The sequence below is a fragment of the Leuresthes tenuis genome, unplaced genomic scaffold (genome assembly GCF_036924035.1).
Source record: "Leuresthes tenuis unplaced genomic scaffold, fLeuTen1.0.hap1 SCAF_21, whole genome shotgun sequence".
NCBI classification, from domain to species: Eukaryota; Metazoa; Chordata; class Actinopteri; order Atheriniformes; family Atherinopsidae; genus Leuresthes; species Leuresthes tenuis.
Window position 1 is genome coordinate 22,288,204 of NW_027325375.1, and position 65,352 is coordinate 22,353,555.

The 65,352-nt window shown below is 42.3% G+C and overlaps 1 protein-coding gene across 4 annotated transcripts; it reads right to left on the reverse strand.

Annotated features, from left to right (window-relative positions):
* Positions 1-31,261: 31,261 nt before the first annotated feature.
* usp25 (ubiquitin specific peptidase 25) lies at positions 31,262-57,861 on the reverse strand. Of its 4 annotated transcripts, none has more exons than XM_072375740.1 (26): positions 57,633-57,861; positions 53,119-53,196; positions 52,862-53,006; positions 52,584-52,707; positions 51,819-51,981; positions 49,758-49,844; positions 48,057-48,194; positions 46,929-47,002; positions 46,718-46,791; positions 45,954-46,105; positions 44,092-44,219; positions 43,886-43,981; positions 43,639-43,803; positions 42,490-42,728; positions 42,319-42,389; positions 41,981-42,209; positions 40,549-40,824; positions 39,983-40,122; positions 38,698-38,871; positions 37,347-37,442; positions 36,437-36,615; positions 35,741-35,819; positions 35,551-35,630; positions 35,172-35,295; positions 33,322-33,514; positions 31,262-32,155 (listed from the first exon to the last, which is right to left on the reverse strand). In XM_072375740.1, the coding sequence occupies exons 1-26, from the start codon at positions 57,672-57,674 to the stop codon at positions 31,983-31,985; spliced, it is 3,519 nt and encodes a 1,172-aa protein (XP_072231841.1). In that variant the 5' UTR covers positions 57,675-57,861; the 3' UTR covers positions 31,262-31,982. The 4 variants fall into 4 exon arrangements, with proteins under 4 accessions (XP_072231841.1, XP_072231840.1, XP_072231842.1 ...); XM_072375739.1 differs by having other exon boundaries at positions 46,929-47,005; XM_072375741.1 differs by lacking the exon at positions 37,347-37,442 and having other exon boundaries at positions 46,929-47,005; positions 57,633-57,860.
* Positions 57,862-65,352: the final 7,491 nt, after the last annotated feature.

A 65,352-nucleotide genomic window follows, 5' to 3' on the forward strand; every position in this document is an offset into this window, starting at 1 on the left:
CAGTCATCTCCAGTTGAAATTAAAAGAAAAGATATTTGTCAGGTCCTGGAATTGAAAGCAACAACCAAACTCGAAGCATTATTCTCGAGCAGCTAAATTCATGTTGGTTTCCATGAAACTATATTATTCTACATTTTCCCCCCCTCTCTTGTATTAAGAGCTTCAGGGTGAGCATCACGCTTTTGACAAGGGAGAGAAGACAAGAGCTTCGATGACAGCTTTAGTTTAAGGTGAGACGATCAATGTCAACATATCAATATTAATTAGTCAGATGAGGTGGCTATTTGTTCTGTCTGATTTATCAAGTAGAACCTTTTTTTGTTGTTTAATTGCCTCCGTAGTTTAACGAATTGTTACGCTTTATTTTGACTTGCGCAAATATTATGAAATATTGTGTGGGAATTTCTTTTTTTTCTTTTTATGATTCTACATATCGAATTTTGAGGAAGAAATTCACAGAATCTTATTTATAAATGATAAGTACGGGACTGAGTACTCTGTCATTATGGTTGAATATTAATCAAATTTAGAGCTAATGCATTTTAGTAATCTGGCACTGAACTGTGGCAGCCGTGCGTGTTCCAGACAGAGTTAAAAAATAATTACATTTGATTTAAAATAAAAATTAAAATTAAAAAAAAGCTAGAAACATAATCCTTGGATTCAAATTTAGAACGCAAAGCCTGTAAAGCGGCGCAGTTCTAGCTCCCATGCTCCATGTGACAGGTTGCTGTTGCAGGGGCCAATCAAAGGGGGCAGAGAGGAGAGGAGGGGGGGGGGGCAAACAGGGCAGAAAATGAGCAAATTCAAAGGCAGAGGAAGGAAAGCAAAGAAACCAGTCAAGTAAAAAACGCATTGTGTTCACACAACAATCTCGGCTGCCCCGACAGTGAATTACAGGTCTGCGTCCAAAAATACCGCAGCTACAAATCAGCACATCCAGAGAGCCCGAAACCAGCGGGCTACGCCAGGAGGTCTGCCGCTGCCTTAAAAAAAAATGTGTTTAATGTGATAATAAATGATGCAATTACACTAACAGAGGGGACAATGTTGCAAACAACCCGCTAAACCCGTTTGCCGCAATCAACATTTCCATTTAATTTAAGATCAAAGCGCATGACGTATGAAAGCAAAGCTTTGCTGATGTAAACGACAAACAGTGATGCAAATAATAATGGGCAGTGATTACTTAAGTATCGCTCCTATAATGCCTTAAAAGTGGCACAATCATGAAATTGTTACAATTTAATCTTATGCATTTTTAACAAACCTGCAGTGCCTTTCACTTAAAGATAAAAACAAGCACAAGAGTCCAAACAATGCAGCACATCACACATCTTTGTGGTTATGAGGAATTGGACCCGGGATGCACCAACGCCAGAAGTGGCACGTTGAAAACAGAGCTGGTTGACCTGGGCAGGAACAATGGCGGAGAAGGGGGCTGTGGGGTGGAGGGGGGGGGGCAAAGATCCCCCGACTGAACCAACATACAACGCTCCAACAGGGTCGGCTCGGCTACATCCACCACAAAGACAGCCTTTCCTGTCTCACATTACTCACGAGTCGCTATTTCACAACGGTCCAAAACGGTCCAAATCAAACCGCAGCACTTACATTAGGAAATAAAAATATACCCAGAAAGCTTTCTGAATATTTCCACCTCTAGCTGAAACTATTTTATACTTCTTAAACCAATTTAAATTGTGGTTATTTATATAAAAGTGCCTCGAAATACTGAAATAAATAAAGAAAAACTTTTTATTCCTTTAATGAAGTGTGTGTTTCCCATATCCCTCAGAAGAGTGAATCTGAGTAAATATTCCAGATCAGGCCCTGTTAATCCTGGCATACACATTCTAAATGATTTAACTACAGATAACCTGAAACGCCATTGTTCCATTTACTGGTTTCTTCTGCGCTGTGGCCCTCTCTGCCACACACGAATCTGCAGACGCACAGTAGCGGACGACAGATGTAACCTGGAGCAGGAAAGTAAACCAGCGTCACCATCACCCTGCCTGGAGACGGAGGCAGCTAAAAGCCAAGTGCTGCTCCACGTCTCCAAACCCCGTGTCGGCAGCACTCGCACATCATTACGAGGCAGCAAAGCAAAGCAAACACAAGAGCGCCGCCTGCAAAGACCGAGGAGTTCCGGCTCTGTCTGCGAACTGCTCCTTTCGGTGTTTATTTGACAGTCACTGGGGCTGCAGATTGTGTGACGGCATGGCTGAGAGAAAGAAATCAGAAACATCTAAAAACATTTGACATCATAAAGCGAGACTAAAGCTGCCCTGACAGCTAAACTAATGGAATTGTTCGGGGTTGTCTGGGCGAAAGGCCTCGAAAACCCACGGAGCCTTTAAACAAAAAATAAATCAATCAATCTAAAAAAAAAAAATGTTAATGAAACAAAATAAATTGTCAAAAATCTAAATGCCTCTCTTCTGGCCTCCCGGGTTAGGATGACACCCTGAGATGTCTAATTTCTACTAAAGGCAAATGCAAACACGGTCCATTTCCATATCAACAGACCAGGCTGACTTGAACTTACTCAGACACCACTGCTCCTGAGCTGGTGTCCCTTTTCAGAGCCACACAGGCATTTGTCTCCATCCCTCAGGTCAAGCCCACAGGCTGCCATCATAATTTCCTAAAACCCCTGCAGTCAGCTGCTACATTTGTCTCGCAACCTCTCACATTTCAAGGGAAACTCTGGCCTTTTTTCCACCGGATATCAGAAATAAAGCGCGACATCACCTCTCCAAAAACGAATCACCGCTTACATTAAAGCTCGCACTAATTCACGAGCAGCAATCCATCAGCGGACATCACTGACGGCTGTGACCATTGTGTATAAAAGCAGCTTCCGTATTTGTCAGCGAGTGGCCCGGGTCTCTGGGCCGGACCATCGCTGTCACCAAAGTCAAACATAAAGCTTTTCAAGGTGGACTGGAACAAAGGCCTCCTCAACATAACCACCTCTCAAAGCACTGTTTAATTAGGTGGAGAGCAACAAATCCTCTCTATTCAGCAGCCGGACACTTGTAGGGCTGGAGTGGAGTGTATCGTCAGTGAAAGACTCCCGTCATAACACCAGAGGAGTGTCCCCTCCCTCGCAACGACACACTAATTTACTAATGCCCGTGTGTGTTAACAAGCCCATCGTCTGCTTCTTTAAGTCTTTGTCTCTTGAATGGGTGCAAATGGAGAGACAAAACAGCACACACACACACATTGAGGCCCTCCTTTAACACACTGCTCTTTTTATAGCCTGAGACTGGACACTTTTGCTTCAAAGTTGAGCCGCAACACACACACACACACACACACACACTAGAGAGTGTGACGTGATGTTACAGCCACCTGAAAAATACAAAGAATTCAATTCCAAGTCAAGCAGAAAAATTTAAAAAAATCTCTCCATTTGTTTGTAAAATAATCTCTTTATAATCTTTAATATGTTGCAGTGGTGAAATAAGAAAAAGTCCCATTTGAAAAATTTGATGTATGAAAGAAACTAAAATCTGGTGTTTTGAAAATGTCTAAATTAAATTGAATAAGAAAAGCATTTTGCACAATTTCTTGGCCGAAACATCTTTTTTTCCCTCACATTGAAGAGGTCATTTTTGGGGAAAAAAAAAAGGGCCAATATGAAAGAAAACTAATTAAAATTGTATAGGCACACTTCTGCTAACGGTCTATATGTGTTAAAGGCAGAGTAACTCAGGCTTGGGTTTAATATGGGTGGTGGGCCTCTAATCCTGAAGGACAAAACCAGCATATCCACCGAGACAAATCTTGTTTGATGGATCCCCGCTGCTAGATCCTACTGCTGCAGCTCGGTCTGTGAGGCCCATTGTGTCGGAGATGCCCGAGAAGGAAGCACACTCAAATTTTATTAGAAACGGGACATCTCAAACACAATATTAATTCAAAGACTGCAGAGTCAAAAGCAGATTATCCTAATCCAGCTAATTCATTTTCTTGGAGAGCATGCACAATTTAAATACTCTTTATATCATTTATCTTCCCATAGAAAGTCAGAAAAATCTTCTTTTTTTTTCTTAAAATAAACATTTTCTTTTATGTCCCACCTAAATTTGATCTTGAGCCACTTGAATAAAGCAAAGAAACTCAGAATTGAATTTTCCTAAATAGCAAAGAACGAATAAATAATGTAGATAAAAGAAACTCTTATTGGTTTACTGCATCGTATGTTTTTTCAAGTGGAAAAAAAAAAAGAAAAACATCAATTAAACCTTAAAATCTGTCCTGCTAGTTGATAGTAAAAGAGCACCGTGGTTAATGAAATAAAGAATGAGTTTGTGAGATAAAAAGAAAGAAAAAAAAGAACATACTGCAACACTCCCGTCACCCAGGGATTAGGCATGGCCGTCTGTGTGTGTGACAGAGAATAACAATGTTTCCAAATACTCGATTGTATCCAACCGCATTGCATAAGGCTATGAGCGTAAATCTTAAATGTATGCATGCAACGACATACGACGTATTAAAGAGCTAAAAATGTGCTTGGCCCTCGGCTCTGTGGTCAGATGGCAGAGGCTGGCCAGTGGCTTTAAGTCAGCTCAGGGTCAGTCCAAACACTGGCAGCTATTCAGGACAAGATCAAGCTGGTGTGGGATTCTGTCCCTCCTCTGACCCCATTTCCATATGAATGTGGAATATGCTAAAGAAGAAAAAATAAAAACAAGCAAGATCCTTGTCCCAGAACTACCACAGGGTAAGAAAACTTGGGAAACTACATCCTTCCCCATAACAAATAAAGGAATATCAGCACCGAGAGACCATTAACATAGGGTAATGACAAAGGAGTCAAAGACAGCGTGACACACGTGAACGATCCCCAGACAAGCCCAGTCAAAGTTATTAATCAAAATACAAATGCATACACGTATTCTGAGATGCTTCATCGTGAATTTCTCACACACACACACACACACTCACACACGAACCGCTCCATGCTGGCAAAGTCCCAGCCACTCTGCATAAAGGGATCAGCCAGACAAAGGGTTTGTCCTGAAAGACAAACAGCAGGAAGCATGAAAACGGCATTGAACGTGATGTAGAGGCAGACGCATCAAGCACCCCGTGAAGCATGAAGCCATGTTGTAGAAACAGCAGTTGATTTAAAAATTAAAAATAAAAAAAAAATAAAAAAATAAAAAACTCCAACAAAACAGAAAAAAAGAGACCAAGAGACAGAAATGAGCAGGTCTGCATACCCTGGATGTCCTGTATCCGCTCTCTGCTACCTGGCAGGCCCAGGTTGAAGCCAGTCGCCTCAACACAACGCCATCACATGTTTAAACGTGTGGTTCAGACAGCTGTGGGCCTCAATGTCACACGCTCCTATTGTTGCAGTCCAACGTCTGGTCGGAGACAAACCCCAGTGCCCTTTGGCTGTTTAAAGGTGGGCTCAAACCGAGAGTGAGGGGACCATCTATTACAGGGAGGGAGGAGGGGAGGGGAAGACAGGGACCCCTAAATGGGGAGGGGGGGGGGGGGGCTCAGACTACTAGGTTTATAACTGCAGATGAGCGCCAGCAGCCAGAAGTCTGCCATCGCAATCTGAGGGAAAGCCACTGTTGTACAAAAGGTACACACAGTAACACCTTTTCAGATTTGCTGCTTTCACTGCAAACAGGCCGATTTAATATATATGTTCATATATATTAAATCGTTAATTCTCCTTCACAGTCAGGGACAACAATGAAAAATGCATTTCATATAAAAAAAACAGACGTCACACACCATTTCTGAACTGTTAAAAAGACAATCTAAGACAATTTACATGTTGAGCAACACAATGAGGACAATTAATCTGACGTAATGAAGTCACGAAAGAAGAGAAAAGCAAAATCTGATGGGAAATAAAGACATTTTTTTTCCCCACACAATAAACAATTATTTATGGTTTCTATTGCTGGATCTTCTGATTATGAAATTCATTTCAGAGTTCACACTGAAGCAACCAGCACAGCAAAAACAATGCAAGCAAAATCAGGCATATCTGACAAGATGTTAGGAGGAAAACCTGAATATCCCATTAATTTAGCTTACTAAAACAAAGGATATTCACATTTTAATCCCAGTAATCCTATTAAAATCATTTATCACTTAAGTTCATGGATTTATGAACTACAGCGATCTTTATCCTAATTTCACCAAACTGATTTACCTCAGATGTCTGCGTTTTGTTGTAACCGAATTTATTCGAATAATTCCGGCGGTTTCACGACTGTGACTCTCAAATCAACCACAGCTTTTCCAGAAATGCCCCTTTAAATTCTACGACATGTCGACGAAGTAAAAGTAATAGCCTTGATCTGTTTTAGAACATATTAACGACAAAAAAAACGAACTAATTCTACACCAAAGGTAAACAGCCGACTATATTGCAACAACATTGCAAAGTAATTGAATTGTAGCCGTCCCATGTGTGAGTTAATTGCATTAATACAAATTCAGTCAGTGCAAATCAGGCCAAAAGTCCCTGGCAGAGACATGATTCTCCCCCCAGTTTCCCTTGATTGGTCTTTTCTTTTTCTTTTTTCCTCCTTCCCCCTGATTTTGCCCCATTGGGGTAGAGAACCCTGGGCTTCATTACACAACTGCTGGGGTGTCAGGCCCCGTGAATTATACCGCATAGAAATATCTGCCAATGCTAATCACTAGCGCACAGCCAGATGTGTAGGGACATGTTTTTACTTAGAATGAGCCAATCCCACAGCAGGGATTTTGCTTCCCCTGGTTGGCCCTTTAAGACACAGGTGATATTTGTTAGGAACGGTCACTGTTGGGACCTCCTGCAACGACACAACTTGATGATGTGTAATAAAGTTTGACTGCGCTGCTGTGCTGGAATCAGCTCATTCTTCTGTGATGTTTAATGTGAAAATATCCAGCTGTGTGATGTGACACGAAACCTTAGTTGGTGTGGGTTTAAAAAAATAATAAATTGTGATATTGTATCTATGATGTTTTTTCTATCAGTCTGCTGAGGTCACCGTGAACCCAGCACAAGCCACTCGTACACAGTCCTTCCTGTTGGGATAGTCAGGTGAAGGGATCGTAACCAGAATGTGCGACTCGGTGATAAAGAACCCCCCCCCCAAAAAAAGATGAAAAAGCATATTATCACAAGCAATATCAAAAGCCATTGTGGCAAAACAGAAATACATGGAAAACCAGAAAAAAAAACAAAAAACACCAGAGACTTTTGTGGCAGCAGGGGTGGGAAAAAAGAAAAAAGAAAAGAAAAAAAAGACTTTTGTACCACGTTCCACTGGGCTAGTTTGGTCTTCACTGACTCATAGTGTGTGACCCTCTCCAGCAGCATGCCGGCCTCTGCCAGCTACACAAACAGTGAGAAAGAACATGACATCACCCCTCTAACATCCACAAGATACACTCAAGACTCACAGTTCAGCAGGTTCATGTGGGCGATGCGGATGGAGGCTAACGCTGACTTCTGATCCCTTATGTAACAGCTAGATTTTGAAAAATCTTTCCCTTGAAACACTGGCCAGCGTAACAGACGCTGCAGGGCATTACAAGGAAACTGTGACACCATCTAACTCAAAGCCGATGTGTTTTTTTTTTTTCCCTCCCCATTTTCAGCACCCACTTATCAAAAAACCGAGCGAACCGGTGTCCGAGGAAGACAGCCCAGCTTTGCGGAGGTTGGACATTGATCTGAAGAGAAAGCTTCGCGACTCTGTGGCCAGAAGCATCTGCAGGCGCGTGGAAGATGCTCCCGTCCAGAGCATGGCCACCGTAATAAAGAAGGCCGACCCCGGTGGGAGTAAACATAGACACAAATCTCTCCTCCCACGAGGCGGCTTGGCCAGGAGACATCAATTCCCACTTGCAATCACCACGTCTCCATTCAGAGCGATTTCATTACGCGCTCGCATCATGACACCCCTCAGCCACAGCCAAAAACACTGAAATGTTCCTAGATTCTCTTGAAAAACTTCACCCCCACAAGACAAGATTTTTTTTAAGGTTGGCAAAGAGCAAGGAAGTGTGCTAGTTTGCTTTTTAGCAGTCAGGTCTCAAAGTGGAGAGTCATTACCAGTACTTAAAGCTGTCATGACCCTTTAACGTATCTTTTTTTTTTTTTTTTTTCCCCCAATGTCACGAAAAACAGCGGCTTGTGGCAAAAAAAACAGGGTCGTGTGAGAAAAACGGTGGAGGTAGAGGAAGGATAAGGAGCTAGAGGGAGAGAAAAAAAACTGCAGTCCACCATGTGGCCCACAATCTATTTATTGCTCCCGTTTAATTTCTTTTGGGTGCATAATCCTTTCAGTTTCAATAGCAAATTTAACAGTCCCCAAGGCTTAAGCACCAGACTGGTCAATACAAAACCAGACAACTAATTACTGAGCGCACCGTGCACTCCTCTGCCCCCCTCCTCCCTTCTTCCTCCCTTTTTTTTTCCCTCTCCGTTGTTGCTCTCTCTCCAGCAGCTGTGGGGATCATGTACACAAGAGCAGCAGTCAGGCAGTATTAGGTTTCCACTTCCCAGATCTCCCTTAAAAGCCTGTCCCATAATGGCCCTTCAGTCACACAAACACGCATAAGGTTTCATACGAAAAAGACACAGTTGGATAACCACATGCAAGTATTGACATTCACTTGAGCCATTTGAAAGATTCTTAAAATAGAGCTCTGTTTGCTTGGCTGCATTTGTTTACGTGTTGTTGTTTTGTTTTTTTTAATCTATTTATTTATCTTGGATGGCTTCTTCGACGATCCTTCGTCTTCGTTACACAAAAGGTTCGTTGTTTTGATTGTGTCGTTTCTTAGTGGCCGAAGAGCCGCAAAGTAAATGAAACGTTTGCTGAGAAACGGCATAAATGTTGATGATGTGAAGCAGTTAAGCAGCAGCTTTAAGAGCGTGTAATTACCACGTAATTGACACCTTGTTTTAAGGTAATAAATTAGAGTACAACTTGACAGGCTGCTTAGCTCATAAAAGATGCTAAAAGCTGATCGACACCTGAGCTCGAAAGTAGCTGATCCCCAGATTCAATTATTTCAGCTAAAAAATTAAAAAATTAGCAAATGTTATCATTAAAAGGTGATTTGAAACATGTTTAAATGAAGAATCCCAGATATTCTCTGTCCAATGCAGAGATCTGTGGGCTATTCTTTCTTATATCACTGCAAAATGACTATTTTTGAATTCTGGGGAAAAATGTTTTTCTTTTTTCTCATGAATTTGTGACGGGATTATCTTCCAAACGCTTTCAGGTTGCAAAATTATAAAGTTTTCTCTTGGAAGGTAATCAGAAGATTTATTGACAGCAATAATTAGCAGCAGTTTATTAGAAAGTCCATTAAAAACAGTCATATATTCTCAGAAAAAACAACATTTTTAACTCAAGGGAGCTAAAAAAATGCGTTGACTCGATCGTTTAAAAAGATTATACAGTATCATTAAGGGGGGGAAACTACAAATAATTTCTTTAAAACTACATTTTAGCACTTACTCTGTTCAGACACTAGAATTTTTTTTTTCTGTTGGCTCATCTGAAAGCAGAATTGGTGACATATGGTGTAGGAACCCTCAGCTTAGCCTTTGACTTATGTTGCTGGTGCTGTTTTTAGTGCAGATGAGAAAGAACTTATCCTGTGCTTCCCATGAGTAAATACCACGGTGGCAACAATGATAACACGGCCATGATAGCATGCTCGGTGCTAACCCAGCCCCATGTTACGCTGTGTTGTGACTGCTGTCCTCTGCTTCGCAGCCATCCTCTATAAACAGACACATTGTCAAGGCTTCGATCATGACCCAAACACACAGCAGCAGCTCAGCACAGCCACTAATTTGCTGATGGGTTTAAAAACTCCCTCAGTTAAGATCACTTCCCTCAGATAATGGGAAGAGTTGGCCCCCAGTGACCTGAGTGGAGTGTCCTTTGTCTCACTCCTAATGTTTGACTTAGCCCATTGTGTCTGCATTATCCAACACCTCAACCCCCCCCCCCCCCCCCCCCCCGCAGCACAGCTTTGACGTGACAACCCTGCCACGCCGCACCGCCATCAAAGAGGAAATACTAAATGTATGGAAGCCATTTCCCAGTGTGCCCCTGAGCGCAGTATGGACTCCCCCTCCCCCCCATCCCCAAACTCCACAAAAGACGGGGAACGTTTATGAAGCAGAGATGCTTAAAAAAAAAAAAGGTACAAAGAGAATCACGTGGCTACAAACACAAGGGAATGGACACAAACACGGGCATACAAGCGACCTCACAAAGAAGTTCTGAGACTTGCAAACAACGAGGACAAACTCCTGTTGGCTCAGAGAGAGGCAGACAAATTGATTGTGATCTCTTGACCCAAGAAGCCGGCAGCTGTCCAAAACACACATCTCTAAAATTGCTCAAAGACAAAATGGGATGGAAAAACTTTTGCAGATTAAAAGCAAAGTAATTAAAAAAAAAAAAAAGGTCAGCGCTATTTGAAGTTAAATTTCTTTCTATGTTTAAACTCGGTCTCAGTCTCTGGGATGACACCACCTGAACGAGCTGCTCCACCAGACCCGGTAAACTCTGCAGAAGCCATAGTACTCCAGCTGGCTTCGTACTTTTTTTTTTTTTTCCACAGATACAGGCAACACAGTGTGTGGGAAAACAGTGGGGGGGGGGGGGGGGCTCTCTTCTTTAACATTGTAACTTCATCAGGCTCTCTCTTTTTTTTTTCACTCATTTATAGTAAATGTTTCTTTCACATTTGCACTAAATATCATTTGCTGCTCCCTCATCAGATAACTTAAGCAAAACACGCAATCCCGGTTATGTTTTAAAGGCAAGAAAATGAAGCATAAATGCTCTTATTTTTCCTTTTGTTCTGCATTTGTCTCGGCGTTGGGCTTGAAAAGGACCGCTGGGTAAGAAATGGATCACTGGTAAACAGACACACAGTCTCCATCATAGACATGACATCATCCCCTTTATAACCCACCCATTGGGGGCCATTTGTGCCAGTATTCACTGCTGCATGAGACTTTGTGTGCATGTGTGCATGCAAGCTGTAATTTCTGTGTCTAAACAATGTTTTGAATTTCATCTCAGGCTAAAAAAAACAAAAACATTGCTCTACTTTTCTTATTCATATGATGATAATAGGCTGGTACACAGCCATGGGTATTAATTCATCACAGCAAACAGTGAACACTAAACATCTGTGTTACTTTCCGCTGGCAATGCCCGAGACTTGGCTCAAGTCATTAATAATTCAATAATGACCGACTTATGATAGTTATCATCTGTCATTATCGTAGTGTCGAATGACATCTGCCTTTCATGCTTTCCATCAAATACAGTTAAGATAATGGAGTCTTTCTCCTTTTCTAATTATTATTATTTTTTTCTTTACCACATGGCTAGAGAAAAAACAGCTTTCAAGGCTTGCCTGGAACACATTTAAAAACCCTTGTGACAAATCCCTGCATGCTGCATTCACATCGAATGGGACTCCGGGTAATTACTACTTCCCCGGGATTATCTCTGCCTGCAGAATGATGAGCGAAAGGTGAAATCTCCATCTTGAGACTGTCACTTGACATCTGAATTCAAACTGTGCCAGATCAGTGGCGGTCACATGGAGGCTGATGCACTGGCTCCAGAAGCACAAAGTTGGCCTTTCAGTTTAACACTTTTAATCCAAAACTGTGGGCTGGAAACTCCTGCTTGAGGATAATCATGCGGACGACCGCACCGGGAGGACCGTTTTTTTAAGCAGGATGTTGTCACAATAAGAACAAAACCAACGATAAAGCTGAACAAACAAACCGGAGAAGACTCGCTTTGAAAGTCATGATTATGTCAGTCAGAGGACACAAAGCTGGCGAGGCAAGGCTCCTGTTTTCCTGGCTTCCACGGTGATGAACCGTTATTCTAATAACTTCTCCTATCATGTTCCATTGCCAAGCAGCATGGATTCACAGTCGCGCGCACTTGTGTGCCAACATTAGTCAGCAAAAGTCAAAATGAGCCAAATCCCTTGATTCACTCGGTTCAGTTATTGTTTCACCGTTGCTGAGGACCTCAGGTGTGTTCGCCTCATGGTTCACAGCAGCAGCAACAGTCATGTGCAGCGTGTTTACCCACAGAGTACTGCGAAGGAGGCAGGAGAGGGCAAAGGGGGCCGACTCACCGCTTTTACGTGCACCCTGGTGATCTGATCATAACTCCAGTAAGACAATACCCAGATTGGGACTGTCATGCAAACATCCTAACGAAATGATCCTACTTATATATGCAGAAAAAACATTTAAATGACGTTTAACTGACTTTTAGCATGTACAATATATCGTATAAACTGTGGCATCTCTTGATTTTGCACAGGTGTTGAAAGGTGCTTCAGTTTAACTTAGTATCCAAAGATCCTCGTGAATATTAACTATAAAATAAGTCAAGTTGAGCAGGAGTGGTGCAGATGTAGCTCTTAAGATGTATTAAAACGGTGGTTAGCATCAACTGAAATACAGCGTGGCGCTGTGCACGTGTTCTGCGAATAACTCCACAGGAACACGAAAGTGTAAATCATGCAGTCTCTCTCTCTCTCTCGGTAGAATGGCAGAGGAGGAAACTACCACCTATTTCCTGGATCAGTCAGATCCTGCCTGCTTTCCGAGTTTCTGTTTTCACCCTCGATGGCACCTGTGTCATTCACATGTCAGCAGCAGGCCGGCAGCTAATAAATCACTGCTGCTAAGTGAGCTTTTCCCTTTCCACTGCTTGCACACAACAAGCGAGCTAATTTATAACCAGAGAGGGCCTGAGGTAGAGGGTAAAAATTAGCTGTGGGGGATCAGGCAGGTTATCTGAAGACACATTCCCAGCTATCGTCATCTATACACTCAACAGCACTTCTGTTCATTCAGAACGGTTTTTACGTGGTGTTTTTAACCTGAATTCTGTGTAATGGGGACAGCTATGTTTGTGCTTTAAATAACTGACACAAAAACGCGAAATAATTAAAGAAGCTTTAGAGTAGCAGACACAAATATGAGCAAAAGGCATTCTTTAAGTCTAAGTGCTGAGCAGCATATTCATGTTCGACAGGCAGTCAAAGAGTAGCCACCTCTTCAAGATCCCTAATATTCTCACACCGTTGTTATGAAGGCGGACAGTTCTGCTGCTCCATTAGACTATGACCTACATGCCCAAAATAGAGAAAAAGATTCTGCAGCAGACACAGTTTAAGTGTATTTATAAAAGAGCTGCAGTAGTGTCTGAAATCCAGCACAAGGCTCCCTGCATTCTCTCAGTTAAACAGACCAAAAATAAACTCACACGGGCAAAAGTCCAGCCTTTAAAACCGTGCTTTAAAGGCACCTTTCACGACAGAAATAAGCCCATTACTGCAAGTCAAGGCACTTCGTTCCCATGTTGCTGAGACGTCTAATGAACAGTGGGAGCGAGGGAGGTGCCGCGTGAGTCAGACAGAGACGGGTTCTGATTTCTTCAGCGAGACGAGCAAGAGGTCAAACCCCCGAACAGCCAATGAACCATCAAGGTGAGACACATAAATCGCAGCTCTTCCGTTCAGCAGCTGCCCAGAACGAGTTCCCTCACTTCGAACAGTTCACTGCAGTCAAATGCACACGATGTCTTAGGGTTAAATATACTGTGAACCTGAAAAGAACAGAAAAACCACCATTTATTTACGAAAAAGCTCTGATTTGCGAGGGGAAATGCCGCTCCTCCAACTCAACTGTGCTCCATTGTTCTACAAAAACAGAATTTGATTTTTTGACTCCAAAATTGGAATAAACTTTCAATTGCAATAACTCGTCCTGTTAAACTTTTTTTTTTTTTTTTGGTTGTAAAACGTACCATAAATATACACAGAAACCAATGTGGATATGCAGATCCAGGGGTATTCCTTCATTTTATCAGACAAAGGGGTTATTCAGGGAGCCTGCAGCTAGGTATTAGTGTGCGGTAGCAACAAAACCAACAATGATCCTTTTTAACATTCTGGGGAGACAAGCAGACTGCTAATAATCTGCAAAGAGAGTCATTTTTTGATAAAGCTATTACAAAAAAAATAAAAAATCTGGATTCCTGAGCATTTCAAAGGCCGATAGAAGCTGGATCGAGGCTTAGTCTAGAATAGGCATCGCAAACTTTGACACTGAAGGCCTGTTTCTGCATCTAAACTTCTTCAACGACACGTTCCTTCTTTTACATTTTTTTTATCGTTATGTCTGTAGAAGAAACCAAAAGGTTAAAATACAGAAAAAGAGGAACATTTCTGCGCGTCTTGAATATTCCTCGGTGTGTTACAATCCGAGGTCGTTAAAAGGTGGAACTGCTGATGAATTTGGTCAGTTGGAGAAATGACTTCCACTGCAGATCTGCTGCATTCGAGCTCCGGCAAAAAAAAAAAAAAAATCAGAGTCACATGTTTCACAATGACATAACTAAAAAAAAAAAAAAGAAAAAGTTTTTACAAAGCTGCCTCCGCCAAGTGCCGCTCTCTTTGACCCCTCCAAATCCCTTCCCACCCCCCACCACCGAGGCCTCCTTTCCATCCCCCCCGCATCTCTCCACCTTGACCCTCAAAACTTCAATTCCTTCTGATTGCCTGAGCTCACTAATTAATTCCAACAAAAAAAAACACCAAGTTAAACATGTCGGAGTGAGGTGAACGAAAAACTTTTAGCTTCACTTTTATAGGATTTAAGAAGTGAGAGTCCGACAAGAAAAACCTCAAACGGCGAACTGACAAGCAGAGAGAAACGCGCTGAATTCCGACATGTGCGGAGTCTCAGAAACAGAACTTCTGAAAAGTGCTCTGACACAAACAGAACTACTTACCGCACTGGTCCCGACACCGGAGCCCAAGATTGAAAGATTCCTCTCTCGTCTATCTCCGATCCACTTAAATTTTTCAGAGCTCCCATATGGCACCCCCCACCCCTCCGGGAGGCAGAAAGCAGAGAGTGCGACGGAGCGCGAGTCAAACACACACAGGCAGAGAGCAGAGAGGAGAGAGAGAGGGAGGGAGGGGGAGCGCATTAGTCCTGGTGTGGAGATGGAGGGCTCTCTTGCAGCTGTGCACCCCCGTCAGTATCTCCTCAAATTCAATCCTCTCCTCCATGTGTGTCTGCAGCACCGCGGAAAAAGGCAGCGGAAACAAAGTGATCTTCTTACACAGCCCAGAGACAGAGGCAGAGGCAGGCAGAGGGCGCGAGGACGAGAGCGACACAAACGCACAAGCAGCGGCGGGGAAGGAAAACAAGGGAGCTGGTTAGAAGGCCGAGGCAGCCACAGAATAGCAGGTTCAAGTTTTCAGCGTTTCCTTTACTTTGTTGGAGAACTCTGAGTGGGAGGGAACAAGCTCTGAGCTTCTAGGAAGGCAAGGAAACAGTCCATAATACCTTCCAGCTTCTTTCAACCCCCACTTCTGCCTCCCTCCCTCCCTCCCTCCCTGTTCTCTCACTCTTTCTCTCGGTCTCCCGCTCCAATAATAAGCCGCGGCCACCCCCCCCCCCCCCCCTCCTCCGGGTGCTGGAATGCAAAGCGAGACTTTCAAGAGGCCCAGTTAAGACAAACCTCAGAGTCACTGCACCTTGACCTCCAGGTCAGGTGTACTGTGTGTGCAGAAATGATGTGGCGTTGAAGGTCCGTCGGTGTATTCTTATGTATACTGCGTGTGTGTTTGAGAGGGGGGGGGGGGGGGGGGAGCTGTGCCTCATGAGATCATATAACCGTGCCCGGACAGCCACTTGACAAAGATAATTCTGTCGGACACTTACACCACCCTCACAACACTGGCTGCTGTTACAGGAACACAATAGATGCCTTCACTGGCCAGCAGTAATTGTATTAAACTGTTCTGGCTGAGGCGATCATATCATATTAACTGACCCGTCTCTTCCCCTTTTTCAGTGACTAAATAACTCGAATTAAGTTATTCCTTTGAGGTGCTTTGATGAATTAAGTGCTTGAATCAATCATTCCGTAGAAAAGTTCCATTGTTTTGGAACATTGTTGTGGGATGTTTAATCATACTCCTTTTTTTGTGTTGGATTGTAATGACAGATTTGATTCAAATATGAATTCTGTTTAAATCTGTGTGCCACATAGAACAAAAATATCAAGGATGATTATCATCTTGTCTGAATCGAAGTTTTACGAATTCAGACGTAAAATGCGTCCGTGTTTCTTTTCTTTTCCTTTCCAGCTTTCAGATAAGCGGCAGTTAAACCGACCGACTCACTCACTGTTACACACACACGGTGTTTAAATCCTTCCAATCCTGGAGGCTTGCATCATTTGAATCAGAGACGTTGGCACTGTCTGCCAGTCAGGACCCTGAACTGTGGCTGTAAAAAAAAGCTTTTCTTCTAATTCATTCAAGTTTCCCTGCAAGTACAGGTCCCTCCTCCTTTGTGTCTTTCTTTCAGTCCCTTCATGCACCAACTCTCCACAAGTACAAACCTTTTCAGGGTTAAAAAAAGCAAAAAAAAAAAAGCTCATGAACGAATATATTGAGGCAAAACATTGCATGCCTTCTTATAGGGAGTTTCTAATATATATACATTGAATATTTAAATTCACTGCAGTTCATTTACGTGGCGATAATTCACAAATAAGTAACTTTTGGTGATTATACACAGAGAGCAAAACAAGTTTGACTCAAAGTCCAGGTATTATCCATTCTAATCCAGTTTAACTCCAGTATTCATGCTTTTATTTCTACTTACTTCACCTTCCATTTTATACCATCTTAATTTGCAAGTTTGAATCAATCAGGCATATGCTATCGATAGTTTCTCTGTTATTTTGTAAGCTTCTGGGATGAATAAAAATCACAAATCACTCCAACATTCACCTCATTCGCTCAGTGATATGAGAGTAAAAACCAAAGCAACAGATCAGGTCACTTACCAGCCGGTCATTTCTGTTTCAGCCTCTGACTTTGACTCCAGCCATCAATGCAGCACATACAAGAATATCCTGTTAAAAGAATAATATACATGATGCGTTTCTTTCCAGGAACTCGGCTGTGCTTATTTCTTGAATTGAGACATAATGAGGTTGAAGGCTTCGTATAAAAAGAGATATTTCGCCAGACTTACTCACGTTTCATTCGCTCATATTTCTGCGTTTGTTAGAAGTTGTTTTGATGGAGGACCGAAGGGAGCGACTTTTATGAAAACACTTCTTTTTTTTTTTTTTAAATTGAGAGCTCAGCTTTCAGTTTTATATTTGTGGAAGAAAAGTTTCAAACTTGAGAGTATTTGTAATAATCATATTATAACAATGCATTTTATTTTAGCTTCACCCTGGCCCGTTGCAATTAGTTATTGCAATATGTAAAAAAAAGTGTCTCCTTCATTTAATTGTCAATAAGTATATATGTATTCTAAGAGTTTAAAAGTCACATAGACCAAGCTAATCTGTAGATTGTGAATGCAGATGACAAAAAACAGTTCAAAGGCAGTTAAACACTGAAAATGTTCTGAAAGTTTAACTGGGATGTTAGAAACACCAGATAACGAGCTACTGTCTTCTATCTCCAAAAAAAGTCTCACTATGAAAAACTATGAGCTTGATTTTAATGTAATCTCCATCTCTTGTGATATTAGAGTCACTTTTCCACATTCAACACAGCAACTTCAGTGTTTTGGGTCACCGTTCTGGTCCTGACTCCGTCCTGGTTTCTGCTGCTCCCTCTGGCTTGATTTTCAGTATAAAATGCAGGTGTTTTTCCAGCATTGCTCTGCTGACACCTCCTTACTTACCAAACGGACAATAACGAAGCACGAATAAAGGGTTCGATTCGCAAACTTAAATTTAACACAACAAAGCCATCTGTAATGGTCAAAAAGTTTAGGAATGCTACACATTCACTCCAGATTTAACATCTTTAAAATTATACTTGTTTAAGGCCGTACAAATTTTCTGAGTGGGAGTCCATCCGGTTTTATTATCCCAACATTTGCCACCTTATATGTGGAAAATATGAGCGAAACCTAAACAAGTCTAGCTATTTCTGTAACCCCCGTAATATCCTCACAGATCAAATCTACAAATGTAATACTGTATAAGTCAATCTTATGGTAGCTACCATTGCAGGCTTAGCCCCTGTTTACTAGAGCTAAAATTTTAACCATGTCATAGAAATAAAAAGGGGGAAAAAAAACAAGCATGAAGAAAGAAGCATTAAATGCAGTTTAGAATTAATCTAAATGTTACCAGTTTCTTCAGTTCATTCCCTTTCTAAATTAAACCTTTTTTTCTGTTATATGTTCAAATCCTTTTTGTGGTAAGGATCTAACTAGTGCTTACTATCCTGGTAAGTGGAAACATTATGAAAGACTGAAAGGTTACAGTGCCAGCCATAAAAACTGCCACACTGAATTCTGGGAAAAAAAGATACACGTTTAAGCTTAATTTAACCAAGTATAGCTTTAAAAAAAAAAGAAAAAAAAGAAGGAAAACCTAGCTGACGTGGTTGTAATTGTAACAGGTTAACACAAAATGAGCCGACTTTACAATATTTATGAGCAGCTTTAGTCAAAATGTAAACCTTTGTTGATCACGTGACCAACGCCTCTGATCATCATCATACTTTAATGAGCCACTTCTTTTAAATGTCTATCAATCCTTTTGAACTTCATGTAGACTGAAGGAAAATGTTATATAGCCAACTAATAAACATCAATGCGCTCGTGAATAAACTTCACCTCTGTTGCTTTAAAATTGGGGACTGGAAGGCTCAGCTTTTCTCTAAAGTGAGCGGCGCCGTTGTTGTTCTGCCTCCTGTTCTTGTTCTGCTTTTAACGCTGTGGGCAGCCAACACAGATCCCCAGCTTGCTGCTGCCCTCCACAGGTATTAAACAGACATGCTGTTCAACCACTACTTAGTGGGAGCGATATCATCAAAATGTCATGCGCCGACAACAGGGATCTGAAACAGTTTGTAGAAACGGCGATATATCAGCTTTCTCAAACTTTTGTAGAGAACAGAAAATGTTGCATGCTTCACTTAAATGGTCAGGAAAAATTTAGGGGTTTTGGGTAATTTCATCCTTGATTACTTGATACACGCTATCTCAATTTGATCTAAATTATTACATTATTTTTATCGTAACATGTGTGACAGTTTGTAAATAATGGTAATGTATCTAATCCAGTACACATTAGACTTAAATTAAACAAACTGGACACTGTCTGATTCAGTAGAAATTCCTCACAAATTGAGGTTAAGTTAAGCACTTAATTCAATTTCTAGAGGTCACTCCTGCTAAATATGGTGCCACAAGGATTTCTGTATTCTGAGTTTTTGTTCTCATCTGTCAAAAAGTACATTGGAAAAACTGAGCTATCGTGGATTTCTTTGGACCAAGAGGGGTAGTTAATATGACAGCAAACACCTGAGGCCTACACACTCTGTCAAGACACTTCTAATCTTTTATTTTTAACCTTGGACAAAGATATGAGTGTTCATTTTCTTTATCAGATGATGTTCGGACAATTCTGAGGTTAGAACACTGAATAAATGTTGAAGCGTGAAAAGAGAAACAGTCAAATGAGAAGATTCAAGTGTGTAGAGCTGATGCAGCTTAAAGAAAGATGAAGGTTATACCAAACAACATACTTCTAAAAATGTGGACCTGCATTTCTTTTGAATATTTAGACAAAAAAAAAAAAAAAAGACCACTTAAAGGCTTTGAATAAAGCGGGGATGTTTTCAAAAGTCACCCAAAGAAAATAGGTTTTCATTTCAACCAGTTGTTTCACTGGATTCACCCTGGGTTTATCCTCAGTTTTAGTGGCTAAAGAGGAAGGATCCCAACTATATTGGACAATTGGAATTCTCCAGGAGACATAATGTACATGCACATGATGCTCACCCTTCATTTAAACTCAATATTGTTAGTGTATCCTCTGAACCACAAGATTCACCACATACACTGGTAATGTCTGTGAATTTTCCCAAACAATCACATGATAGCATTTAGCTAGCTATGTAGCTTACTTGCTAATTGGAACAAGCTAATTTGTAAAGCCAATTGAGGTGAATAACTTATAATTGATGAAAACTACACTTATTTAACTGTAAATTAAGCACACTTAAAATACATAATAAGAGGCCTGTCACTGACAATTGAAAAGACCACCTTAAAAATCTTCAAATATAGTCAATTTGAAACTGTTAGCAGGCAAAATGTACTCTTAACGCCTGGCGCTCAGCGAGGCGAACTGACCCGAGCTCCTGCGTGGTAAAGCTGTGGGTAACGGCGAGAAGAGGCAATGCAGGAAAGGAGAATCGAAAAATACACATGAACAAAGGACAATTACTCAAGTACTGACCTTGTGTTTATCTGCAAAGCAAATTCTTTGAAGGATAAAGCTATAAACTAATGTTTCCTCACATTGCTTTGGTGTCTACAGTTACCACCCAGTTTTTATCTACAGATGTGAAAAAGGAAGTTCCTTCAAGGTTTTATAAACCAGGCCATACAAGAAAAATCCTTGATCTTCTCTTGGCCTTTTCATGACCTAATTTCAGTCGAGCTTTAGCTGTCAGACAGATGGCCTCACATTTGACTCGACAATACTTTGGTATACAGAGCAGTTCATGGTGGATGAAAGCAAGGTGTCCAGGTCCTGTGACAAGGTCCAGAACAAGCCCAAATCATAAGTCCTCCACTACCACCATCAGTTGATATGAGGTGTTTGGTTTTCTCCAAACATGCTGCTGTGCATTATGACCAAACATCTCCACTCATCTGTCCAAAGGACATTGTTCCAGAAGTCTTGTGGTTTGTTCAGATGTAGCTTTACAAACCTAAGCTGTCCTGCCATGTTCTTTTCAAAGAGAAGAGCCTTTCTCCCGCATACCCTTCCAAATAAGTCATACTCGTTCAGTCTTTTTATAATTGTACTATCATGAACTTTAACATTCAACATGCAAACTGAGGCCTGTAGAAACTGAGATGTAGATTTGGGGTTTTCACAGTTTCTCTGAGCACTGCTCGGTCTGACCTCGGGGTGACCTTGCTGAGACGTCCACTCTTGGGAAGACTGACAGCTGTCTTTGAAGTTTGTAACTTGGGAATTTCCCTCGACTGACACCTCCCAGATTGATGGGCAGCAACAATCGCATCACCACCTGAACGCTCCAGACCAGCAAACTGATCAAACTTCTGTTTTTTATTTTGGTACTCACACCTGCTGATGATCAAATACTCAAGTGCACTGAATTTGTAGCACCTGGCTGCTACTTACCCTCCAAATTTGAATGGAAACAGTAAAGATGTGTGTCATTTTTCAATACTTTCTTTGACAGTTTCACTTAGTATTTGTGAATAATGACATGGTATAACACGTTGCTGTTTCCCAGCAAGGCAGATGTTTGTGTAGACAGGTGTGGCTTGCACTGAACACTAGGACAGTGGGAAGTTGCAACCTTTTGTTTGTGTTGCATTAAATTCTTGGTGCACTGAGGCCGCCACACTCAGTGGGTTTACATGATGAGATTAACTAGATTATAGCTATAGTTGGGTTATGCTCCTTATCTGAGCAAGGGTAACTATCCTTGGATATATGGCGGTGAATGAATCGAGTCACTGGCACACAGCACGTCATACCCCGGTACGATAGGTGGCGCTGTACCCATTTTAATTATCGCTAATAGAGACACTTCCGGTTGACGTCTTCACCACCAACAACAACAAAACTCAGGTATTCGAGAAAGATGGCGAACGAAGAGCAATACGAAGCTACGTCCCTCTACATTTAATTTGTGATGAGAATGCTTATGGCACAAAAGACGCATTCTCCATCGCATTTATTTCTTTCCGACGGCGACGACAACAACAGTAATATCGCTTCCTTCGACTTCCGGGTGACTATTCCAGGAAAAAATCTCGAGCATGCATCCGATCCACTGCCGTCTACATTCAGTCTACATTTGGATCGAGTTATCTCGGGGTCTTAATCCGATCGCGAATAACCCGATCAGATCCGTTTTTTTTGTCAGATTAAGGTGTCTACATGAACTGAATAACTCAATCTTATTGTAATTTAGCCATTAATCCGATCCGATGGCACTCAAGTAACCCCACAGACTGACTCCCGAAAGTTCAAGTTTTTTGTTTTTTTTACATATGCGATTGCAACAGCACAACTTTGTAACAAGAATGCCTGAATGAAAGAACACTTCTCCGTTTTAAATCATCATTCTTTTAAAGCATACGAAAAGCAACAAAGTCACGCAACAGAATTGAAATCATTCACGCCGCAGGAATGTTCCGACATTGCAGAACAGTTCAATAATCTGCCTGCTGCTGATAGCTATTAACCGTCTTAAGACTATGGATTTAGCCTTAATTGCAACTTTCTTGGGGACCTCTAATCATTAACAGCCTAGTCCCAGAGGTAGTTCCCAAATTTTGTGTCTGTCATGGAAATCAGTCTGTTTTAAAGCTACTACAGTTAATGCATCTTGGCTTGGCAGCTATCACAAGAAGCATCACTCATGCAGACAACTTCTTCATAGCTGCTGCCAACGTCAAGTTTCCTGTCACTGGCATTAGTCAAACCACTGATATAAAGAGAGGTTCTTTAAGGACAACCTCATAAATACCTTTAACACTGCTTATTCCCTCCTCCTGCCAAACAGCCACAGGGTTCTAAATAAAAGTAGATATGCCAAGTGAGCTGGCAGGAGGAACAATGCTCTCAGTAAGTTCCTCAGTGATCTAGGCCATGGGGCTGGGGGAGGAGGGGGGGCAAATTAAAGAAGAAAAATGGCCTGAGAGGGCTTAAGGTAGTGATTTACAGCCTAGAGTTCCAGTGAATTCATCATATATTAAATGCATCAGTTCATTTACTTCACAGACTGGGAGCCAAGACACGTTTTTTTTTTTTTTTTTTTTTGCTGATTGTGTCTCTGCCTAGATGGGAAATTGAATGGTGAATGTCTGGAGTGCTTTTCGTGGGAGAGCTTCGACTGCTGCCGCTTCGTCTCCCTCGCTCCTCATGCTGACTTAATTTCTCATTGGCTGCCCCTGAAAGAAAAGTATTCAATAGCACTTCAGGAGTTTTTTTTTATCACGACCAATTAAAAAAAAAAAACTTTGCAGGAACGATTAACCAGAAGCAGTTTTGTGTTGAACACAGAAGAGACTCACTGCTTTAAAAAGACTTCTTAGTTCGGTTTTGATGTAAGCTGTATAAATAAGGTAGTGAGCCATCCAATATCACATTTGGAGAACTGTACACGCATTCCATCTTTACGTGTCTCATTCGTGTTGCTACCGGTCTTTACTATCATCACAGCGTAAGCTCCATGTTCAGGTCCGTTTTGCTCAAGAGCCACAGCGAGTTATGAAATACAACTCCTGTGGCCTTATTTGTGATTTCAGCACTTCATCCCTGTGTGAAAACAAATGTGTCCTGTTCGTTTGCCGCGCTGCATGTTTGGCGGGGAGAGGCTGTTGGCACTTTTTCCGGCAACGGTCTACGACTGGAGAACATATTGAGAGCAAGGACTGAAGGGAAGTGGATGGCCAAGCACAAGCATTAGCTTACAGGCTCATAAAAAGTCAAGGCCATTGATTGAGTTTCCAACAAAAACAATATCCAGTGATGGAAAGCGTGTGTAATTTGAGGTTAATCTCTGGGGGAAAAAAATTATATTTTGGGGAAATGCCTAAACAGACACCAACCTGCTGCTTATGCTGATATACTTATTTCCTAGACAACAGAGCCAACAGCAACAACCCATCCAACGCCTTGAGAAAAGATTTATGCTCAACATCACTCATTACCGCGTAATTTTGATTAGCGCTGCCCTCACCGACGGTCCAAAGACGCAGAACTCAGCACTTTAGCTGGGGCTGCTGGGCTTCGAGTAATGAAGCAGTCAGACAGCCTCCTCACCTTTTGTTTGTCCACTGATGGAAGTCTTCTTTGGCCCAGCTGCGTCTCCATGGAAGTGGCACCTTGAGAGGCTCCCCCCCACCTCCTCACCTCAGTCTCCCTGTTCCCACCAAGTTTTTTTTCATCACATCTCAGTGTGTGGCAGTAGCTGCTGTGAAACACCAGCCACTGGCGCAGAGCCCAGATGGCATTTTTCTCCCAGCACAACTTTTATCTGAGCATAAAACACAGGCCAACGAGGGCAAGGCTCCCAGAAAGCACCATTAAATGCTAACTGAACAGGCAGCAGTTTGAAATCCCTTCTTTACCATCAGCTTATTCTGAAACCTGACTATAAAGAGGTGCTTGTTAATTGATATTCAGTTCAAGGGGGGGTTAAAGACCCACATGGACAATGATGTTAAATATGTGTTCCGAATGGGTATGCAAAGAATGCTCTCCCCTGCTTTCTATTCATGCGATGGCTGCAAATTGCCGGCAGCGTGAACTTGGAATGGTCTGTGCTCTGAGAGGTATTTGCCTGAATCAGCCCCTGCAGCTGCAGAGGTCTGAGCTCCCACTGTGCGTTTGTTTTTCTTATGTATCGCACATTTCTTAAGTCGGAATCCAAATGCTAAGTCAGCCAGAAAGTCATTTCACGTTTTGAGAGGGGAAGAAAAGATCGTGCAACATTTGTTCACATCAAAGTTGAAATCGTGTGTCGTTTACTTCGACCATCTATCAAAATCCAAGTGCTTTAGTGACCTCCACTGAGGTAAAACAGCAGGATGGAAAGTGTGTGTGCCGAGGACGGGGTCAGACTGCTTCCTTTTTGGATTTTTATCACTGTAGGCTAAGCTGTTAGTTACAGATAATTTATTCTAACCTGGAGCGCACAGAGCAATGTCAAAGGCAAACACGAGCAGATAAGTAAATCGAAGGGGGTTGAGATAGAGTGGAAAATACGAATAAAAAAAAAAAGGCCTGCAACAAATTCCCCAAAAAGCTGGGATGACAGCACTGCATCAAGCACAATCATTCATCAACACAGGACATACCCACGTGGGCCAGAGTTTACCGTGTGAGACTTCCCAAAGTCTAAATCTGATATGATATGTACATCCTAACACCAAAGGGACTAAATATATGATGAAATATCAACTCTAAAAGTAAAGAGTTATTTAAACTCTTAAATGAAGTGTAATCAGGGCTCAGGCACGAACATCTGGAGTTTATTCTAAAGGCCGAAATTTGCTGTAAGCCTACAAACATTTTTGTAAAACTGGGGAAACGGGTGCCAGGGAAAGTAGAGAATTTAATCCACTTTTACAACAATCCACTTAACTAAGGTGATATTTAGAGCCCTCCGGATGTGTCATGACTTCACAAAGATGAATATTTTATCTCATAATTAAACTGTTCAATTCAAGCTGAATCCTGTTAATATCCTGCTAAAGTGAGATCCAATTAGACTCTGGACTAAAGCTAGACTTATGAAAGCAAAAGAGGTTGCGATTATACGACAAACTGAAGAGTTATAACTGAGAAACAGATCAAGTTCTCCATCTTCTTTAGACGTGTCTGTAGGGTATAGATGTGAACATTCTGCGTCTCACCGCCGAGCCCAGTTTTGGGAATGGTTTGTTATTTTGTATTAAACGCTGCTACCCATCTTATTTGTATAATTGAATCCACTTTCCATTAAACGTGGAATAATGAGGGACTTGCAAAGATCGACAGTAGTGGGTGAACTGTGAGGTTTCCACAGTGGGGACATTACAAAGTTGATTGAAATTTATTGGGGGAAATTTGCGTGGGGTAGAGACTTGTAGTTAATGAGGCCCCAGAAACTCCTGCAGTAATCGTTCCCTAAGAAACAATAGTGGAGTATTATTATAACAGCCACAGGATACCTGGTTGGCTGGAAATGCTTGTGCTGGAATGAATACACAGCTGGATTTTCTCTCCCGTCTGTGTGAATAAAAAAATGATCCATCTGCAGCACATTGCGAGGCATTTTTCAACAGCAAATCCTTCTCTTAACTCCAACAAAGCTGCTTGCTCGATTTACAAGACATAAGATGAAAGTATTTACTGAAAAAAAAAAAAGAAAATCCAACTCAGATCTGAGGTTTGAAGTATTTGAAGATTTTTTTTTTTTTTTTTTCTTAAATGATGTGGTCCTGAGCAGGTCTGAAAATAAAATAGGTTTAACCTAAGATGAACATTAAAACCTGACAAATTACACAGTTTCATTATTTACTTGAGAAAAAAATGCCAAAATGCAGAAGCAGTGCATGGAAAAACTAAGTACACCCCATGCTGCAGTAGCTTACGGAACCCACGATAGCAGCAATAAAGTGAAATATTTTTTTAAGTGAGCTCTGGACTTTGAGTGGACCTTACATTCTCCATTCTTTTCTTTTTAAGACATTCTTGTTCAGGTCCTTTTTGCAATTGTGCTGTCGTGAACTTTAAGACTTAAAATGCTAAGCGAGGCCAGTAGAGTCTGAGATGTGATGGAAAGACTGACAGTCTGAAATGTTTTCCACTCGTGAACAATCTTTCTCTCTGCAGAATGATGGACTCCAAATAGTTTGAAAATGAACCTTCTAACCCTTCCCAGATTGATGGGCAGCAACAGTTGCTTCTCTAAGGTAATTGCTTGTATCTTTCCTCCTTGGCATCGTGTTAACACACACCTGAATGCCCCAGACCAACAAAACTTCTGCTTTTACAGAGGTGCTCACACCTGTTGCTGAGCAACCAATCAAGTTGTTTCGATAAGCAGCTCCCGGCTGCTACTTCCACTCTAAATTCCTATAAAAACAGACTTGGTTTTTCACTCAAAGCTTCTGCATTTTGATTTAGTTTTTGTTAAACGCATAATGGCATGTGGTAATATGTCATGAGTGGTTGTTAATCTGAGGCTGTATTTTGCTAACTTTAAAACCTGGTAACGATCAGATTTTTGGTTTGTTGTGTCCTTACACGCACACAAAACCCCTTTAGAATTGAAAGCAGGGGTGCTTTCTTTTTCACGGCGTTCGATGGGACTCCCAGTAAGCACAGTATTATTATGCAAATAAATAAGTGCGCATACTTTCTGCTTGGCTCTGACAAAGCTTGAGCGCTCAAGGCGATGTCTTAAGTAATTCCAGCCTGCATGGTTGCGAGCTTAGATCGTAGCATCAGACCTGGTACGTCAGAGATGACAGATATGTCATTTTAATTTACAGCAGAAGCCCAGGAACAGCTTTATAATTGTTCCCAGGTAACGCAGAGGTTCAGCGTGTAGCTGTTGCGTTGGCCAGCTTTTCATCCAATATTTTACAAAAGTTGTAAATCCGTCTTATTTAACAAGTCTGAGTTTATGCTTCTGTTTATGGTGATTATCGAAGTCGGCTGCCCGTAACATCGCTCACAGGGAGGAAATCGTTGCTTTTAAAACAAATACCAGTGCATCAGAAATGGCGAGCGTTTGTTTTTGTTTTCTTATTCTGTCAAAAGCTCATTAAACACATTAAACTAAAGTTAGTATTTCAGGCGTCTACAAGTGCAATTTGTGGAGAGTATGCCATGCATTTCACCCATATCCTTAGGGAATTATCCACTTTTGATGTTTATTCAGTATATCCATTTGTGGCTTTTTATGAACAGTATTCAGGAAGCTTGGAGCAGAAAGGATAAAATGTCACAGCTTAGCAGCTGAGGTGAGACCTCAGGCAAGTTTGCAGGAGCCTCGTCAGCTTTAGACATGGATGAAACTGAGGCATAGTCCTGGGCACCTGCAACACTGGCCTCCCGATACTCTCAGAGCTAAACGGTTCATGCTAATAAAGACATTATAGTAGGTGACAATTCTCCCACCAAGGAGCAGCAATGCCAACACTCACACTGGCCAACCCTGCGATGTTCAAACATCGAACCGTTTCATATGGCAGTTGTAGGGTGGATCAGAGACTCAGACTTTTGACTGATACGGAAGAATGTTTCCTCAACAATTAAAGGCACAACTGTCAATCTGCACCCTGAATGTTAGTCCAGGGGAGTGTTAACGTTAATTCAGGGGAATGAGTCAAATGTATCCACACAGGTGTTCAAAATGAAAAGGTACAAGCTGTTTCAGGTGCCCGACATCAAGAAACGAACAAGAAAAAAGACGAAAAGTGAAATCAAGACATAGGTAGTGTTGTATTGTGTTTTATCGCTTTTTAATCACAGTCAGTGTAAGAACATCCATCTATCCAGCCATCTTTTTCCCGCTTATCAAGGGACCGAATAGCCCTCAACAGAGACTTCTGTTCCAGGCACATGCAGCACCCACAAAGCATGTGTAGACTAGATTCAGTCAGAGCCTCCTTTCCATCATAAACCCTATTTGTGGGTTCCTCCCCCCCCCCAACTGGTAGACGGTTTTAAATGGAGATTAAGAAAGGACTTTCAACTTGCTGACAAGTTGAGACAATTTTTTCCTCATCAATAGTTCTTTTGTGCTGGTGAATGTGTGCTTTGGAGTGCTGATGCTTCAAGTTCCAAGATGCTGAGCTCTAAACTAGCGGGTGCTACTTTCTACGCCTCCACTAACAGATGCTGCGAAGATTTAAAAAGAAAAAAAAAGTTTAACGTCTGTTTATTGATATATATTTATGAAGATGTTCTAAATTCACCAACAAAGGAAACACGGGGTGTATAAACGGCACTCCCTCAATTCAAACTTCATTAACGAGGTCATAAAATGCAAATATTAGACCAAGTTTTGTATCATATTCTTTAATCTTTCTGCAAACGTATTTTGATTACACATGTGATCACCGTTTCAAATAAGCACCATATTCATTGCATATACAATTAGATGGACTTGGCAGAAGAGTTTCTATTGACTCAGCTGTTTGCCCCCGAAACAACTGCAGGTCATGAATTGGGTCTGTGGGGCTTCAAATTTGTATGGAGTTGGAACACAAATTCAAACCGCTCATTAAGCCCGTCCATCAGTATCATAGACTGTATAAACTGACACTGTTTCCACTCTATAATCATGGCAGAGCTTTGGCTTCATGCCCCACTTCAAGTCACTAGAAATAATGAGCAAAATTAGGGGATGCCACTGCCAAAAATGATAATTAATGCCCCATAAACATTTGCAATCCAACAAGGTCCACTTAGACGGGACTATCAAAAGGCCAACTCAAAGGTGGTTACACGCAAACCACTCACGCACACGCAGGCGAGCAGATGAGAACTCCTGCACATTTTTTTTTTGGAAAACAAGGGTGAAGCAAGGACAAAACACAGATCTCCAACTCGTATTACACGTCAAGTCTTACGACAATGGGTAAATACTCAAAACACAGAGGTGGATTATTGATCTTCGGATAGATGTGGCTCACCAAGGGGCGCGAGTCTCGAATGACACAGTCTAGTTGTTCAGGCGAGGATGGATCGGCTAACGAGGGCAAGAGTCTGAAAACCGCTTCAGCTCAGAGAAAACATATTACCATACAAATAATAGACTAAAAAAAAAGGTTCCTTCTTTGATTTGAAGAATCTCCCTCAGCCTGATTAGCGGCAAGAGTGAACACAAGCTTTGGACGGACTCTGGAACCTAAGCAGGGACTGTGTGGGCCTCTAACCAAAGAGGGCAAAGGAGGAAGAAACAACTGTAGCAGACGAGCTGTCAAGCAGCAGCCAGACATGAAGGAATGTCAAAGCGACTTTGATTTGTCAAAAGTGTCAGCCAAGGTCAACGAGAGATGGTGTGAATGCTAGCAGCTTGTCGGTTAGGGCCAAAGTGTCTAATAGAAAGGGGGGGAAAAAAAGGGGGGGGCTATCACTTTTATATACAGCTCAATCAATTCATGTCTCATCTGATTGGTGGACGGACAGACATGTGGTTAAAGCAACAGGTCACTCCAGGTCTCTCTTACAACCCCCGATCCCAAAGACAACAGAAAGCTATGATTTACAAAAGGCATAAATCAATATTTTATTCACAATAGCACATGGAAAACGTATCAAATGTTGAAAGTGAGACATCTCACCGTTTCCAGAAAAATACAGCGTCCCAAAGAGGTCGGTCGACAGCGGCTGGAAAAGTGAGCGGTACTTTAAACGGAGACGGAAGAACGCGTCGCAAGCAGTACGGTTAAACGGGTCAGTAACACGACGGGGTGCAAAAAGAGCACCAAGAGAGGCAGAGACTCTCAGGAGGAAAGCCTTTCACCAGCTGAACCACGAACAACGGCAACAAAGAAGGTCCAGGACTGCTGGGCAGCTAGAATCCTAAATCAGACAAAACTCCTCTCCCAAAGATCCAGCAGCTGGTCTCCTCACTCATACGCGTTTCTCCTCTTTACTTTGAACATGTTGCATTGAAAAATGTTGGGTAGCGGAGCTTAAGGTGGAAAGTTACATTTTTTTCAAGGGGCAGCAGAGGCCAACTAATCCAATCGTCTAATTGTGAATCTGATCTTGTGACTGATTGACGTTAGTTCCAAGCATGAGGCCCGTTCATTACAGCAGAGCATCCCGTCCAAACCCACCCCGCACACCGGTGTTAAAGGACGCTCCACAGCCGTAAACATGTCCTAACTTGTTTTTTTTTCCCCAGAGTTCTTTGTTGCCATCAAATTCTAGATCGGATATTCTTCATGTAGTACTAAAACGTCTCAATTTCAACATCTTAAATGCTTTCTTTATGTTCTACTGTGAATGGAATTTCCGCTTTTCAGCGCTTTTTGCAAATCGTTGCATCCTGTCTTTATTTCATTTTTTTTTTTTGCAATATCCAGCCTGGAACAAGCTAAAAGATTAAGGTGGATTATTTTCAAGGGACTTTTCTCTGAGGTGCAGCTTGGAGAATAAGAAAAAGAAAAAAAAGTCAAGAAAAAGCACTTATTTATATTCCAACTTTACTGCTGGACCCTGATGACCTCTCACAAAGTAGCCGTTTCCTGCCGTCAGCTTCTCGCTGCTAGTAGTGATCCATGCTTCTGGAAAGTAGCATTACTCAAAGGACGGATGCTTTAAAAAAATTTAAATAAATTTAAAAAAATCACATGATGAAAAAGCCTAAAAGCAGCTGCTATTTTAGGTTTTTTTTCTTCTGTCCATCATGGAGTCTGCACCACCGCGTTAATGAAAGCCTCCTACAAATAACCCGTAAAAAGGCAGTTGGGGCATCACAGCAGTGAGGTCTGCTCTTAACTCGCCTGTCTAGTTGATGTTTTCCGTCTCACGTCAAGACAACCTGGACAGCGAACCTCTACTTACCTGCTAAAGGTAAAACATCAGCTGACTTTAGTGCAAGGAAAGGAAACATCGACATGACACACAAATTGTTTACTTGGCCTAAAAGGGCCATAAATAAAATTTTATTCTCTCAATTTATTAACAAGCCACAGAAAGTCCATGGCCGTCTACCACAGCACTTAAAACATCTCATCCTGGCACAGTCCACAAAGACATGAGACCCGCCAGAGATCCACTGAGCCGCTGATTAAGCTGAAGGCTCTCTTCCTTACTTCCTTAGAAAAATAGAACAAAAAACATGGTAATACTGTACCAAACTGGAAGCAGGGAAGCAGGGTGATCCTGTCCACGCACACGGGGAGAGGGGCAGGGCGGGGTGGGGGTGGTGGGGGCTTTAGAAAGGGACGTGAGCTTGGCTGGGGCAGCATGTATCAAACAGCAACAACAATAATTAACTATGAAAAGAAAAACCCTCAAACCTTTTTTTTGTTGCAAAGCTGAAGCAGAACTTGCTTGCTTTCAACTCACTGCAGGATGGCCACCGTTTATGCACCAACTTTTCTCACAACTGTTCTCTCTCCCCACAGTCCATCGTGTCCTCCTCCTTCCTCTATTGTGTTTTGCTTCAAATAAAAGCGAAATAATATTCAGAAGGATAAAAACCTATAGCAGCAAATGATTAACAGAGTAATAACAGCTAGAAGCGAGTGACCCCTGGGTTGATAAGGAAGGCATGGGTTAACGAGAGGTCCATGGATTTGTGCCCAGAGTTGGGCCTGCGATAAGGGAGAGGTGCCTCCTCTGAGCTCATCTTCCCTCGGTGGGCACCCTGCCGAGGGCAGACATGATCCGGCTGAATCGTTCACATAGCTCGAGAGAGGAGTAGCTGGGCAATTTGGGAGGGTCGTGGAAGCTTTTGATCTCCGTCGAGCAGTCTAGTAACTTGGGGAGGAAGTCTGTCAGCTTTTCCTGTAGGTTAGCTGCCGACACACAGAAAGATGGTGAGTAAATAACTGTGCAGACATCACAAGGTCATGAAAATCAGATCCCTAAGCGCCGAAATCGCAAGGTAAACATTTTCAAAGCGATACAATTGTCGTTAGAAGGCATGTTCCACAACTGAAGCCACTTGTAAAACTGGGGTCTGGGTGATACGACTCAGCTTTTCCTGAACAAAAGCCAGGAACTCTGACAAGCAGCCCTCTGTGGACTGATAATGGAACAGACTGATAAACGCTGAGGGCTCCTCACTCAAAACTTTTCCACCACCAGTCTTTTCAGAAGCGTTGCCTTAAATCGTCAAATGGACATCTTAAAAATACTGTCACATATGCTGGCGACGCCGAACAATAGACCAAATCTAATGAGGTCACAGTCAACATCTCACAGTGTGTCGAAGGCCGGGGAGCGAAGGTGCGTTTTTAAACCAGTAAGTGAAGGCACCAGCCTGACGTGAACTGGCAAATCGCTCCAAAGTTCTGGATCTGCTAAAGCAAACGCCTCTCGGTGTGCATCGCGTTTTCTGGAACAGGTAAAAGCCTCTGGTCTGCTGCCCTGAGAGAGCGAGACGGCATGGGTGCGGCAGCTCGGACGGATAAAACGGAGCAGAGCTGATAAAAGCTTTAAAAGTAAAATAAACTCATTTTAAAGCGAAAGCAAACTGGAAGCCAGGGCAGGGAAGCAAAGAGGGGGGAATGCGCACTCTCTTGCTTGTCCCAGTTAAAAAAAGGCCCGTATCACTGTTTTAAGGTTGAGTTTAGAGAGAACTGGCTTGATTTCTGGCAACAGCCTCAACTGCTCTGCTTTTACCACTGCGTTTCCATGGCTATCAAGTTTTAAAGTAGGATCCATCCCACATGGAGAAAGCTTCCTCCACCAAGGCCAAATTCCTATTGTAAGCCATAACAAACAGTCACACCTGTCACGCCACTGTCTACGCTTTACCTCTCCACTGATTTTTCTGAAATTCAGCCAGGTAGTTTTCGTACAATTTTGCTGACAACGCTGAAAAAGTTTAATTGAAGGATTCTGGAACGCGCTGCAATCAAACGCTTTAAAGTACTTTCCAAGCGGAACCTGAGCGGATTTCTCATCACGGTGACCTCTGGCAGGGCCACCAGTTTCTCCAGAACTATCTCGGACTCACCCTCCATCTCTTGGCCCAGGTAGGAGCACCATCGGTTCCTCATGTCCTCCACGGCGAGCAGATCCCGCTCCGTTTCATGGACCAGCAGCAGAGGGATGCAGGGCACCACCAGCTCGTTCATGATGCCCAGGCCGGTGGTCACCTCGGGCTCCTCTGCCGACTCAAACATGGCGGCCGCTTGCTCGTTTAGTTTCTGTGGGGTGGAGGAGGGACACTCGTGAGTTTGAGAAACTAAAGCTTTTACTGTATGTACATTTTAAATGAATTTCCAACACACAAAGAACAGTTTATTTAGCCTGTATTTTTTTATATATATATATATATTGGCAAGTGGAACTATGTTTGTTTTTCTTTTTATCTCCACTTGTTTTTGCCCGTTTCTTTCTTTTTTTTCCAGCCAAGATTTTAGGGAGAGACAGAACAAAGGCAGACAGAGATTGGGCCTGTCATGTAACAGCAGTTTCCTGTGGTCACGTATCAAACTGCAGACACGAAGCCACGGGACAACTCTTTTCTAACAGCGTTTAGGAGCATTGCTTTATGGTGGACACTGGACGCGATGATCCTCAGAAAGCATTTGTGAGCGTTCAAATTTGAGCTGGTTAGCGGGAGTATTTCTTAAACCACGTCCTTTTCATCGAGTGGCGTTTCTGGTGCGACCCACTCGCAGAACACCAGCTAACACAACCAGTCAAAAACCACCACATTCAGGCTAATCTACAACTCTCCTCTACCTAAAAAAAAAACTGACACCAACTACAATTCATTTCCGTATCAACATTCAAGGAAGTGCTTTTGCAGAATGTCTATTTTTATAGTATTTGCGTGAACTCGTGTTACCGCGCCGTCATTATTTTTGTTGCTTTTTAAAAGACGTTTTCCCATTTTCTTCTATTAGAGAAGCCCTGAAGCTCTCGCCTGAGAGTGCGGACACGCGCTTTTCCTCCCGCTTCTGGATCAAAAACCCGCTTTGCCGTCACAGACGAACTCGCTGAACTCTTCCTCTGAGGAGCGCCCCGGTTTCCACGCGGGCCAGTTTGGAACCCAGCGTTGTGAGGCTGGCTTTGAAAAATTTCCAAGTGCATTAACTGTGTCAATGTTGGCAATGTTTTCAATTAAAACAAGCGCTGAAGGTAAACAGCTGTGTGGACGGAGCCTGAGGTTCTGGCCAGAGATCTGAGATGACCGATCGGGCTGTGCGGGGCTGAGGTTTGAGGTTAGCCGAGGACACATTTGTGTCTCATGGTAATGTGTTTACACTTGCCGGCCCTCCTGCTTCCTATTCCCACTACAATGATTACATTATGAGCACAATGCTGGTGTAAGGTTACTGAGTGCACCAGTGAGGGGGCTGTTGTAGACCAGCGATCAGACCAAAATACCCCCAGCTCTAACCAATAAGACCAGGGTGCTGCCTGGTTTGTGGGAGAGAAATGAAAAGGGGCTCACATCGCAACTCCGAAAGGATTTTCATCTGTCAGGATCAGATGAAAAACCCTCTGTGAAATCTTTTGTGGGCTCCAAACAAGCCAAAGCAATATCTCAGTAAAAGCAATTTGATTATAGTAACCCAGCTCAGTTCTTGGGGGGTGGGGGGGGAGGCAGCTATGGCAGTTTTGCTGAGTCACAGAGGAAGTTTGGTGCAGAGGAAAGGGAGTGACAAAGAAGAGACGAGGATCACAGGGAAGAACTACTAAACAGAAAGATTTCCGTTCCAAAACACAGCCTCGGCAGAGTTAATGCCCTCTTTTGCAATCACTGTTTCATTTCGAGAAATAGGTCACGCAGGATTAGTCATAACCTCAGACTTCACTTCAGAAATCACCATCTCAGAGCAAGCAATGCCTCACCAGCAAACACTCTCTACGGTAATAACCCAGAAGCTCCTCGTCGTGTCCTCTGTACAGTCCTTTCAACAAAAGCTCCTTGTTGTACTGGTGTGAGTAAATGAGATACATCAGGGCCTCCACGTAACTGGAAAGGAAGAGATAAACAGATATCACTATCAGATAAAACGGTATCAAAGATATGCTGAACTTGAGAAAGTCAGCCGCTCCACAGAACAAAAGAACTCGATGAACCCCACTGCACAACTTATAAAGCGAGGGAGCTGAACAGGCTGTGAGCTGCTGCCCCCTGCAGGAGCTGCAGGGACGGGAAATGAAGGGAAAACGTGGGATAATATCTAAAAGTTTGACTTTAAAATAGCCTGGAACTGTGTCGTCGTACTTTGACTTCTGAAAGAGCTCCAAACCGGTCACCATGAAGATGGTTGTCTCACGGAAATTCCTGTAGTCCTGGTGCCACATCTGTCGAAGAGGAACAGAAGTTGGCACGGGCCAGTTTACTCAAACTGGTTCAATTAACAACAACAAATTCTATGAATCTATGAAGAAACTGAGAAAACGTCACTTCTCACCTCGTATTCATCCATGTTGACCTCCTCGGGCTTAATCAGGTCCAGTTTAGCCCGTGCCACATCCATAATGCTCTTACATCTGTCAAAGAGGTGTGGAAACAGGAACAGGAACCGGAGTTAGCAATGAGATGGTGAGATACTCCAGGAGATGAAATAGTCTACGCTGCCCCAAGGCCTTAACATGGCCTAATGAATCACTCTTAACTGCTGAGAGGAGAAGTGAAACACTCCTCCCGAGGCTCCTATTGAGGCCACATGCACACATAAATCTAATTATCTTCCTCAAAATAGAGAAGGGAGAAATCAATTTTTCACTCATGAATATGGATTGAGGCCAACAAGCAAAGCTGAAAGTTTTGAGGGATAGTAAAGCACATTACAATCCTTAATAAGATGGGAATTTGGATTTTTGACAGCAGTGTTAAAATAAATGAAAATCCTGAACGTGTGTCTGACGATTTGCTTTAAAACAAAAGACAGAAGGAACACTGATCGCAAAGGACCTGCAGCATGAAAGCGTTGCCTGGATAAAAATAGTCTCGGCTGAGGAATCAGGAGCACCGAGAGACTCCGCTACCCTCTGCTGGTCGTTGCCAGAAACTGACTCAGGGTACAGCCCTTTGTCCCACTGCATGTCACCGTTGCACCAATCACGGCGTCGGGCTCGAGTGACGTTTAAATACCAGCTTAACCCACCTCTCATCGAAGGCCAGGTTTCTGTCGGCAAACTGCGTGAGCAGAGTTCTTTCCAGGATCTTCCTGGGTGCCTGGTTTTGGATGAGATAGACGATGATGTGCTGCAGCCGGTAGTCGTTCTCGGGTGACGTGTCTTCTTGGGCGAATCTCAGAAGACGAGCGTACTCCAACTTAATGGCCTGACGAGAGAGACAAAGCGCAGGAGCGAGTCAGGGTCAAAACTCTGCCGCGACGCGCTGAAGTGACAGAAAATAACGCTCATTCAGCTCTACGTCAAGAACCTACGACAGCTTGTGACGGACTTTTGGGTACGAACTTCAAAAACTAAGTTTTGCTCTTACGTCTGTTCTGCAAAGCAGCTAAATCAGCGCGTCAAGGAAATGAACACCGTGTGAATTAATCTTTTAGTTGGCAATGTGTCTCCACAAAACAGATATCAAAATATATTTAAAAAAAAAAAAAAAGGGAAAAGCAGAACAAAAATAAACCCGAAAGGAAACTCCTGCATATGCAACTGAACACGACTATAACTGGAAGGTTTCTTTGGCTACTTTCACTGTATTTTTTTTGCGTGGCATAAGGAGAGGACACGGTTTCCATGGCTTCAATCGCCTCGTTTCTGGAGGGATTTCAGCATGCAAAATTTATCTCAAGATCGTCTCAACAACTTTTTTTTTTTTTACTTCTTTCAAAACTAAGCTGATTTCAATAATGCAAATGCAGCCTCCAAGGTTCGAGTTTCTCCAGTTTACAATGCGACTTCGCTGAAGTTTAGCGCTTTCGCCCCTCTGACTGCACTGAGAGCGCGTGGTAGACGCTGAGAAATGAATGCACATTCAAAAAGGTGAATGGAGTCTGAGTGAGTGAGAGAAAGTGGAGAGAGGAGAGGTGAAAAGGAGAGAGGTTGTACCTTAAAAAAGGCTGCCTCGGGCCCATTCTTTTCATATATGCTGCTGGATTTGCCAATGGCCATAATTATACCCTGCATGTTGGGGGTCATCATTGTCTACCCAGGAAGCAGGAACCATGTCAAACAAAACAACAGGTCCTTGTGAAAAACTGAGCAAGGTGAAACCTTTAATGTGCTCTCAGGCACTACAGTAAAAGCACACCATGGTTAGGGCATGCCAAACATCATTTAGCAGTTCATGCTTTTGGTTAGTGTGACAATCCGGGAGGGACACAGTCAGCAGGTTCAGTGGTGAAACGCACAGCCCCACCAAGGAGAATGTGTGAAAAACCGAGGCAGCCACATGAAAGCTGTGTGACACACGGCCAACGGTGCATTACTGGCCCTACAGAGGAAATTCAACTCTCGGTACGCATTAGCCGAGTTTCCATTCCAATTAGAAGATGTGGAAAAGGTGGGAAAAAAACAACAAACCTTCCATTAATGCACAGGAAAATGCAGACACAAGAGGAAGGTGGTTTTTCCTGATTTCAAAGAAGAGCTGGGAGGTCAATGGGGATGACTTAGCAAAAGGAAAACCAGGATGACCTGGCAAAGATTGAATGACTCAGCAAACAATAAACCGTCTTCCCAGACATGATATAATATCCCGGTGAGTTGTACTCCTCCAGAAGAGCTTTCTTTATTTTCCTTCAGTGGCTGTTTAGTGGTTGTTTTTTCCCTTCTGTGACTACTTTGACCCAAAGTATATATCATACCGCCACCCTCTTGCGACACCATTCAGCCTAGTTGGTTTGCTCCAATCCTGTCGGTGGGACAATAAACGAAAGAGTCTGAGTCGCATTCCTTTGTGCGGCTTTTTAAATCATCGCTTCAGATCTGCTGTGCCCGAGAATGGAAACCCGGCTACTGACTGATACCCAAAGCACACCTATCAGAGAAACTATGATTCCATGAGAAATCCATGAAATCAGTGTGTCACGTACGTCTGATTTAGTGTCAGATCATGAATTCCACAGCGTCTCCGTATCACAACATGACGCTAGAGACCTAGTTTTTTTTCCCTTCACTGTGACTCGTGAAAATGAGGATATCAGCTTTATGGAAAATGTCAACCTGCCCTTTTGCCCAAGATGCTCAAAATGCAGATTAGCTCAAGAACAGCCTTTTCACCCAAGGGTTTTGCAGGAAGGCCAACAGAGAGGTTAGTCTCATAGCAAAGCCTGATGCCAGTCAGCATACAGTGTCAGACGCAGAGCCACGTGAGCAGGCAGCGACCATCTCAACCCATTAATCAAACAGCCTCAGACTTCTGTCAAGAAAGAAGGAGATCTGCTGGGCCCACAACTACCTCGTCATCGTACCCCCCCTCCTCTGACTCAATGACAAAGGTGCCCACATTAGGAATTGCCACCTCGACAGTGCGCTGGCCAGGGGACTCATCCTCTGTGACCTGGTCAGAAGGAGGGGTGGGGGGGGTGCTCACCTGGACCTCAGGTTCGAGGGAGGAGGGAGGGGGAAGTGACTGTAGAGAAAATGTGACAGATGAAACAAGGACAGCTGATGGAAAGACAAGAAATATTATATAAAGAGGGGGGAAAAAACTCATCACTACAAGCCTTTAAAACTGGGCTCAGAGATTAAATCTGTAGCAACTGTGAACATAAAAGTGGACACATGAATGATCGCATTGTGTCTTTAAACAACTCTTTAAACTATTTTTAGAGCTAAAGTGGAACTGAAGCTAAAATAAGGCTTCAGAAGGCAGTTGGCATCATCTGAAGCGTTCCTTCTGTTTCTATCCCCCAGAATGCAAGAATTGGCACTTTATCATCCTTTAAAGCAGCACCAGAGAAGTGTGTGAACCTTAAAATTATGTACTTTTGACATTCATCATTTCCATGCGCTGCATTTTAGTTAACCTTTTGGCCTCAATTTATATTCCTCATCTTAGTCTCAAAGCTTGCCTCCGTGTTTTTTTTCTGACTTAAGCTCAGCACCAACACCAGGATTTCCTGTGATGCTTGCCAGGTCCTCATCCTTCTTTAATGCTGTCCTTTCACTTCTTCTCCCGATTTCAGTTTCATTACAGCCTCAGTCAGCTTACATTCTGGATTTGAGTTTTTTGGATTTTTCTGCCATCGCATCGTCCTTAGTTTGGTTATAAATAAGACTTTGAAGAAATTGCCTTCCTAGTGAGCCATCGGTCTGAGTTTGGGTCATCCCATTTTTTTTTTTGGGTCCCATTTTGATTTTCTAGCCTGGCAACTGTCAGACTCTCAAGTGCTGCTTTAAATGAGCAAATAATATCAATAGCAACGTTAGTAATAATCTAGAATTATGTTACTGTCCACTCAGCGAGTTGTGGTTCAATACACAACTTCTTGTCAGACCCCAAATGATATGAATAGCAACGTTAGTATTCATCTAGAGTTGTGTTACTGTCCACTGTGTTACTTTGGTGAGTTGAGGTTAAAAAAAAACAGTTTTTTTTTTGTCATGTTTTTGGCTGTTACACTTGAATTTGGTGACTATAATCAAACTGCCGTGGGTAAAATTCGGGGGCTAACGATCAAGTGGCAAAGCCTCCATGCTGTAAGTGAGCTGTGCTGTGACTCGGTGGCTGTTTTACATACTGCATTTAACAAGGCTTCAGGGCTCCTCTCCTCCTGTTCAGCAGCAGCCCTGGAGATGGCCCTCTCCGTGTCCTCCTGCAGGTGCTTGGAGTCGTTTGTGGGAGATGGCTGCTCCATGTACTCTGGGTCGTGCTGCGGCACTGCAGGAGGGCAACACCGCCATCAGACAAGTGCGGAAAAGCAACCTTATGAAAGACTCTAACAAGGGCGGTGAGCATGACTGCAGAGAAGACTGACATCATGTATCCATACGCAGGATTATGAGTAGAAAGGAACTATTTTGACACTTTACTTTACGTCACAGTGTCCATATTAAACCCGAACAGGGTTCCAGTATCAGTTTAACTGCACAACAACAGCATTTCATCATACTGTGCTTCATCTATAAAACATTCAGTGTTGTGGCTTGAACTGTGACCACGAGGCTCACATTGATATAACGAGTACAGCTTCCTGTGATTTACTGCAGATGTTGAATAAAGCCCAGGGAACGAGTGATTTACTGTATTTATATCGATTACAAATCAAAGTTTGTTGCCATGAAACTCTTAAAGTCGGCCCCTGACCTGCATTGTCTGGAGGGCTGGCGTCAATACTCATGGGTTGTGGAGAAGAAGAAGTGGTAGAAGTGCTGGACGCTGCGGTGGCGGCAGCGGCGGCGGCAGCAGCAGCCGCTGCAGCCAGAGCCAGCTTCTCTTGCTGGGCCTTGCGGGCCTGCAGTGTGTTCCACTCTTCGATCTCCTTGTCAAACTGCTCGTTGTCCTCCTTCACGTACTGCTTCAGGTCCGGAGGCAGTTTGTCCAAGCCGCTGAGTATCTGGCCCGTTTCTTTGTCAAACTCCTCTGCAACACAGAGGGATAATATGATGTGGGGTCTGCTGGGAGAACACGAAAGCTTATTACCTGTGTTTTTCCAATCATAGATAAATGAAGCGTTATCTGGATCTACAGCAAGACATCTTCAGCTCGGCTGGGTCCATACTTATCCGGAGGCTGAAACGTCTTTTTATTTAGCCGTTTACCAGAACTTTTTCAATTCTCAGACATATAATGAATGTAGGCTTAAGCTCTGAGCTTTAATTTCAGGGTACTCACATTCGAAAGGTAAGAGGGTTTTACATGTCTTTAACCGACTTACGGGTTAGATTAAAAAAGCTTTCTAAAATCTGAGGCTGTTCTGCGAAATGTTGACCTCTGAAGAAATTACAAGCATGAAATGAAGCCTCTGAGAGGTTCAAAATTGTTCCTTTGTAGTAGTATTTACCCTCATCGATATATTCTTTTAAATCCTGTTTATGGATCTTAAAAATTTGGCTTGGGATGGTTTTAAAGGTAGAAGCATGCTTACGATGCATGAGGTCGTAATTGATCTTTAATAACTAGATGCATCTTTTTCAAGGGACCAAAAGCAGTTGGAAGATGGGCCAGAGTTTCCATGGACGGATTTGGACTACTCTGTTATGTTTCCATCAGAACAATCGTTTTTTTGTTGAGTTCTTTTTTTTTTTTTTTGTAAGGAAGAAAAAGAAAGCACTGGTGAGGAGCCACAAAAATAGCCTGAACACCCACGGGAGACAACAGTGGCGGAGGACCGCAGAATTATCTCTATGTTCACAGATTCTGTGATAAATAACAAGACGTCATTTTTAAGCACTGGCTTTCCATACACAGCTTGTGCTGCGTGCCACTGTTGAAAATGTTGGGACTGCGTCTCTGCAAAGGAAGTGTAGCTGACAGCTAAAACTGCTTTTCTGTGCTACTCTATTTTTGCTCATCGCCCTGCCTGCCTGTGCATCATCCCGAGGTGTGGGTGCAGCAAAGTTTGACTCAACACCATGTTTCCCTGCTCCCAATCTCATTCAATTCCAGTTCATCTTAAAATACAAATTGCTAGCAATGAGTTGTTTTAATCAAACCTGGCCAATGAGTTGCAGTTTTTTCCTAAGGAACAATCAACAAACATTCAGCACCAAATGTTACGCATCAAGTTCAGTTTTACCCTCGATAAGAAATGGCTTCTTGTCATTAATGTACATGAGACAGTAGGCACTGGCGTTGCGGTAGCCGCCAAAAGAGTCCCTGACCAGCTCTTCCCAGGACGATTTAGTGACCGAGATGTCATTGTACTTCATCCAGCAGCGCTGGTGAGGGTCGTAGATATAAGCCCAGTAGTGGCCGGCATTGGCCTGGCCCTCGTGGACCAGCACTGCATGAAGCCGGTAAGGAACCTGCATACATTTTGAAGCACATATCAACCAAAGGCAGCACACGGTTTATGAGAGTTTTGCTATTCTTATTGTATTCTAATAAAAGACTAAAAAGCAGCGCGTTGCTTACCTGCATCATAGATTTGTCCGAGTACATTAGCTCAATGGTTCTGTGGATTCTGGTTATACTGCCCTGCAGATCTGGTGGGAAGAGCATCATACACCACTTATCAGTTTGTCCAAATCAAATGTTCATGTATGTAACGTTACAGAGAAAGTGAGACACGCGAAATTCACATACCACGCGTGTCATTTTCCACCTCGCTCCTCCAGCGATGCAAGCAGCCCTCCAGCACCCTCAACTCTTCTTCCGTGATGTGGCGTGGGGCAGGGTGCATGGGGAGGTCGGGAGGTAGCCGGGATTGGGTGAAAGGCTTATGAATAGGTACTCTCTGCTGCTGGGCTGCAGTGGGAGCAGCCGTGGGACCCGAGGCAGGGCCTGAGCTCTCTACGGGAGGTAAGGAGTCCTGCTCAGCTGTGCTGCAGGGTGAGAAACAGAGTGAAGTCAGAGAAAAGCTGTGCCACTAAAGACGAATAAAGAGCCCAAGTGCTGTTTGAAAGCTTGTAACTGCGCTGTTTTCCAAGTATTATAGATATAAAGGACATGGATGCCTTTCGGCAGAGATGCAATTAAAAATAAAAGGAGGGGAGTTCATACATGTAGTGGAAGAGATTTTTAAAGTGACTTAATGATGCGCTTGTCTGGCTGTGGAAAATTTAACCAGTTTAAACTTGTCTCCAGCACCACCACCAGCCCTGAACCAGCAATGGAACCACGTATGTCAAAAAAAGAGTCTACTCCTCACTGCCAACAGCTGCCGTATTTGGGTGGTTAAAAACAGCTGGATTGATTGGGAGGCTTTTACGTTTCCTCTATGGAATCATCCCTGAATGTCTCTGTCAGAGTATCTCTTACTGAGTCACTGGCTTGCGAGCTGTGAGCTAATGTCACAGTAACTTGTAAGAGATGGGGGCGGTGTTGAGCAATTCATTCCACAAAGTCTCTGGTGAGCTTTACAGAGCTGCCCCACATTAACTATAGTTTACAAAACATCTTACAAATCAATTAATTAATCTCCTTGACGTTTCCCCTAACTCCAGGATTTCCAACTGCTTTATATGCACATGAGAGGGACATGGAGCAGAGAGAAAAGATGCTACAAAAAGAGCACTCAGCAGAGAGATACGCGTGTTTCTCGTGTAGAAATCTTTTATCAAGTGGCTTGATCAATAAAATTAAATTTAGAACCCATTTTGAGGATTTCACTGATGCAACAGAACCAAAACTTTCTCACGTTTCTGCCACACTAGACAGAGGTCAGGCATTAGGAAGCTAGCAGACATGCTAGCATAAATGAAAAGCAGCCCTGATCTTATTGAGTTCACTTGCCTTGGTGGTGGCAGCTGTTGTCCTGTTGTGCCACCAGGGGGTGCCGATGTGTCAATATCCTCCACAGGGGAGGTGCACACGGGCTTACTGGAGGCAAACTCCATGGCATACTGGAGGACATCTGCCAGAGGAAACCTCTTGGGGCCTGAGCCATAACTCAAATACCTGAGAGAAAACAGAGAACGGCCGTCAAGAGAGCTCTGCTAACCTTAGCTAAAATCAACAGGAATTAGCGGACAAGCTTCACCTCTCCAGTCGCTGTTGAAGCAGTGTTAGATGCTCTTTCAGTCTTCTGATCTCCTCTCTCTTGATCCTGGTTATTTCCCGGTTTCTGTCCATGTACCTGTACAACACGTATATCACAGCAGAGGGTTCAGCTGGAAACATACCAGGGACCACTCGTCTTTTACAAGAGATTCTTAATTAATATTATATCATTAATGTTTCTATCACCTGTCCATGTAGAGCATGGACGGGAACTCGAGCTTGTTGTGGATCTTCTCAGGTCGCCCTAATGCTTGATTGAACTCAAATCTTGACAGTTCAAAGGTCAACACAGGAGGGAGTTCTGTGAACCAGTGCTGGAAGGAAATGGAATGAAAGTATTTTTCCTCAGGCCAACAGTTTTCAACAGTCACAGTCTCATTAAAAGCAAACCATTACAATGAAGCAAAATGGAGCAGTTTACACTGAAAGAAATATGATAGTAAGGGAATGATAGGAAAAACGGAGAATAGCCAAACCACATCAATCAACACTAAAGGTGTTGATCTTAATCAATGCATTTGAGACCCACAACCAAAAACAACCCCATCATCTATCTAAAGATATTACCAAATATATTACCATCTCTAATCTGAGCCTAAAACACAGAGGACGAACATCTAACTGACTTCTTTACCTATTTTCATGTATAATCACCATTGGTGAACATCAAGTCAGGATGCACACATGGAAAATAGTGACATACCAAAAGTTCTATGGTATCCAGAATACGGAAATCAAACATAAACACAGGGATGTGACGCTTATCGTGCAGTTTTGCACGCATCACCTTTGCTAATCACTGTGCTGGGAGAAACCGTCTTATCCTACACGATCTGAGTAGAGCTGTGTCTGAAGCTGCCCACCCTCCATCCTTGTCCTGACGGCTGGTGCTTTTCCAGAGGGCTGGGAGCGATACCCATCTGCGTGCTGACCTGGTAATTAACTGCTCCCAGCTGCCGCAGCACAGTGTAGTAAAAGGCTACAGCTAAGCAGAGGTCAAATCCAAAATACCTCAGGTGTCACGTAAGGGTAACAAGGTCAGCCCTTTGGAGAGGCTCTACCCAATAACCTCAAACTCTTAAATTAGGTTGAAATGTGGAAAATAGTTGTTACCCATTCGCTATACATCCTTATTTTAATGGATAAATGTTTCTAATACGAGTGTTAAGAGAAGAAAGACTGAACGTGTTCTTAAAGCGGATGTGCATCTTCTGCTCAATCTCCGCTTCAGTTGTTCGACACACGTAAAGCAGCGTGTAACACCGGTTTACAGGGCGTCACATAAAAGAAACCCATTACCGCTCTTAAACACTCTGAAATCGTAAACTGCCTGGCCTGAAAAAAAGAAAAGACCGCTTGGGTTTAACGAAGCAAATAAGCGAGAGCCTCCCATTGCAAAAAATCTTTAAGTTTCAGCTGGCAACAAGTTATTTATTCAAGCTATTCCTTAAACAACCGTGTTTGTTGTCACGGAAACGTTTCTCTGCTTCAGAAAGGAGCAAATTATCGGTCAGCATCAAGCAAACAAAGGAAGAAAAGAGAAAACAAATCAAAGTAGATCAACACTAGAACTTACAGCGATGTCTAATCGCAAAAATAAAAACATTTCCATGTGCAGAGGTTGAAGAGAACTTAAATTATTGGGTCCGAACAGCTGCGTAGCCTTAAGAAAACCACTTATTAGTGAGAAAGCAAGGCTTCAATTTAATACCAGCTGATGGTTAAAACAAAACAGCTCCACATCGAGACGAAAGTCACATAAACGATTTGATTTCTCTATTCTGGTCTTGATTTCCATCTGTAGTTTTCAGGGAAAGGCTCAAATATCCATGACACCCTCTGATAGATCTCCAAGCATATTAACAACAAACGCACTGGTCGTAACCAACGGCAAACAGACCGTTACTAAAGCTCAACACCAATGTCACATGATGTATATTAAATTACAGCATGAGAGAGAGGGATTCAAACTAACTTTATTTTCTTGTATCCAAATTACCAGCGCAGTTCAGCAGAAACAACTAGCATCATGCTGCTTTGGCACTGACCTCTTGACCAGATCTGGCAGAATTCTCCGCAGAGTGCAGCGACTCGATCTCGCCCTCGATCATCGCCGCCTCAAGACATTCGTGCAGGTCCTTAAAGCCATTCACCTGCAGCGGGTACTGTCCAAACATCTCTGTGTTCTCAAATTTTTTACCTGTGGAGCAGAACATATACCACAGAGACAAAAAAAAAAAAGAAAAAAAAAGACGAGTATTAACAAAGTCATGGCTGGTTGTTATGGCTACTGAAAGTTACTGTATAAGAGTGGCAATTCTTTTCCAAGCACCCACCTAAAACTGGGACATTTCACCCTTTTACGCTTGTTTGTCCAGCTCTCACCCACTCATCATGACTACTTAAAAACCTTCACAGATCTCTGCACCAACTACTGATAACAATCACACCACCACCCCAAAAAAAAATGGGCAGTATTTGCTTGCGGACATACAGATGAGGCATTAAGGACATTTTATGAGCGGTAGAATCCACTGGCCCAGCTTTAAGTGGCTCTGGGCCAGTATTGTCATGCATAATAAACGCAATGTCAATCAGCCGTCAAGGTCTTCTACGATCAATGTAACCGCTCTGCTGCTTTACATGGGCAGCATCTCATTAAGACAAGGTCACCTTTCATTACTAGGGGCAAGGACTCACTTGCTTTCTGGATGCTGATAGCAGGCCGAGCTAAAGCTTTGTTACTTTATGATTCTCATCCGACTCCTCTTGTTTTCTCTGTACTAGTTTGATCAAAAACGCGTCGCCTCACCTTCCAATACACCCACAGCAAGGAAGCGACCGTAGAAAAGTTCCACCATGGGGTTCTTTGGCTTCTCGCCCTCCCTGGAAAAACATTTGTTATGAAACACGCGCTACAGTCGTTTATGCTCAAAGTTCACATCATAAATCTGGTTCTCTGCTTCGTGGCAACGCCAGCAAACACGACTCCGTGTGCGACTTCTTTCCACGGTTGAGCTTACCTATCTTCCTCAGCCTTCATCTGGAAGGCATCCTCCAGCCAGTCCAGCAGCTTGTGGGTGAACTCACTCACATCCTGCTGCAGAATAAAGCACAGAAAATGAGTACAGAGTCATAGTTCCAGCTCTAAGGTCACGACTACGGCATTTAACAGAACCTACACGCACCAAAAAAATCAATCAAATTAGGGTTATTTCAGTCTTGAGCTGATATACAGCAGCTTTAGAAATCAGATAAAATCTCCTTGTCAAGGATTCGCAATCTAGTGAACTTCAAAGAGAACCTGCGTGCCCTAAGGCCGTTCTCTCATAGACATCAATGGCGGCCTATAATTCAGGTCAGTGACTATCCAACCTGACTAATACACAGAGAAGAGACGTGACTGATGAGCACACAGGCCAGAAGGCTGACCTCAGTTAGCCTCAGCACAGACACTGGCTTAGTGCAAATGCTTATGTAAGGAGAAAATGTTAATAGTTTTGTATACTTGGCATGTTTTTGTCACAATTAAAAGGATGAAAAGTTCAGTCATTGAAGTGAAGTTCAAAGGTGATGGTGCGGGTTTGAAGATTAATAGTCCATAGATTCGGAGAGGTTAAGTGTCTTTGATTCGATCGAGCCGAGTGTGTAAAACAACTAAGAAATTGAACAATCAAGCCAGTGGCTGAGTGTGAGAGGCACAAACAGGAGATCAAGAGAATATATTCACAACATGTGTAAAGTGGAAAAAAGAGGGGAGGAATTATGGTGTCTTTACTGGGTTTATTCACGTCCTTGAGGTTAGATGACAAACTGAAAAGTTGCCATTACTGTAAGACAAATAGAACAGTTCTCCTAAATTCTACTGAGACATTAGTATATATCGCTGATATACTGTTAAAGTGACAGTGGGCTGATTTTTGTCATTTGGATGTTAAAATTTCAGTTCATGCCGATGATAACGCCAGCGTTCATCATCACAAGCTGAAGTTAAGCACAGACTTTAGTGTTTTTTTAATCTCCATCCTGAGCATCTCAGAATCTTGAGACGTGAATTTGTTATAAAACGCTCCAACGATGATCTCATCGATGGGAGACACGGTTCTCAGAGAAATGATGTGTTAGTCGGGCAGTGGCAGAGAGATGCTTACCTGCTGTGACTCACTGGATTTGAAGGCGTCTTTGAGGATTTCCACGGCCCGTGATGGATCCACATATTTCCTCTTGGAGCCCACCATGAGTGAGAAGAGGTTCCTCAGCTCCTGCATGAAGGGCAGGTACCTGTGCTCCTGGTCGGGGGAACACAAGTTTGCAATGATTTACAGGAAACCTCAACAGTAACTGCTTTCTGCCATCATATATTTGTAGTAAAAGTCTTAAAAATGTGTCACGGTGAACATTTCTGTCAGCTTTTCAGCTATATTGGCATCAGAGAGGCTGCAGTCACTGTCCACCCATCAGAAGGTTGATGGGTTTGTCTCCTACTTAGCATAAGAAAAGCACTGTATGTATGAATGGCAGAACGTGGCTTCTACTGTAAAATGGTTTTGAGCGGTCCATGAGACCACCAAAGCGTCCTATGAATGCAGTCCATTAAATGCTTCATTAGTAAATGCAATCAAGTTGCAGTGCTGACAATGCTGTGAAGTCGCAGCCAGCTGAGGCACCGCCTGTGTGAATGAAACTACAGCAAAACAAGGACACCAGCAAAAACTACAGCGCAAGCAATGATTTGTCATTACAGTCATGTATGAACATCAATATGCAATCATTTCGTTTTCCGTTTGTGTAAATCTGTTGATAGTAAGGGAGCTCACATCGCCGTCTTCCTCTTTCCACATTCCTCTTTGGGGAAAAGACTGCGGGGAAATCAACTTTGCCCCTCAAATCTGATCCATTATGACCAAAGGCTTTGTTTACAAATGCCTGAAGGAACTAAAAAATACTGAATAAAAAAAAAAAGCATTTAAGTGGGTAAACCTTGAGTTCTAAAAACAAAGAAAAAAAAACCACTGTTTGCGTGTCTTAAAATATAAAATATGTGCGCTGTATCAGGCTTAAAAGGCAATCGCGTGTACGCGCTGCATCGGGCCGCTGTGGGTCAGGAACAATCTCCTGACATCTCCTGCTCTTTGAGCTGTGGAGGACAAGCAATGTTTGAACCTTAAGCTTGCAAACAACAGGCCGTTTCATTCTGTTATATTTTCTAATGCCAGATGATGATGGATGCTTATGAGTGACTTGGCTGCTGTGTTAAAGGGAAACTGCAGAATTTTCATATTCAAATTGACCAATGACCTCGTGGTGAGATAGAATAACAATGAAAACACTTGCTTTTGGGCACTTTTCATGACTGCTGGTGTTAAGATGAGACGCTAAGCTCCCGCAATCTCACACTTAAGTAAAGGGACAGTGTATGATTAGAATGGATGAGGAAAAAAGGATGACAGCATCAAACTAAATATCCACAGCAGAGGCTTAAACCAGATTAGCAGCAGGCTAAACCCTATGTTGAGGACTCTCTGGGGAAGATGGGACAACAAAAACATGCTGAGAATCATGACTGACAAATCTGAGTGACTCAGTTTGAAAAAGCTTTGATCGATAGCAAGAATTCAGCCGACATTTCGACCCGCTTGACTGGTAAAATGAACCGTCACGGCAAAATGATCACTTGTAGTGACCTGAGGACACAGCCATACGGCTTCTGAATGGTGACTCACTTCTCTAAGGTCAAACCCCCCTGAGTTTTAGCACAAACTTGCTGAAACATGCAGTCGAAAGGGTTGCTATGACATTAACGGGGGCGTCTCCGCCTCGGAAGACTGCTGTTGTTATTGCAGCTGTCTCACCTTTTGGTTGCGGGGCAGGTCGTGGACTCTGGCGGGCGGTGAGTAGTGGAGCACCAGCCTCTGGAATTCCAGCAAGTTGAACAGGGACTTAGAAGAGAGATGAAGAAGAAAAAAAAAAAAAGATATTAGAGACATTCAAAGAGGAGAAAATCCGGAGGTCTTTAGCGTTAACGATTTCCCGACGGAGAAAAGGAAACGGACCAAATGGATTGACAACTGGCTCGTGTATGAAGCCCCTGCAGCAGTCGACACAATAATGGCTCCCTTTGTTGTCCCTTGTGAAGACATTTTCCCAGATTCTCTAAATGCTCGGATAACTTTTTGTGTTCCGTGGACGATGAAAGCCACAAATTCTTTGCATGTGTGACATTCTCCCGACGACGCTAGATCACAAAATTAAAGCTAAAATATGCACAGAAGCAGTTTTGGTCACAACATAGATGGCACTTCTTTCTTCCGTAATTGCTCTCAGTTTGTTGTAATTTGTGACATTCAGCTGGAGGGCCCAGAATTTGCAATTATTCAATAATTAAGTCATGTAGGGAAAAAAGTTGTTGAGAACTGGACGTTTTACTTTGGGAATGAGAGAGTTGTTTACTTCTGTTCATCTACGTGCAGACGGGGCCGGCTGAAGCGGTGCCCTCTAATTTGTGGATAACATTACACAGAGGAGCCAAGCACCATGTGATGGTGTATCCAGTGTTCATCTGGCATATTTCAAATTAGGTCACATTCTACCACCAAGTCCACCAGTGTTCAAGCCGAGGTCAAATTTTCCTGCATTTCTGACATTTTCCAGCAGAGATGAGTCTTATCCACGACTCGCTGGGATTACTGCAGCTGAATGCTGCACCGATTTCTGTGTCATTACAATTGCACTGAGCCACATAGGGATGACTCGCAGGGAACTTCTCGTGTAAAACCACGGCGATTTCTGCCATATTCAGGTGTCTGCGGCACGTCTACAGCAACACAAAATATGAGCATCTTCATTCCTTTCACCATCCCCCAGTTGTCCGAGAACAAGGCATTTAGGCTTGCTATAAAGGGTGTCTTAAAATTTAAAGAAGTGTCTAAACTGAAGACCCAGAGATCTACCCCCCCCCCCCCTAAACTATTAGCAATGTCCCCACAAATGAAGGAAACATTCCAGCTTCTTTTTTCTTTTGTGTTAACGTGTTGTATAACCAATGTGTGCAGCTCTGATCCCACAGGGCAGGAGCTATGCTGAAAACAGCTCACGCCGGGGGAGAATATCAAATATTTGAAAGAATTACACCGAATTTAATCAAACACAGCGTTTGAGCTACTGTTACTGCTTCGTGTCATCCTTTGTGTTAAAGCACAACCTACTTTCCCCCCCTCTTCCTCTCTGAATTTCCCCAAAAACCCCAAAAAAAACCTTTTCTTTTACCTACTTTCCCTTTTATCTTTCAGACAAAAGATGGGAGAATGAAACCGTGCCAAAAGCCTTTCATCCGAATGTTTTCCAACCTGCCACTCTAGACTGATTTTTATAACGGCACGTTGTCTAACAAAATCAACATACACAAGAAGAAGACAACAGCTGTGCTGCGATTTCAGCTATATTTACATGCAAGAGGATCACCCAGAGAGAAAGTTAGAGGTGACAGAACGTCTCATCAACATCTAGATGTTAGCTACCCTGCGGTGAACAGCAGAAACTCAACTGCCCCCATTAGGCCCTCTGTTCTGTCACTCATAACACTCTTACAGAGGGGCTGCTAACACCGACTCGCTTGCATTTAAAGCTGCAGACAATGAGCAGCCCGTTCATTGCTGCCCGTAGAGCCTGAGGTTATAAGCACAGGGCGGAATATTCCATCTGTGTGCTAACTTGGGACTGAATTTAAGATGTGGGAGAAATACAAGATTTGGATCGACTGAAAAAGGTCTCTTAAGGAAAATGTGCTATTCTTATTAGGTGAAAGGCAAAAACAAGGCTGATTGTACATGCTGAGGGGAAACTGGACAAAAAAGGAAAGAAAACAGAGCTTACAGTGGATAGAAGAAGCATCTCATCTATAAAGGTTTACTCACCTGTATGACAGCACTAAACCAGCAGGTATTGCCAACATTTTTCAGACCCACTGGGCAGTTGTCTATCCTCTTTCTGTCATGTGGGTTGGGTGAATCACTCCATACTTCTGTGTGGGTACGCTTTAGACTTGCCTTGTTCTCCGCTATACTGGCCTCCAAAACCCTAAAAAACATTAAAAAAAAAAAAAAACTAAATGAAATCTGGACAATCTCCAGCTTTTTTTCCCATCATTGCCAGAACAATCTTTATATTTAATCCAACATCATTAATTAAGAAAACTTGATTTCACTTGAGGCAGCGCACTGGATGCTTCAGTCATCAAATTAACTTTTTTAATGCATCTTACTCTGTATCTCTTAAAACATTAAGCAATTGTTTTCCCCCCTCTGAGGATATTTTAAGTTAATAACATTGATGAAGTGGCATGGCCAAAAAAACAAAAAAAAATCTTTTTTTTTACTTGAAAAAATGCTGCTGCAGTATGTTTGTTGCTCCAGGCTCGAAAGGTAAAACGCCGTTCCGGGTCATAACGGGTTAAAGGCTTAAAACTGGGAGTTGTCCAAATAACACTGAAATGCTACACTGCTTGGATGACCTTAAACCTCAAAACTTTCTGTAAATATCCAAAATATTCCAGAATATCTGAGAATAAAATTGCATTCAAGGCAGGCAAAGTTAAGTGAGGGTTTTTTTATCCAAAAAAGGCCGTTTTAAAGTGGGCTCTTGTGTGTTTTGCTATCCATCATCGACACTCTTTGGCTGACCTGCTGATGGCCTGCTCCTCATCAGTGATTCCCGTCTCCCTGAACGCCCTGTTGGACTCCTCCAGACTGAGGGCAATGGCCCTTTGCAGATCATCTTTATCATCCCCGGTCAGATCAATTACATCTAAATAAAATAAAAAAGAACAAGTAAACCACACGTGCTTTACACTGACATATTGATTTCCAATCAAACACACAGCTGTGATGATGTAGGATTTCTGTGCCATCAGTTGAACGATGCACCATCATGTCGACAGACGTTGAACTCGGCTACTCACTAGTGTCTGCCTGGCTGCCAACACTGATATATCTGTCGCTGGCCACCTGGGATGTCTGGTAATAGGTGGTCTCATCCTGCTGGGGAACCTTAGCATTCTTCTCCGTCAGAAAGGCCACAGCCTCAGCCAAGTCGCCATTGCTCACCTGGCAAGAAACGAGAAAAAAAACCCGCAAGTTAATTAGCGGTTTAGTCCAATTTCAAATTGTGTAACTGACTGGTTGAGTAGAGATGAGGCTAAACTGATGGCAGCTGTACCTGCAGGGCCTGCTGAAGCAGCTGAATGTCTGTGGTACCTGTGACCTCCCTTAACTGGTTTAGTAGTGTCTGCTGGTGCTATTGAAGGAGAGAAACAATTAAAAAATAAATAAAAAAAGAGGAAGTTCAGAGCAGAGAACAAGTTCTTTAAAAAGGAAAATAACATCATCATCAAACGTGTCTGTTAAAAAAACAGTCTATTCTATTCTATGGCTATTCAAAGCTTTAGGGCAGCTTTTCGAGCTTCCGATACCAAGTCAATCTGAATGATTTGTAATTGTTCTGAACAGCAAACCAGGTCCCCACCGGGTCCAATCAGAACTGCTCGTATTAAACACGGTGAACCAATGAGCTGCTTCAAAGAACCATAAATACAGATGGAGGCAGGAGAACAGCAGCTGTGAGAAAAACGTGAATTCAATCCCAACAATTCTAATATTTGTAATAATTGGAGCGATTTTCTGAATACTTGCTATCAAAAGCGAACAGAATGGAGAAATTCTCGCATCCAAATTAAAAAAAAAACTTGCTCTGTTTGATGAGCTGACAAACAAGCGAGCTGAATCCGTTATCTCAGGCTTTGTGAATGCACAGCATGCACCGTCTCGGTATTTTCTGACATTTCATGGACATAACGATCGGGAAAATAATCAGAAGATTACGTGATAAAGAAAATAATCATTGGCTGGAGCCCTGGCGGGTCACACCAATGTCACATCAACTTTGCACCTTGTCGGTTAACGCATTCTTGATTGATTAGAATTCTCAGCTGGTTTAACTGATCATTGATTAACCACTAATATCCGTAGCCATGACAAACTCGCACTGCAAAGAACATCTGGCCACATCTGAATCAACACCACCCAGAGGTCAAAGCTGAGAAGACGGAAGTTAAGTTTGCCCTTTTAACCCTGTGACTCTGGGAACTCTTCCCCGTATAAAGATTAGCGGTGCCTGAAACAGAAGCAACCTGCTTCTAAATTTCTAAATTTGCAACGAAGGCATTACTTAATATCCAACTTGTACTTGTTGAACAGAACAGCATCTAAACAGGAAGTCCCTGTTGTTTCTCACCCTTGCTAATGAGTCCCCCAAAGTCTGATGAGCTAAGCTAGACTTCGTAGGCTTATTACCTGCAATAAAAGTGCTTTATAAATAATGGGGATACACTTAGTGTGAAAATGCTAAAGTCTTATGCATCTTGAGTGGAAGGAGCACAGACTCTATGTGGTGAGTCTAAAGACTGAAGACATTCTGCCGCTTCCAACTTTCTCTGTGGGAGAGCACAGTACATGCGAGTATCTCCGAATTCCCTGCACAGGCGTCGTCTGTAAGTTACTCGAATAGCGATTTGGTCAGATGACGCTGCCGTTATACATCAGGATTTCAGTAGAGCAGAGCGGCAGGCGGTGACAGAAAGCTACAGCAAGTTGACGCATAGTCTTAATGAGCTGCTTTTGAGGCGCAATCCCCGAGGTGTTTACAAAAGAACCAATAAAGTATGTAAATGACAGCAACCATAAGAAGAATTCTGTCAGAGAACAGACAATAAAGCCTTTCTTTCTGGCGTAAAATAAAATAAACATGCCGACGATAGCTTTCACAGGCGTAGCAGGCCACAGAGAAGAAAATCTGTGGCTCTTGTGGTTCAGGCCTACAGTAGATTATTTTCACAAGCCACAGACTGATTACACAACACACATCAATGAAAACATTGTGCAGAGTGTAACTGACATTTTTAAGCACTTTCGTGCTGTTGCTACATCTACTACACAAAAGGCAATGAAAAAGAGTCATGCCCGAGGGTGGAATATGAGGTTACAGAACGGCAGCAGAATCAAACGAGTGACGCAGGCAGCGTATGTTCTGCGGGATGCTCGGCACGGTCAACACACTTGAGATAAAGATGCTGAACCTCTGCTGCCGAAACATCGTGTCCAACAAGTCTTTTGCTTTTCAAACAAACAGTAGAGTCCAAGTTTGATGCAATCATACTTTAACGTATCGTCAAAGTTTAACTATTGACCCTTGCATAAGAAATAAAATCGCCATGGGAACACAAAATGATAAATACAAAGAACATCTAGCATCATCTGAACAAAATAAGTTACATTTATAAAGCACTAAAAGCTCAGTCAAAGACAAATACTTTTTTTTTTTTTTTTTTTTTTTTTTTAAACTGCTCTTGCTGTATTATCTCTAACCGTGATGCTCACATCCTGCTACCAGTTACATCATTTCTTGTGCACTTGTTTTTGACTGCTGGGGGAAAATGTTTTCACAGTTGAGAATGAAAGAAAGTCAATGCCTTAGAGTACTAAACACACGCACCAAATCCAATTTGTCTGTGACAACACTCCAATTTTGCCAGACAAAGATGCACAACTCAGCAGGGAGCTTAATGCTTGTGTAGCAACTTAGCTCACAGGAACAAACTCTCAAATGGCAATAATGAGTTGTTCTTTATCAGCCTAATGGAAGGAGACATGCTCTAAATCATGACACGTTACTGTGAAGAATTATAAACTGAACGACAAAAACTCAACAAATGCTAATTTACAAGAAACAATGTGCACAAATAGAATAAAACCTGAGAGTCAGAATATGCTCAGTATGGTGGCATATTGTTTCAGTTCCTCGTACCTACATATCTATTTCACCTCTGTCCAGAACAGGGTAAGAATAGCTGTTTTTCCTCTTATTGATTCTTATCCTTATCTAACTAATTCAAGTGTTTTTTGGGGGTAGATCAATTTCATCTGTATCAAGAGTCTATGAATAGAAGGTGTTGGGTGGCAAATTTGTGATATCAGGCTTAATAATGTAGCCCGTCAGCATCAGAGAGAGTGATGGGTGCAGGTTTCCTGGCATAGATGACAGCTCGCTGGTCAGGGAAGTATGAGGGAAGTTGCACTTGCGACAGTTTTGGGCCAAGAGCAGTGGCTAAGACATGCACACAAACACCTACATTTCATCTCCATGTGACATGTCTGGCACGGCTGTCATCAACTTTTCAGTGGGAGCTTGTGAGTTACAGCCAAAACAACAAAAGGAACTATTCTGAGGTGGTTTTCTACATAAAAAACAAGATGTCAAAACAGTGCAGGACGGGATGATGCGTCAACGCGAGGTCACCACAAGAAAACCAGCACCACACCCAGTATAATATCATAATATCCCAACACACCCACACCAGCCGCTGACAAAACAAAGCAGACCTGAGCAGCTTCGCCATTCCAATCGGAGTTGGTGTACAATTTTTGTGAATTAAAAAGATCAACATTTTCCTACAAGTTTTGAAATAGTGGGCCAATATTTATCAAAAACGTGGCTCATTATAAGTCTTTTTCTTTTCTTTTCTCCAATCTCATTGATGTCGATCATGGTTTAGCTGAAACATCTGTGAAGGTCAGACTGGTTTGTGTTACACAGCTACTTTTAGGTTTGAGTCACCCATGGAAGCTCAACTATTTATTTTGCCCATGGTCCAGATTTCTGCAGAAGCCTCGGTGCCTATATAATGTTTTCGAGAACAGGTGAGTTAATCCGTGTGGAAAACCGAAAACAGTTCTTACACCATTGCGATGGTTATGATTTTCTTGCTTTTTGACAACAGACGCAAACATGAAATTTGGTTTGTAGCCACATCAAACATGTGATTACTTAAGTAACCAGAGCTGAACAATGCAGGGCATGAAGTCCACACAGTAAATCCCATAACTAGGAGCCTAAGTAACGGAGTCGACTCTAAATGCACCATCGTAAGCTGAGAATATGATGAGATGTAACATAATAATGTGCCTTCCCGGCTATGAACCATAACACGCTTGGCTCACCATTTAACAACTCATCGCCGCCCAGCTTCATGGCTCGGGTGCGTTTCCACCTCCGCCACTGGCCATGCTTTGTAAACAAAGATATCAGCTATGTGATGAGTAACCCAGGAAACATTTGCACATACAAACACGAAGTAACGAGTTATCAAAACCGAACACAAACGCTTTAGAGAACCAAAAGCCTTCGGCAAAACGTCTCCTGGTTTGAAAAACATTTACTTTCTACGAAGATAACGGAGACGCCAGCGGCAATTAAAACTTGGCGTTGTTCATTTGAAAAAAAAACAGCAATAGGACCTGAATGCTACCATTACCAATCAACGTATTATTATAAATACGTTTTAACAGCCAACTATCATAAACGTTAGCCAACTCACGCGATGCGGTTAAGGTTAAACTTACCTTACGTAGTACCGTTAGCTAACACTAGCTAGCAAACAGCTAGCAAAATATTGGATAACGCAATGTTAGGCCTTAATAAAACGCGATTACTGGAGAGTTCAAATAATTTGCTTGCAGATGAACGGCCGATAATTATATAAACCAAAAATAAAAGGTTAACTAAACTAACCAATGAGCTGACTTTTCGACCCTGCCTGTTCTTTGAGCCATAAAACTATGCAGCTATGCAGTTAGGCTAAAGTTAGCTAGCCATCAAGTTATCTTCTACAAGCCTACCTTCTGAGAGTGCTGCTGGAGGACATTCTGCTCCACGGTCATGGCCGGTTCAGAGATAAATTTTATTAAATTCAAACCAAGAGTAGAAGGAAAAAAACACTCTGTACTTGTCACGGAAGCGAATTAAAACGAGATGCTATGACGTCCCCTCCTTAATCAGCGACATTACGGACGCCATAGCAGAGTGACTAGCGCAACTCGTCAGCAGGCATGAAAACATTGCTCTTCTCCGCCTAAGAGCGGGGATCGATTACTCCTGCCTGTCTGAGCCGCATATGCGTCACCGAGTACGTTGTTTTTTTGAGGGGAGGGGGGTTGTTATACAAATATGACATTCGAATATTCCTGTACAGAACTCTTATTTATTTAGGCATGGTTGTAGAAATATATGCTACATTAATTTCAGCATACAAACGACCACAATGAAAAGTGAATGAGTTTTGGCTTCAGTGAGATCTGAAGTAAGATTCTGCTCTCAAAGGCTGAGGGTTGATTTGGGATGAATTGCTGCACAGTCAGAGCCTGCTGATGAGTGTTTATGTGAAACTGAAGATGCAATCCTTTTAGGAAAGGCTTGTAAAAAAAAATTGTCATTTAAAAAAGAAATGACAGTTTTGATGAATGGATACTGTAAAGGTGGCCTCAACTCTTTGAATTTCACATCTATAATCAATTAAAATGACCTGTATGATTTACCTAAAGTGTCCATGTTCTTTCGGGATTTCATTGTGTCTTCTTGTGAACTTTCTATTGGTCTGTAATTATGTTAATAAAATTCTCTTTCTATAAGCCAATGTTTCTGGCATAGTCTTTAACTTCTAAATATACTTTTAGCCCACACAAGCACATGCTACACAGAAACAAATCAATCTTCTTCCACCAGTATCACAATGCTAAGTAAATCGTTTACCTAATGAGGGCATCTATCTATAATTACGCTGAGATTCTATGAGGATGGACCATGTTTTATTCTAATATCACTTTGTGAGATGTGAGTCCGAGACTTAGTGTCTCGTCTGCCCTGGAGTCAACAGAAGAAGATGAAGGACAAGAAGAAGAAGAAGAAGAAGTAGCAGGTGTTACAGTTCAGTCTGTTTTTACGTTAACTGGCGACCTTCAGCTACAAGTGTTGGTGGTTGCTCGTGGCTACGACAGCTGTTGGAGAACCAGATGAGGCCGCATTGTTTTCGATGAATGAAACTGTCAAAACACAACGTTTGAGTGTCATGTGTAGTCCTGTTGGACTGACATGTCCCATTCAAGATAAATCCAGTCGCATTTGTATCTTTGCAGGTCAACAGCGAGAACTGAACTTTTGATTTGCCTTCATGAAGTTACCAAGTCCATCGGTTTGGGTCTTGTTGGAGTCCTGTATTAGAGAAAAACACGAGTCCAGAAAATATTCAGATAAGATAGAACATATATACTATACAGGAAAATAAAAGAAACGGCTCAAGAAGGATTTGAAACTGCACCAGAGTGGTGGGGAAAAAAGAACTCAATAACCCAAGTTACTAGCTCAGTTCACCACCACAGCGACAAGCAGAGGATTAACCTTTAGGGAGCTCGCATGCAGAATACAGCCAGCCAGCTGTTTTCATCAGACAAGGAAAACGGGTAAACTTGTGACCACTGAATTACATGGTCACCACATCTGGTTTATGTCTGATTTTGAAAGATTTCTGTTCAACATTTCAACACAGTGACAGAGATACATGATTGCGAATGACTTTTTTTTCTTTACCCAAGTAGCAATCATTAATGTATGCTGATGCCGATGAGCCAAAAGCACAGGGACTCATCAACATGAAGTTTGGGCTGTGTTGCGAAGAAGCCTACAAGCATACAGCTGCACTTTACATGTGGGAGGATGCAGCCTGTTGGATCGTCAGAAACCTAAAATTCATCCTCTAACTGAACCAGGCAGGAGAGTTATATCTCTTGTCTGGTAAAACTGGATTTATACAGTGGGTTTCAGATGTTGCATCCATGCTAGAATCACGTTTCAATTGAAGTTTCTTGTTTATGCTGTTGCTGCGACACAAGGGATCTCTCGCTGCATCAAAGTTGTTGGTATACAGAAAGCTGACAAGGTCCTTTAGCTACTGTTCACTGATGCCTGTGTATCTGTCTGACAGAGAGACCTTACATTTGTTTTTCTTGGTCTCTTCTACTATCAATATACACAAATGTAAGCTGAATGATGTATGCTGATTACAATGTCTCTCCTACCTCGAAAATGCAGCTTAGGGGTTAAAAGTGGCACAGTATTGGACCAAAGATAATAAGAAGAATACAAAAAGAAAATGGCCAAATTAAATGGAAAGCGTTTTCAAAAAATAGTAAGAGATTTCCTGAGGTTCTGGTCACCAAATTCCTTCTTAGGTTTTTTAACAAGAAAACATGTTGTCTCTGTAGAACCTCATTCATGGTGACCACATATGCTTAAACAGATGGGAACTGGACATCCTTTCCTCTTCGGTTTTAAAAGGCACCTTCTTTACCACACAAGTGATTTTCAACTCATCCACAAGACTTTAGTCCCTCAGTCTAAGATGGTTTGAAGTGATTTTCACAAAGCAACTATTAGATTTCCCAAAGACACCTTTTGTTTCACTTTTTTTTTTTAGTTTTGCTAGTGAAAGCTTTTACTTTGACCTCTTTACTACTCGTGTGGACAACAGTCAACTTGCCCTTTAGTTGTCCTACAATGAAATCATCAACTTTTGTCTCTCAGTGATCATCCTTACCCTTTTAGAGGCATTTGGCCTCCAGGAGGTGCTATAATAAAAGCACAAAGTCTTGTTATTACTTCATTTTGTCCCCGTTCTCAATATTGAACAGATTTGATATAAATAAATGATATTACATTATAAGGATAGATTAGAGTTAGCAGTGTATAGTTATTTCACAATATATTCAAATCAAAATTCACATCTGACCACTATGTATATCAATTATTAACAAAGACAAAGAATAAATCAGTTTCTTTGGAGCATTTCTGTTTATTTGTCCCATCCCAATAACTACTCACAGCTCCTCACCTCTACCAGCTTTATTGGATTTCATGTTGTGTGAACCCAGAAATCCTCCCGGTGCTCCACTTTATTGTTGACTACATGACATAAAACCAAGAGTTTTGTTTGCTGAACAGCCCAGATTCTTTGTCATGTGTGGAAAAAGGGGCACTGAATTCAGATGTGCATACTTATTTCGACAGAAAAAAATGATTCCAACATCAAATTATCAGGCATTTGAATCTGTACACTTCTTTCAACCGGTCCAGTATGGTATTAAACAGTCCTTTCACGCAGAACTGGGTCATTTTTTAGACGTTCAGGAGGAGCGTTGTTGTAATAGTTCCAAATAAAGCCGTCTGAATGGTTTATGAACATGAACTGTGTCAACTCACTGGTACATCTAAATATTAATGAACGTAGACAGAACTTTTATGTTACAGGGAGGATGATTTGTTGCAGAAATGTGGATCTGAAACAAGATGGAGGCCATCTGTTTGCATTTTTCCAATTTCATTGTCAGAAAAATGTGATTAGAATGACCATATTGAATTTATATGCATGAACATAAAGTGGACATAAACGTGGAAACTGTTATTCAGTATTATCTACCAGCAGATGGCACTGTTCTCCTCCAAAGCCACAGCTTTAATAATGACAGAAGCAAACAGCAGCAGCACAAAGGGAAATGACTTACAGAAATGACTGCGCTCGGTAAATCAAGCAGCATTATAAATCACAAAGTCTGTTTAAGATTTTCTGCCCTGCACCTATTCAGTGTTTCATATTTCTTTGTGCAGTGAGCTGAAATACTGACCGACCAGCGGAGCGTGTGAAGGTTACTTTCAACTCCCAGAACAGCCTCTGAGGACAGGTATCTTGTCTGAGCAGACACATCACACAGTGGGACCACAAGGCAAGAAGTAGAGCTATCAGTCTGAGAATCCAGGAAGCTGTCAGTAAACTAATCAGAAGATAAGCTGATGAATCAATTGGCCGTATGAACACAGCAGTCACTGCAGTCTGAGCAAATCCGAGCTGATGTAAAGAGCTCCGACTTGTTTGTGGAAGATCAAAACAGATCCAGAAAGTGAGCCTGAGGGCAGTATGGTAATAGCTTCTCACACACCAGGACATTCAAATCCACTCTCTTTCTTTGTCTGATTCAATAGTGCAACATCAATACGGTGTATGGATATCACAGCTGTGCCTCAATTCAACTGTAAAAGACTGGTAATGATAAAGAAAACAAAAGAAACTTTACTGTTGTGAGCAACCTGAATCTAATGTGAGTCAGTAGCCTAAACAAAGGTTGCAATTCAAAACTTTCTTATAATGTTAAAGTAAGCAAGATGAATACTGGAGACTGCATCTTATCGAGGTAATAAATTCAATAAAGAAAATGAATTTGATAAACGACACATAGGTCCAGAGTGCTTTTTCTTTCCATTTCTTTCTTTTTTTTTTACACGGGTCCTTTTGGAACAACTGCGATTTGAATTTAGTTGCATTTAAAATACAATCCATCTGCTAGGTGATCCAGCACTCCAGGATATTGACTTGTCCTGTAAGCAAACCTGCCACATCTCAAGCCTTTTCCTGCACACTTAATAAGACAGTGAAATATTACATTGCTTATTGTATCACAGCAGCAGAAGCAGAACTTCTTTCTTTCATGGATGCTTTAATGGGACTTTTTTTCTGCTTTAGACATTAGTTGTACTTTGTGTAATTCATTTCTTTATTTCAGCTAATGCATGCTTTGGATAGGTACCAGCTCCTTGGGGGCCTGAAACAGAATAAGCAAGAGAAGAAAATGACTGGATGAAAATATTTTGAGATGCTGGGTTTGAGGCAAATAATAATAATAACTTTAACCTTATTTTAAAACTGCTTCATTGCTCAAATACACATAAGTCTAATATGGGGTCAACAGGAAAAGAAAAATGTATTTGATTATAATTATTGCGTATTTAGAGGCTGCAATGGAACTTTGCTATCAATAAAATCAGTCAGCCAGTCTATTTCAGTCTATTTCATGCAGTAAAGTCCAAGTATTTTCAAAACAGAGGATATTTATTTGCCCGACACCAAAAACCACACAAAAGTGACAGATAACCTGAAAGCTTTTGTCTCCACACGAAAGAATGGGACCAAATACGAGGTCTTGGTCTTCAAATAAGTGAGATAAGACTCTGTGTATTTTGCAGTCAGGGGAAATTACAGTGCCACATAGAGATTTCAGTGGCTGATTCTAACATTCAGCACCAAACGCAGTAGCAACAGTCTGTTGTAGATGTTAACAAATGATAAAGGAAACACAAACACATGGTCGGCATTATAGCACAGCAAAGATTACAGTCAGCGAGAACATTTCGCCCCATTTTGTTGGACAAAATGCATTCAATTCTAAAAAACAATGATTGTGTCCTTTCCTTTTTCCTTTTTGTGTTTTTTTTTTTACCTTCGAGTGCACTATGAGCATTGATTTTGTGACAGTGTAAAGAATGAAGTAGTTAAACCCTGTCTTGACTCAATGTAGGGCATAGTGACAAGACCGTTGTTTCTGAGGATGTCAGCTATTTACTGGGAACCTTTACCATATAATGGGGACTCTTACACTTTCTACCAGTCTATCCCCTGTTTTATGAGTTATGTCACATATTTATTCTGAACTGTAAAGGCAAAGTTAAACCCGAATTTCTCTATATTTTGCTTTCAGGTACAGAGAAAAAAGGGATACCACTACATTTTTAATGGAAATTACAAGGGGTACGTTTTGTATCGAGTTCTTTTTGCACTTGATTGGTATATAATCACTAACATTCAACTCAAATTGGGGACCCTGTTCACATTATGGGATTCACAAGCACAAATCAGAGCAGACTGGGATGGGATTGAAAAAGATTTTCTTTCTTTTCTTTTTATTTCCTTTGGCTTTTTTATTTCATTACAGACAGTACGAACCCAAACTGTTTGATGTTGATTGTAGGTATTTGTTGATTGAAATCCTTAAAATGGACAAAACGAAAACAGCTGAAAACACTAAATGTGTGCAAAAAGTTTCAGGCTAACGTAAATCCATGCAGCATACACTGAGATACATCAGCTAGGTGAAAACCTTCACGAGTTGGTGGCTTTACATGAAATGTGCAGCTGATCGGTCAGTTAGCAGCATCACCTAGGAAGATAAATTCATCCATCCATCCATTTTCTATACCTGCTCAATCCAATTCAGGGTCGCAGGGGGGCTGTCACTGGGTGAGAAGCAGGGAGAAACATAACTGCCCTAAAACTTTGAAGCAAATCATACATTTCTTTCCTTTTAGATTTTCCATCCAAACTTTTCTATCAATAAACCAATGCTTCTTGGCAGTAATTGGCCAATAATTCAAATATGTGCAGTGCCAACAACTTCATGACAGCATCAGGCATGATGATCTGAAACTGTTGTACAGTTGTCAAGCATTGCAAAATACTGAACAACAGCTAAATGGCAGAATCCTCACATCTGATAGTTGGTAGATTTGTATATATCCTATTTCTAATTACTGTATCACATGAAGAACTAATTGCTCTCAACTTGCATCATGCGTGCGTACGTAACTATATTTCTTCTGAAATCCAGATGCAGCTGCATGACTTCACACTGAGAGGAACATCAGAGCACAAACATGCTTCGTCCTAAATGGTCCTTAGCCCCCGCAGCACAAAGTTCACAGTCCCAATCTGGTCTACGTCAGACCAGTTGACACTGAACCGCCCTTTCTCATTCTACCGGGGATTTTGAGAAATGTTTACTTGAGAAGTTCATGACCCTGTGGATCAACCACTCTGTCACAGTTTACAGGAAATTAGCGGTAAATACATTTCCTGATGATTATATTTTTCACATGAAAGAGTTAGAGAAGGGGGGGGGGTTCACCATTTGTATCTGAAACCCTATGCTAAACTTCACCGACTGAAATCTCCAGATGTGTGAGGAAGAACTACTGTGGAACGTCTCCAAGGATGGTACAAGTGGTATTAGAAGACTTTGGCTGACAGGACACTGACATTGCCAGTTCTCCCTCGCCACTTTGTAAAACATTTACCCTTGTACTTATCTGACATGGCAAATATCATTCATGTTCTTTCAATGTCACCCAAGATCCCTCCAGCTGACAGTCTGCTCTGAGGACCACAGGGACTTTGACTCATCATGAATATTACATGAGGTCTGTTTACATGTTTGTACGTGTGGACATCAGTAAAGGAGCTTTATGAAACAGCTCTCATTGACCCGAACTCTCAAAGTAAGTAGCATTGTCACCCCATTTCCGCCATTTCTGCAGCCTCTCCGCACATGGAGCCTATTAGTCATTTATAAATAATTACGGCATTTTGAATGTAGACTAGGAGGCCATGGGAAACAGTGAGGGTCAAGAGGCTATGAAGCATGAAAGAAAAGAGGGGACTTAAGCCGTGCTGCCACTTGTCATATTAACATGAAACATTAGAAGAATGGCTCAACTGTATTGCTAGGGAGAGGGAGTAGAGGGAGAAGTGTGTTGTGTGGTTGGAGTTGGGGGAGCAGAGGGGAGGGGAGGGATTGGCACAGCTGCAGGCCAACAGTTGATCCTGTCCCGGGAAACAGGATCAGCCAGGTCAGGGCAAGGGAGGTGGGGTAAAAGGTCATGACCCCTGGGGTTAAGGAAAAGACT

Coding starts and splice junctions, on each gene's coding strand:
- usp25 (XM_072375739.1), bottom strand. CDS start 57,674: ATGACCGTGGAGCAGAATGTCCTCCAGCAGCACTCTCAGAAG. Junction 53,007..53,118: donor TGCTTCAGCAGGCCCTGCAG/GTACAGCTGCCA, acceptor GTTTCTTGCCAG/GTGAGCAATGGCGACTTGGC. Junction 40,123..40,548: donor CAGCCCTCCAGACAATGCAG/GTCAGGGGCCGA, acceptor GCCCTCCTGCAG/TGCCGCAGCACGACCCAGAG.